The sequence below is a fragment of the Mesoplodon densirostris genome, chromosome 18, assembly GCF_025265405.1.
Source record: "Mesoplodon densirostris isolate mMesDen1 chromosome 18, mMesDen1 primary haplotype, whole genome shotgun sequence".
Classification (NCBI taxonomy): Eukaryota; Metazoa; Chordata; class Mammalia; order Artiodactyla; family Ziphiidae; genus Mesoplodon; species Mesoplodon densirostris.
Window position 1 is genome coordinate 26,991,881 of NC_082678.1, and position 68,333 is coordinate 27,060,213.

Here is a 68,333-nt window from a genome sequence, read left to right on the forward strand (position 1 = left end):
AGTGTGGGAGGATCTGATGACTTTCCTTGTTTCTAGAGCCGGCTGCTGGCCTGGGCCCTCACCCACCATGTCCCCCTCCTCCCACCCCAGGCTCTGAGGCCTCAGTTGATTATTACCCAGCCAAGAGCATAGCGCTCATTCCTGGGGCCTCTCAGGCTTGGGGTGGGGTGGGGGGTGGTGGAGGGTCTCTGCTTTCTCACCAAGGTTACAAATGGTACCTGCCCCAGGGTCAGGGCCCAAGCAAACGTGGAATAGGTGTGATCACAGGAACTCTGATCCTGTGACCTGTGCCACAGGGAAGGATCTGTGCATCCTCAGGGTCTCTGTCCCCAAGTAGCCCCTCATCCTGATGGTCGAAGAGGCTCAGGGCAGTGTGTGCCCAGCCTGAATCACCATCCTGCCTTGTTCACGCCTGGGTGCACAGTCCAAACCACGCTGGGGCACAGGGGTCTGGGGCCTGGTGGGTGGGGCCGGCAGGTGAGTAGTGCCCCCTGGCAAGACTGGGAGATTTACATGGTGGTCTGGGCCCCTTGGCTGCTCTGTGCCAGGTTCCGGAGACTTGGAACATGAAGCCAGTGTGGGAGGAAAGAGCCCCTGTGGAAAGCACGTGGCTGAGGTAATTGTCCCCCCAGGGAGGTTGATGAGAAGAGGGGGAGGAGTGTAGGCAGGAAACTAGGGAGGGCTTGGGGTGGGGGCTGGCACGGCAGCTTTCGGAAGGCCCCGGAGCCCTTCCACTGGGACACAGATGGCCTCCACACCCTGCAGCACGCCCCTCTCCCCTCCCAGAGCCCCTCCAGCCAACTGAAAGCAGGCGGGATGCAGAGCCTGGCAGGAACGATGCTCTGCCTCCAGTCAGGCCCTGACAAACTGACCTTGAGGAGGGTAGTGTCGAGGAATTCCAGGACTTGGGACAAAAATGTGTCCCTCAGTCCATCAACCTACCCTGGGGGGCTGTGTCCACGCATAGTTCAGCCCTGGTCTTTGGGCTGAGCCTGCCGGATGAGTGACAAGTTCTTTCCACTTGAACCTCTAGGTCGGCACCCCTACAGCCCTCTGAACATCCTCCCTCCTCCGTCTCTGAAGTCAAAGGGGCAGCAGTCCAAGCACTGGGCTCCCTTGAGGTCCTTCCTGGACGGCCTTCCTCTCTCGGGGCCCTGGCCGTACCGCGCCTACTTGGCCTGCGGATCTGGGATGTGAGTCCAGTCCGCGCGGGCATGGGGAGGGAGGGAGGGAGTGCCTCCCTACCTGCCAGGTGGGATCAGCGTGGCGGTAGTAACAGAAACTGTCCGTGATCCACTTGTAGATGGCCGACAGGGTGATCTTGGTGGCCTTGCTGGCCTGCATGGCCATGCAGATGAGCGTGGCATACGAGTAGGGCGGCTTCACGTGCGGGTTGGTGGCGTAGTCCACGTCGTCGGGAGGCGAGGCCTGCAGCCCCGAGGGGGCGCTCCGCGGCGTGCACAAGGACGTGGGCTTGCCGGGTGTGTGCGGCTGCCCCAGGCAGGCGGGGTCCGCCGCCAGGGGAGACCCCGGCTCGGCCGAGCCTGACAGCTCGTGGTAGCCGTGGGGGTCGGTGTCCGCCGAAGGCAGGGCGGGGACCTCGGCGTTGAGAAAGGAGAAGTCCTGCAGCCACTGCAGGCTGGTCAGGCTGTCATTCAGGGCGTTGGGCTCCTCCAGGCCGCCTTCCGGTCCGGCCTCCTCCGCTGCCCCTGCTCCCGAGACGCGTAGCCAGCTCTCCGCCATATCTGCGGGGACTCTCCGAGGGGGCTGTCAACATCCACGAGCCGAGCCGAGGGTGGCCGCCGAGCTCTCCGGCCCTCTGACTCCCGCCGCTTCAGTTACGCAGCCTCCCGGAAGCGGGCTTCCATCCCGCGATCCGGGGGTAGCCTCCTCCAAACGGAGTGTGGTGCCTGCGGGGACCAGAGCGGGAACTGAGCCCTCTTTCCCCACCCCCGAGGGGAGAGTGTGGGCGAGGGGGGAGGCTCTTACTAAAATCCTTCCTGCAGCTGGGGAGGATCTTTTACTGCCGAGGTCTGGGAAACAGAAGGTGTGCCCGGGGGTCCGACCCACAGGGGGTTCGCCTCGCTCTTTTCCTCTTGGATCTTTTAGAGGAGACTTAATTAGCCAAACGAGGGAAGAGTGTAGGGGCATGCGAGGCCACCCCTTTCTCCCTCAAAGCGGGGAATTAACCCCCCTCTCTCCGTCCACAACCAATGGAAATGGGGCGAGAGAGTCCAGGAGGGCAGTACGACGGGTCGGGGGGCGGGGGAGGTCGTCTGATCTTTGAAAAGGGATATTAGGATGGGGATCAAGGGGAAGGAAGGAAACAATACAGAGAGTTATAAGGGGGTGGGAAGTGAGTGTCCCCCAAACGCCTCTGATGTCAGTCCCCGGGCCCACCACTTCCGTCGGGGACGGATGGGAGAGCGGGCTGGTACTGACGCCCTCCCTTCCCACGGCCTGCAGCCCTCCCCGTCCCTTACCTGGCTCAGAGCGCAGCCCGGGCCAAAGGAAGGTTCTCAAAGAAATTCCTCCCACCGCCCACCCTCACCGCGGCTCTCTGCTCCCAGCTCGAGGGCCCAGCCAGCAATCCTCGTCGCCACTCACGCCCAACGGCGCCTCTCTGAAAGCCAGCGGCCGGGGACCGGCACTCAGTAGCCGCTCGCAAGGCGTCTCCTGCTGCCGTGGCGACGCCCCGCCCATATAAACAGCTTCCGCTTCTGCCATTGGCCAGGGCATCTCCAAAGAGACCGCGCGCTCTTAACCGCTCTCTCACGCGGTAACTCTCTTCCAGCTCCCTCCTGCTGCCCTCTCCCGCACGCGACCCAGCCCCCTACCCGCCACCGCGTCCCGGCTCCGCGCATTCCCGCCCGAGGGCCCCGCGCAGGGCTCGGAGAGGCGCGCGGCTTGGCGCTCCCGCAGAGGCCCCGGGGCCCTCGGCGAGCAGTTCGCCGCGGGAACCGTCCTCCGCCCCACCCCCTTCCCATCTGGGCTGCTCAGAGGTGGCGACGGCTCCTGGGACGCAGCCCGTGGCGTGGGGGCCAGGGCTGGGTGCATGCTTGGGGCTTTCCTTTCCTCTCCTCTGGGCTGCGAGTGGCACTTGCTCACGTTTCTGCGGCCTGTCCCGGTCTCCCGACCGAGTGTCGTCTTGGTGCCCGCAAGCAGGTCTGACTCTCTGATGCCACCTGCCGCTCAGGTCCGCAGAAACCGCAGCCCCGGTCGCAGGCACCCCAAGGCGGCTAGGGTATTCCAGTGTTTCCCGGTAAGCGCTCCCTCCCCGCCCCGTCCTCAGCAAGATTCCCAGAAGCTGACATTCCAGAGGCTTCTTCGCAAGTGCTCTCCCTCCTTTCCAGATAGCCGAGGAAACAGAGCCGCTGGGTGAAACCCAGGAAAGCCGTGGACTTGCCAAATTCTTTGACTGGGGTCATTTGCCCCATTAATTTCACCAGCCTTTAAGTGACGGACTAACGGTGGACTGTGGTCCTTCCTCCTCCCCTCCCCCAGCCTCTCTCCAGTCACCAGCTTTCCTGCTCTTCAATTACTGAGGAGCTGCAGTTGGAAGTTCTCTGGTTGAAGGGGGTGGGTGGAGGTGAGGGCTCCTTATCAGGCCTCTGCGCAGGAGCTGTGCCCGGGGGATGGTACACCAGCTCCCACCCAGAAACATGTCTTTCCCTCTACCCCTTGCCCTCTCTCACTCCTCCATGTCCAGCTTGTCTTGAGTCAAAGTTTTTTTTTTCTTCCCAAGTATTTATTGTTTTTATTTTTATTTTATTTTTATTTTTTTATTAGTTTCTGCTTTATAACAAAGTGAATCAGTCATACATATACATCTGTTCCCACATCCCTTCCCTCATGCATCTCCCTCCCTCCCACCCTCCCCATCCCACCCCTCCAGGCGGTCACAAAGCACCGAACTGATCTCCCTGTGCTCTGCGGCTGCTTCCCACTATCTATCTACCTTACGTTTGGTAGTGTATATATGTCCATGCCTCTCTTTCGCTTTGTCACAGCTTACCCTTCCCCCTCCCCATATCCTCAAGTCCATTCTCAAGTAGGTCTGTGACTTTATTCCTGTTTTAACCCTAGGTTCTTCATGACATTTTTTTAAAATTCCATATATATGTGTTAGCATACGGTATTTGTCTTTCTCCTTCTGACTTACTTCACTCCGTATGACAGACTCTAGGTCTATCCACCTCATTACAAAGAGCTCAGTTTCGTTTCTTTTTATGGCTGAGTAATATTCCATTGTATATATGTGCCACATCTTCTTTATCCATTCATCCGATGATGGACACTTAGGTTGTTTCCATCTCCGGGCTATTGTGAATAGAGCTGCAATGAACATTCTGGTACATGCCTCTTTTTGAATTATGGTTTTCTCAGGGTATATGCCTAGTGGTGGGATTGCTGGGTCATATGGTGGTTCGATTTTTAGTCTTTTAGGGAACCTCCATACTGTTCTCCGTAGTGGCTGTACCAATTCACATTCCCACCAGCAGTGCAAGAGTGTTCCCTTTTCTCCACACCCTCTCCAGCATTTATTGTTTCTAGATTTCTTGATGATGGCCATTCTGACTGGTGTGAGATGATATCTCATTGTAGTTTTGATTTGCATTTCTCTAATGATTAATGATGTTGAGCATTCTTTCATGTGTTTGTTGGCAGTCTGTATATCTTCTTTGGAGAAATGCCTATTTAAGTCTTCTGCCCAATTTTGGATTGGGTTGTTTGTTTTTTTGCTATTGAGCTGCATGAGCTGTTTTTAAATTTTGGAGATTAATCCTTTGTCAGTTGCTTCATTTGCAAATATTTTCTCCCATTCTGAGGGTTGTCTTTTGGTCTTGTTTATGGTTTCCTTTGCTGTGCAAAAGCTTTGAAGTTTCATTAGGTCCCATTTGTTTATCTTTGTTTTTATTTCCATTTCTCTAGGAGGTGGGTCCAAAAGGATCTTGCTGTGATTTATGTCATAGAGTGTTCTGCCTATGTTTTCCTCTAAGACTTTGATAGTTTCTGGCCTTACATTGAGGTCTTTAATCCATTTTGAGCTTATTTTTGTGTATGGTGTTAGGGAATGATCTAATCTCATACTTTTACATGTCCCTGTCCAGTTTTCCCAGCACCACTTATTGAAGAGGCTGTCCTTTCTCCACTGTACATTCCTGCCTCCTTGATCAAAGATCAGTTGACCATATGTGCGTGGGTTTATCTCCGGGCTTTCTATCCTGTTCCATTGATCTATCTTTCTGGTTTTGTGCCAGTAAAACACTGTCTTGATTACTGTAGCTTTGTAGTGTAGTCTGAAGTCAGGGAGCCTGATTCCTCCAGCTCCGTTTTTCGTTCTCAAGATTGCTTTGGCTATTCGGAGTCTTTTGTTTTTCCAAACAAAGTTTGAAATGTTTTGTTCCAGTTCTGTGAAAAATGCCAGTGGAAGTTTGATAGGGATTGCATTGAACCTGTAGATTGCTTTGGGTAGTAGAGTCATTTTCACGATATCGATTCTTCCAATCCAGGAGCATGGTATATCTCTCCATCTATTTGTATCATCTTTAATTTCTTTCATCAGTGTCTTATAATTTTCTGCATACAGGTCTTTTGTCTCCTTAGGTAGGTTTATTCTTAGGTATTTTATTCTTTTTGTTGCAATGGTAAACGGGAGTGTTTTCTTGATTTCACTTTCAGATTCTTCATCATTAGTGTACGGGAATGCCAGAGATTTCTGTGCATTAATTTTGTATCCTACTTTACCAAATACATTGATTAGCTCTAGTAGTTTTCTGGTAGCATCTTTAGGATTCTCTATGTCTAGTATCATGTCATCTGCAAACAGTGACAGCTTTACATCTTCTTTTCCAATTTGGATTCCTTTTATTTCCTTTTCTTCTCTGATTGCTGTGGGTGGGTGGAGGTGAGGGCTCCATATCAAGCCTCTGCGCAGGAGCTGTGCCCGGGGGATGGTACACCAGCCCCCACGCAGAAACATGTCTTTCCCTCTACCCCTTGCCCTCTCTCACTCCTCCATGTCCAGCTTGTCTTGAGTCAAAGTTTTTTTTTTCTTCCCAAGTATTTATTGTTTTTATTTTAATTTTTATTTTATTTTTATTTTTTTATTAGTTTCTGCTTTATAACAAAGTGAATCAGTCATACATATACATCTGTTCCCACATCCCTTCCCTCATGCACCTCCCTCCCTCCCACCCTCCCCATCCCACCCCTCCAGGCGGTCACAAAGCACCGAGCTGATCTCCCTGTGCTCTGCGGCTGCTTCCCACTATCTATCTACCTTACGTTTGGTAGTGTATATATGTCCATGCCTCTCTTTCGCCTTTTCACAGCTTACCCTTGGTTGAGAGTCCGCCTGCCGATGCAGGGGACATGGGTTCGTGCCCCGGTCCGGGAAGATCCCGCATGCCACGGAGCGGCTTGGCCCATGAGCCATGGCCGTTGAGCCGGTGCGTCCGGAGCCTGTGCTCTGCAACGGGAGAGGCCACAACAGTGAGAGGCCCACGTACCACAAAAAACAAAACAAAACAAAACAAAAACATTTGTATTTCCACTTAGAAACTCAAATTATCTTTGCTTTTTCCCATCACACGCCCCAGAGCCTTTTCACAGAATTGTCACTGGTCCCCTGGCCACTATCCTGCCGCCTGTGTGATACTCCATCAGATTCCTTGGAGGCCCGTCTACCTAGCACGGCCTCGTGATTCTAATCGGCTCACCACCTACAATGGTCAACTCAGATTTCCTCCCTTTGTGAACCTTGCAGAACAATCTCAGAACATACCATCGCCTCCCCCCCCCCCCCCCCCCGCCGCACCGCATTGGTCTTGGGGCCAAAGAAGACCCAGAGGCTTCTTAGGGGAAGAGGTGCTGGAATGACACGGGTCCTTTCTCAGCATCACTCCCACAAGGGTGATGAGAGCAGCGAGGATGGGGACCTGAGCCATACTTGCCACCAGCTGGGGCTCCTGGCAGAGCACCTTTGGGCCTGGGGAGGGTGGACCATGGGATGCTCCCCGGGCTCCCTCCTTGTGGGCGCTCCGTGAGGGGAGTGGCATCCGTGTGTGGAGGGAAACAGCGTGGAGAGGGAGACCGAGTGCCTGAGAAGCTGTCCTGACGGCCAAGCCAGCCTGAGGCACCTCAGTCATAGGATGGAACTTTGAACTTACAGCTGAGCGTGGTGAGGTCTGTTGATTCCACGGGAACTACCACAGTGGATGATCCTGTCATTAACCTGACATTAACCCGACAGATGCTTCCAGAGAGTTCCCCAGCTCTTTATTACCAGTGTGACGCTAACAGCAGAACCCGAGAAACCTTTTACCAAGAGAGCAGATGCACTTTCCTTCTCCCGTAAGAGCCCTTGAGACCTCGGGGTGAGGCTACGATGCGACCCTCAACTCCCTCTCCCGGCAGCCGCCACTGTCATTCGGTTTCATGTCTGGCCTGAACGGTGAAGCCAGTTTAATCTGAGAATGGCTGGCTCCCGAGATCACTGTAAAGAAGCCCAGGCATTGTTTTCCTTCCAGGTGTCGCTCCCCTGCCGCCATCCCAGAGTGGAATAAACATCCACCAGCAGGTTGGCCCGAAGGAGTTAGGGAGAGGAGGAAGCACAAGGCCTGGGGTCAGTTTCCAACAGCATGGGTGGCTGAAACAATTCCCAGGAGCTCTCTCTGCCAAACTCGGGGGTTGGTGGGCGGCCACTGCGGGGAGGCAGGAGCCTAGATTCCTCTCTTGAAGCCCAGTGAGCGGCTGGCCGGCACCGCTGCCCCAGACTCAGGGCGGAGTGAGGGCAGAGATGGCGTCTTCCCCAACTAGTGACCAAAACAAATCCTGCCTGTAACCTTTGCCACAGAAGCATCCCTGCTTTTGTGGAACAGGGATTAATCTAGTCTCACAAATATTTTTTTTCCTGGAAAATTTCAGCATATTAAATACAGGCTCTTGCCAGTTAGGAATGGAAGCCTCAGCGAGGACCCCTCGGATGTGCGCGTGCCCAGCAAGCTTGGGGTTGGGTGTGGGTGAACATGAACTTTCACACGAAGTCTGGATAACCTAAATGAGTTTCAAAATAAACAAACTGGACAGACAGACGTACATTTGGCAAAAAGACATGAGAAACCAATGGACAGACAGAAGCCAGGTAAAGAGTGGGAAGGCAGGAAGTGAAGTGTACCCTGGACCTCAGCCGCTCTGGCCCAGGCCTGGCTGGGTCAACGCTAAGTGGAAAGGCTGGCGAGCCCCTGGGAAGGCCGTGGGAGGTGTCTCTGGGGATTACGGCTTCCTCCCCCACAAGCCTGCATGGGGCCAGAGGGGTGAGGACCTGGGTCTTTTGCAAGCTGATGGAGAGTGGCAACCACAGGAGTTTGTGTCCCTCCAGCACCTGTAGCCACGTTGCCAAGGGAGTAAAGCACTGGACCCACGATGGGACGTGGCTGTCCTGAAGCTTAAACATGTCCAGGGCATGTTTAAGAGATTACAAACCATGCAACATGAAGGCAGTCTCTGCCGTGAACCCAGAAGGGGCAATTTCGACCTAGTCCACCGGGCAAGACGTGGCTTTAGAGCCATGGTTGGTGAAGCCCTTGGTGAGCATGGAGCAGGGGGACATCAGTGCCCAGAGTGTGACTGACAGGTGGGCTCCTCCTGAGAACTCATCCCGGATTCAGTTTAGTGTCATGAGAAGGAATAAGGGGCACGTTGATGGCCCTGATTGAATTTACAGAGTTAGGGCTCCAGGGAGAAGAGTCACCCTCGACCCCTGATCGTTCCTTTGGGATCCAAATCTAGGGAGCACAAGGCAACTGGTGGTGGCCCAGGGCTCACTGGGTCACAGAGCTAGTCTATAAAATGCAGCCTTTGAAATTCCTCTCTGATCCTAACTAACCACTCTCCTCTGAGGGGCTACAGGTTCCCTTTTCAAGGGCTCAGGCTCTCTTTCCAAGACCTTATCACAGACGCCGTGTCTGCCTTAAACTGCCTGTTGATGGAAACAAGACCAGGCCCCCTGCCATGAGATCTGCAAGATCATGATGGAGAGGACACGGCCAGGTCAAATTGGAAGGCTTTGGAGGTATTTTTGTGCCTTTCTCCATGCCCAAATAGTTTCGCTTAGAGCAGAGTCGCTCTTTGCCCAAGGACTCTCCCGAGGCCGCCTCACTTCCTTTCAGCAACTGGCTCCCAGCACCTTAGCAAAGCCCATGCCTTCTTGCAGGAACTGCAGGGCAGGAGATGGGTGTCCCAGGGTGAGAGCAGGGGTGCGAGCAGGGGAGCGTCTCCCACCAAGTTCATGTTCAGCAGACTGCCACTCACCGGGTAAGCAGACCGCAGAGCACAGCTTATTGTCCAGTGCTTTCATGCTGGCGATGTCAAAGTCATTGTTATTGTCACACTCCATACCTAGAAATGCGAATGTCCTCTGGCCTGTAACGGAGTTAAGGCAGTTAGAGAGGACCTGGCTGTGTTTTTCTCTGCTTTGCTGTCCTTAAAATAAAAATCTTAAGGATGGAGACAAAAAACATCAAATCATATGTTAAAAAAAATAAATAATTAAAATTAAAAACAAGAATTAAGTGGGTAGAGTGGACAATAAAGGAAACTGTGTGGGTACGTTTGTGTTCTCGCTCTGTTCTGCTCTGTTTCCTTAACTGGCCCCTTTCCAGCCTTCGTTCCTGGGAAATCGGACCCTGGGGAGGTCTGTGGGATTCGGACACGCAGACCCGGGCCCACAGTAGAGCTAAGCCAGGCTGGAAGAGCTAGGAGAGCCACGGGGGAAGTGACCCCGGACTCCGGCCTGTGTCTGTCGGTGCACGTGGGGTGTGTTTATGACCACAAGGCTCTGCGAAATGACTAATACATAAAATGGCAATTAAAGCTCTTTGGTCCCGTAATTTTGCACCTCAAATCAAAGAATCGCATTGTTCACAAAATTACGATTTATTTTCTTTGAGACTTAATTTGCTATTCTGAGGATGTTTTAAGGGGCTGACCAGAAACCTACAGTCGTGTAAGATGGGAAGGGGACAGTTTTAGATGTTATTTTTTCAAGCACCCCACTCGTTTTTTTTTCCTTGGTGAAAGGGAGAGGAAGAAACATACATCTACTGCGTACGGCATGTCAGGTGGAAACCACATATGGAATGTCAGGCGGAAACCACGTACTGCCCTGTGCCTTTTAGAAGCAAATATTCTACTGGGGACGGCAATCACAATGGAGATCTCGGAGCCTTGTGCCCTGAAGACATCAACCGAGGGGAGGTAGCGCCCAACCCCGGCTTGGTTGGCGTGTGCGTGTGGCAGAGGCACAGCCTGGGCGACCACCCCTCCTCCGGCACTACTTGGCCAGGAGAGAGTGGTCATGTGCGCATGCGCACCCCTGCACACCACACCGCCCCCCAAGCAACTGCCATGGCCAAAGCAGAGGTGACTAGTGTGACATCTGCATCCAGGCTGGGATCCAGGTTTGCTCTGGAGGTTGCCCTTCTGTGGAGGCACCTCAGAGGAGCAGAGGGAAGAGACACCGGTTCCTGGGACGCCTGGTCCTACACTCCCAGGTGGGATTCCCAGCTCGCCTACCCTCCCCCCCCCCGCCACTTCCTTGCTCTATATGTAGGTCGTTCCTTCGCTTCTTGGCTTACTAGAAACCAAATTCTTCCGACTGAAGATATGGTTGACCTTATTTACAAAACAGAAATAGAGTCACAGGTGTAGAAAACAAACTTATGATTATGGCGGGGGGCAAGGGAGGGGAGGGATAAATTGGGAGATTGGGATTGACATATACACACTACTATATATAAAATAGATAACTAATAAGGACCTGCTGTAGAGCACAGGGGACTCTACTCAGTACCCTGTAATGGCCTATATGGGCAAAGAATCTAAAAAAAGAGTGGATATATGTATATGTATAATTGATTCACGTTGCTGTACAGCAGAAACTAACAAAACATTGTAAACCAACTCTTCCAATTAAAAAAAAATATCTACTTGAGGCCTGAACGATGGTAAAGAGACTCGTGCCAATAGCCTACAAACACTAGTGTACGCTGAGCTGCTAACGTCTCTTCACCTCACCTTTGCTGTGCCGCCAGGGCTGTGATCCTTCTGCTACTGTAACATCAGCCGTTTTCTTCACTAAAGCAGGAAAACCTACTGCCTAACAGTCGGTTCCCCCAAGGGGAGGAAGCTGTTCTCCTGCTGCAGATGAACTTTGGGGCTGCTAGAGCAGTTCTGTGAGACTCAGCTGAGAAGCTGAAGCAGGAAGGAAGGTGATGGCAGTTGCCCAAGAAGCTTCAGGATCTACTCAACGTAGGTGGAGAACTCCATGTATCTACTGCAGCCTTGGCTCAGAGGCCCAGAAAGAGCCAGGAAGGCTGCTGAGGTCCTCAGATACCCTGCTTGCTTTGATATTCCATCAAGAAGACGACCTTTCCCCAAAGCCACACCCTTGAGCAGTGCCACCAAGTCACACCAGTGCCCCTTTCTGTACCCTTCAGAGAATACCCGGGAAAGAAATATAATAAAAGGGAGCAAAAGACCAGGTCTTTTACCATCTTCTTGTGTGGGTGATCCGTCCTCTTCTTCTAGAACATCATTCCCCTAGGACAGAAGGAAGGCACTGTGAGTCCATAAAGCAGTGAAATGAGTCTACTGATTGTCAGAAGACAGAACTAATCACCCTCATGGTATCCATACATTTCCTGTCCGTGTGAGATGGCTGGGAGGCCCAGCAGAGGCAGATTTTGCTTGGCGAGGCAGGATCGGCCCGTAGGGACCAGGTCTGAGACACATTACAGGGGGACCAGGTCTGAGGCACCTTACAGAGGGACCCTGGGACTGTCAGGAATAGCCTTGGTAATAGTTTAGCTCACACTGTTTCTCTCAGGTGGAAATCAAAGTTGCCAAATGAAAAAGCAAACCGTGAGATCATAAAACTTTCAGAAACCCTTTAGGATCCCCAATCCCATCCAGATACTCCTTTGAGAACATCTGGCTCAAGAGAAAGTTGTAGAGTCCCCACTGGGAGCTGGGCATTCCATATACCTCAGGCACACCTCCGTCAGAGCACTTCTCACGCTGAGTTATAACTCTGATTCCTCCATCAGATGGAGCTCCGGAATGGATGGGATGGGTGGATTGGGGGTGTGGGCAGGCAAAAGCCATGTCACTCGGTCTTTGTGTCCCCCAGTGCCAGGAAGATGTGAGATGCCTGTGCCAGGTAAATACTAAGTGAATTGGAGGACAAACGCCCTCTCAAGGGTCTGGCCTGGAAGACTTCCCTCTGGAACTCACCCCACGCCTATTACGCTGAGACCAGCGCCCTCTGCTAACCGGACAGTCCCTCTGCTCTGCACCCTGCCTCTAACAGATCCAAGTGCACCACCTTGGAAGGCTTCTTCCAGAAGAGCCCCCATCCTATTTGCATCCTGTGCCAGCGCCGGCAGTCCCTCTGACCGGGGAGGGGCACCAGCGTCCACCTTGCTCTTACCTCTGCATCCTGCTCTTCGGCGGTGGCGACGAGGCCCGCAAAGTTGCAGTCTGGAGACGCCGCTGGCGTCACCTGCAAAGGAGCAACAAAAGTCAAGGTGCAGATGCCACCGGCTCTCCTACCCAGCTCGCCTGGCAGCAAACCCAAACCAAGTCCTCAGGACAGAAGTGGTGCCACATGGAAGATCACATCTGAGGGAGTCTTTGATTCAACAACCCGGTACCGTGTTTTCCAGGGCTCCCCTCCCGAGCACTGGGGGGCTTTGCCGATCTCCCTGGCAGGCCCTGGACTGAGCTCCTTGGGACTCGAGTACAGAGCAGAGCAGAGCGGCGAGGGCGATCCCATGCTCCTCTCTTACGTCTCCTTCTTCTGAGGGCGTCCTGCTGGCGGCCCGGGGGCAGGGGAGAGCCTCCCCGTCCTCTTCCATGCCAGGGGCGATGTAGGAGCCGGACATGGAGGAGACGGTGTCGGTGCTGATCTGGGAGGACACCATGGACATGACCTTCCTTCTTCAAGTCTGGGTCCCCAGTATGTTGAGGGGGGCAGAGGCGGGGAGAAGAGTGTTTCCTGCCCTCAGCTCAGCTCTTCAGGAGGCCTGGCGCATTTGCTTCAGGCCAGCATGGAATCCCATCCCGGGGGCCTTGCCGTCACTGGAGCTGGGGGTGGCCTGTCCCGTGGGCAGACGGCGAGGGTCCCCAAACACTGAGTTCCTGAACATTGCCCCTCATCCCTTTCCTGGCTGGCGATACATGGGGGAGGGAGGATAGGGAAGAGGTGGAAAGTGAGGAGACAGAAAGCTGGCTTCTTGCTTCGGGAAGGGACTGTACCACACCTGAGGCTGAAGTGGCTGAAGGGCTTCTCACCTCAAAAGTGGAGATCAAAGGAAATGCGAAACCTGCCCAGAGAGCTTGAGTCATGGGCTCAAAGCCACACAGGGCAAAAGAGAAAGGACAACTCAGTGCAACATGGGGTCCTGGATTGGGATGCTGGAATGGAGAGGAGCATTACTGGGGTGATCTGCAAGATGTGAAGGGGGTCTGCGGTTACATGGGATTACCAGGTCAGTGTTCATTTCCTGATTGTGATGGTGGTACTGGGATTATGGAGGCGTGTCCTTGTTCTAAGGAAACACACACTAAAGTATCTAGTGCTAATGGGGCAGCCTGTCTGCAACTTACTGTTAAGGGCGCCAAATATATATTGACTGGGATTACATTGAATCTCTAAATAAATACGGAGTCACTGAACGTTTTTTGAAAAAGCCACCCAGCCAAGGGCCGGGGCAGGGATGAATAGGAGGGACAGGATCCACTCACGCTTCCCGCCCCCTCCACCGCCAACCCCCAAACGCTGCCTGCTGAAAGGGTGTGTGAAGCCCTGTGTTCTGGCCGCTTCGGAGCCCCCTCTTAGCTTTGGCTGCTCGTTGGCAGCATCCATGGACCCTTAAAAGTGCCAGTGTTTGGGTCCCAGCCCCAGAGACGCTAGTGCCAAGCATAGGGATTTCCAGGAGCTCCTGGGGATTCTTCCTGGCAGCCAGAAGCTTCTTCAGCCTTTCCTTACCTGGCAGGCAGTTCTGCCAGCCCCTGACCTTGCCCCTCTTCCCCCAGCATGGGCCCAGGCAGAGGGTGAGGAGGGGGGACAGTGACCGGCCCCACCTGTCAATCCAGGGTGTACCCCTTTTGGCGGGGGCTGGAGGCTGAGCCTGGGGACCAGTGGAGAGGCTGGAGCCCCCATGTTCCCCCAGTGCTGGGGAGCGTGGGGAGGAAGGCCGGAGGGTGGTGGGGAGAGGGAGGGAGTCGTTGCTTAGGGGGTGAAGGGAGTCTCAGAGGGAGGTTGGGGCAGCCTCCTCAGCAAGCGGTGGGAAGGGGATGGGCTGCCTCCTGAGCTCTGTAAGGCCCCAACCCGGCTGGCCCTGCAGTGGGCGCACCCTTCTGAAATATTTGGAATAATTAGCAAGGGAAAGCAGCAAGTTGGCGGGGGAATGCCAGGGTGCTCTGGAGCCAGCCTCCAGTGCAAGGAAAGAAAGGGGCTTCAGGAGAAAGGGGCCCGTGGAGGATGGGCAGGATTGTGTAGGACAGTGCCCGTTTGTGTGTGTGTGTGTGTGTGTGTGTGTGTGTCTGTGCGCACGTGCACGTGAGTGCTGGGGGAAGGGGCTGTGCACCACAAGGACGTGCTGGCGGGGCCAGGTGCGGGCTCGGGGGAGAGATGGGTTCCCGGCAAAGCTGGGGTGAGGGGGTTGAAAGGTGCCTGCTGAGTGTCACATATTTGCTGTGCCTCAGTTTCCCCATCAGAACTCTGGTACGTTGATTCCGCACAGGCTGGAGCTGTAGGGTCTAGGCACCCTGTCTTCCGTCTGCCCTGATGGCCTCCCTCAGCCCCAACCTGCATTGGAGGGAAGGCCCTGGGCGGGGTGAATGAACCCCAGGGTGGCAAGTGGGGCCCCAGGGGCTGGGGCCCTCTGACCTCACACCCTGTCCCTTCAGGAAGGGACCAAGGGAGGGAGGAGCTGGAGACAGGCCCAGGCGAGGACCGCAGGTGAGTCTGGGCAGGCCCTCAACTTGGGCGAGGTGGGGAACGTGAGCCGAGCCCTGGGCAAGAACGGCCTTTGTGAGTGAGTCCCCAGGGCCAGGGAGGGGGCTGGGCCTCCTTTGCCGCCTGCTCCTCGGGGCTGTGGGTACAGTCTCCCCATTGCACATATAGAGGTGCCGAGGCCCTGGCTGCAGGGGACCCCCGAGGGCCGCCTCTCACCCCCTTTCTCTCTGGGCACCCAGAGATCATGAGGAGTGCATCAGGGGACACTCTGCAGGCCTTTGGTGCCCCCCATCTTCCTCCCAGCCATTCCCCCTTGGGCCGTGGCCTCCCCAAAACTGGCCCATGCTTTTCCCCAGAGAAAGTTGCAAGCAGGTCCATTTTGAGACTTTTTAAAACTTTATTTTTAAAAATGTTTTTATTGTAAATAACTTTCTATGAAAAAGGTTAAAATGCCCGACGGGTTAGGAGAGTGGATGTGGGATGCAGGCCAGGGCGTTTATGGTGGAGCAAGACACTCCCCTGCAGGAGTGCAAGCAAGGGCACGGGGCCATCCCCCCATTCCTGGTCCCAGTGGTTCTAGCAAGCACTGCGTCCCTCCCAGTTAAGCCTCAGCTATAGCTACACTCACTACATTAGTCTGTCTGTGCCCTTTCCCTCTGCAGCTTGGCTGCCCCAGCCCCTAACCCCCAGATCCCCATCTCCCCGCTGCTCTCAGCCTCAAGTTGGGCTCAAAGATTAGGGACACATACCCTCTGCCCCACCTCTAGGGATGAAGCCAGAAGATCCCAGAGGCCTTAGAAAATCTCCTGGTTCCACCCGGCACCCCGGCCTCCTTTCTGTCTCCTCTCTCTTCCCCCCTCCGCCTAGCTCCTCCTCACAGACTGCCGGGAGAGGCCTCTTGGGTGTTAATTTGCAGTCACCTAATCAGCATGTGTTGTACCTGGGAACTTGCTCTGGATAGAGACCTGGGGAGGAGAGCAGGAGAGAGAGAAGCTTCAGAAGCTAAGGTGTTCGGGGCGGGCCCCGTACTGATGTTTCCAGCTTGGCCAGGGCCCCTCCAAGCCGCAGCTCTCATAGTGCAGGGCCCTTAGCGTGTCTCTGGGGCAGGGAAGAAGTGGATCCATGAAACACTGTGTGTATGGGGGGCTGGGGAGCGGAGGCAGCAATTTTGGTCCTGGGCCCCAATTCTCAGCCTGCTGGACTAGAATCTGAGGATGGCCTGGGCTGGGGGCCGTGTGGCCTGGTGGGGTGACCTGGCCCAGCCCCTGCCTGGGCGGTAGGGTGTCCATGGGCCTGCACTGGCGGGGAGGGGGGCAGTCTGGGCCCAGACTTCGGTGCTGTCTGGAGGTGGGGCAGGGCCTGGCTTCTTACAAGAAGGCGCCCAGGCTGGCCCAGTCATGCAGGTCAGAGGCCAGTGTGGCATCCCCGGCCTCAAAGAGGGGCTCGGGGGGCAGGGAGCTACGGGTGCTCTCGTCCCAGGGGTGCTCCAGGAAGGATGTGGCCAGGAAGGTCTCATCGAAGTCCAGGCTGTCGGTAGCCTGCTCCACTGGAGGCCCCCAGGTAACAGGGCAGTCGATGTGGTGGCCATGGATGGTGAGGTCCACGTCCCCGTGGGAGGCAGGGCTCAGCGGCGGGATCAGCTCCGAGGTCTCCAGCGTGCCCAGCTCCCCGTCCAGCGTGCCAGCGTCCAAGATGGCCTCCCAGTCAAAGTTGCCCTTGAGGGGTTCCAGCTCACCCTGCTCCTCCGGGGTCAGCAGCAGGGGGCTGGAGGGCCGCGGGACCTTGGCCTCCTGCTTGGGCAGCGGCTGTTGACGCTTACGCCCCAGCCTGCCCTCGCCTGCACCCCAGCCCGCCTCCCCAGTGGCCTCCTCGAACTCCCGCAGCAGCTGCTGGGCCTCGGTGCTCACGGTCAGTGACCCGGCCCATGGGGCGGCGCTGGGCTCTGGCGCGGCCTGGCGGGCAAAGGCCGGGTGGATGTGGACTGGGGGCAGCCGCCGCTTCTTCAAGGCCCCACTCAGCAGCCGCTCGGCGTACTGGGGGTCGATGCGCCAGAAGCCCCCCTTGCCTGGCTCGTCTTTCTCCCGGGGCATCTTGATGAAGCCCTTCTTCAGGGACAGGTTGTGGCGGATGGAGTTCTGGACACAGGGAGATAGGAGAGAAGGAAGACAGCTGGGAGAGTGGGTGGGGTCAGTGATGGGGGGCTCCTAGCGCCACTGCCAGTCCCACCGCCACCTTCTCTCCGATGGGGGCAGGGGAGACAGAGGCACTGCTCCGAGCGGGAGGCTCTGGGACACCAGCCACGGGGCACCAGGAGCTGGGAGTGCTGTCGGGGGCTTTTGTTCCCTTTTGCCAGGATATCTGCCTGCTCAGTCATCCGAGCCCTGAGCCGCAGGGTGGCTCTCAGTGCCAGCCTGTCCTGCCCTCCCTCCCTTACCCCGCTGCTTGCGGCCTCTGCTCAAAGGCCTTGGCTCCCCCAGGTCCTGGACGGCCATCTCCCTCTGCCTGGGCCTGGCTGGCCTTCTCTGTTTGTGAAATGAGTGAGTGGGTGTGAGGGGGTGTGTGTGGCGGGGGGGATGAAGTGTGGGAGGATCTGATGACTTTCCTTGTTTCTAGAGCCGGCTGCTGGCCTGGGCCCTCACCCACCATGTCCCCCTCCTCCCACCCCAGGCTCTGAGGCCTCAGTTGATTATTACCCAGCCAAGAGCATAGCGCTCATTCCTGGGGCCTCTCAGGCTTGGGGTGGGGTGGGGGGGGGTGGAGGGTCTCTGCTTTCTCACCAAGGTTACAAATGGTACCTGCCCCAGGGTCAGGGCCCAAGCAAACGTGGAATAGGTGTGATCACAGGAACTCTGATCCTGTGACCTGTGCCACAGGGAAGGATCTGTGCATCCTCAGGGTCTCTGTCCCCAAGTAGCCCCTCATCCTGATGGTCGAAGAGGCTCAGGGCAGTGTGTGCCCAGCCTGAATCACCACCCTGCCTTGTTCACGCCTGGGTGCACAGTCCAAACCACGCTGGGGCACAGGGGTCTGGGGCCTGGTGGGTGGGGCCGGCAGGTGAGTAGTGCCCCCTGGCAAGACTGGGAGATTTACATGGTGGTCTGGGCCCCTTGGCTGCTCTGTGCCAGGTTCCGGAGACTTGGAACATGAAGCCAGTGTGGGAGGAAAGAGCCCCTGTGGAAAGCACGTGGCTGAGGTAATTGTCCCCCCAGGGAGGTTGATGAGAAGAGGGGGAGGAGTGTAGGCAGGAAACTAGGGAGGGCTTGGGGTGGGGGCTGGCACGGCAGCTTTCGGAAGGCCCCGGAGCCCTTCCACAGGGACACAGATGGCCTTCACACCCTGCAGCACGCCCCTCTCCCCTCCCAGAGCCCCTCCAGCCAACTGAAAGCAGGCGGGATGCAGAGCCTGGCAGGAACGATGCTCTGCCTCCAGTCAGGCCCTGACAAACTGACCTTGAGGAGGGTAGTGTCGAGGAATTCCAGGACTTGGGACAAAAATGTGTCCCTCAGTCCATCAACCTACCCTGGGGGGCTGTGTCCACGCATAGTTCAGCCCTGGTCTTTGGGCTGAGCCTGCCGGATGAGTGACAAGTTCTTTCCACTTGAACCTCTAGGTCGGCACCCCTACAGCCCTCTGAACATCCTCCCTCCTCCGTCTCTGAAGTCAAAGGGGCAGCAGTCCAAGCACTGGGCTCCCTTGAGGTCCTTCCTGGACGGCCTTCCTCTCTCGGGGCCCTGGCCGTACCGCGCCTACTTGGCCTGCGGATCTGGGATGTGAGTCCAGTCCGCGCGGGCATGGGGAGGGAGGGAGGGAGTGCCTCCCTACCTGCCAGGTGGGATCAGCGTGGCGGAAGTAACAGAAACTGTCCGTGATCCACTTGTAGATGGCCGACAGGGTGATCTTGGTGGCCTTGCTGGCCTGCATGGCCATGCAGATGAGCGTGGCATACGAGTAGGGCGGCTTCACGTGCGGGTTGGTGGCGTAGTCCACGTCGTTGGGAGGCGAGGCCTGCAGCCCCGAGGGGGCGCTCCGCGGCGTGCACAAGGACGTGGGCTTGCCGGGTGTGTGCGGCTGCCCCAGGCAGGCGGGGTCCGCCGCCAGGGGAGACCCCGGCTCGGCCGAGCCTGACAGCTCGTGGTAGCCGTGGGGGTCGGTGTCCGCCGAAGGCAGGGCGGGGACCTCGGCGTTGAGAAAGGAGAAGTCCTGCAGCCACTGCAGGCTGGTCAGGCTGTCATTCAGGGCGTTGGACTCCTCCAGGCCGCCTTCCGGTCCGGCCTCCTCCGCTGCCCCTGCTCCCGAGACGCGTAGCCAGCTCTCCGCCATATCTGCGGGGACTCTCCGAGGGGGCTGTCAACATCCACGAGCCGAGCCGAGGGTGGCCGCCGAGCTCTCCGGCCCGCTGACTCCCGCCGCTTCAGTTACGCAGCCTCCCGGAAGCGGGCTTCCATCCCGCGATCCGGGGGTAGCCTCCTCCAAACGGAGTGTGGTGCCTGCGGGGACCAGAGCGGGAACTGAGCCCTCTTTCCCCACCCCCGAGGGGAGAGTGTGGGCGAGGGGGGAGGCTCTTACTAAAATCCTTCCTGCAGCTGGGGAGGATCTTTTACTGCCGAGGTCTGGGAAACAGAAGGTGTGCCCGGGGGTCCGACCCACAGGGGGTTCGCCTCGCTCTTTTCCTCTTGGATCTTTTAGAGGAGACTTAATTAGCCAAACGAGGGAAGAGTGTAGGGGCATGCGAGGCCACCCCTTTCTCCCTCAAAGCGGGGAATTAACCCCCCTCTCTCCGTCCACAACCAATGGAAATGGGGCGAGAGAGTCCAGGAGGGCAGTACGACGGGTCGGGGGGCGGGGGAGGTCGTCTGATCTTTGAAAAGGGATATTAGGATGGGGATCAAGGGGAAGGAAGGAAACAATACAGAGAGTTATAAGGGGGTGGGAAGTGAGTGTCCCCCAAACGCCTCTGATGTCAGTCCCCGGGCCCACCACTTCCGTCGGGGACGGATGGGAGAGCGGGCTGGTACTGACGCCCTCCCTTCCCACGGCCTGCAGCCCTCCCCGTCCCTTACCTGGCTCAGAGCGCAGCCCGGGCCAAAGGAAGGTTCTCAAAGAAAGTCCTCCCACCGCCCACCCTCACCGCGGCTCTCTGCTCCCAGCTCGAGGGCCCAGCCAGCAATCCTCGTCGCCACTCACGCCCAACGGCGCCTCTCTGAAAGCCAGCGGCCGGGGACCGGCACTCAGTAGCCGCTCGCAAGGCGTCTCCTGCTGCCGTGGCGACGCCCCGCCCATATAAACAGCTTCCGCTTCTGCCATTGGCCAGGGCATCTCCAAAGAGACCGCGCGCTCTTAACCGCTCTCTCACGCGGTAACTCTCTTCCAGCTCCCTCCTGCTGCCCTCTCCCGCGCGCGACCCAGCCCCCTACCCGCCACCGCGTCCCGGCTCCGCGCATTCCCGCCCGAGGGCCCCGCGCAGGGCTCGGAGAGGCGCGCGGCTTGGCGCTCCCGCAGAGGCCCCGGGGCCCTCGGCGAGCAGTTCGCCGCGGGAACCGTCCTCCGCCCCACCCCCTTCCCATCTGGGCTGCTCAGAGGTGGCGACGGCTCCTGGGACGCAGCCCGTGGCGTGGGGGCCAGGGCTGGGTGCATGCTTGGGGCTTTCCTTTCCTCTCCTCTGGGCTGCGAGTGGCACTTGCTCACGTTTCTGCGGCCTGTCCCGGTCTCCCGACCGAGTGTCGTCTTGGTGCCCGCAAGCAGGTCTGACTCTCTGATGCCACCTGCCGCTCAGGTCCGCAGAAACCGCAGCCCCGGTCGCAGGCACCCCAAGGCGGCTAGGGTATTCCAGTGTTTCCCGGTAAGCGCTCCCTCCCCGCCCCGTCCTCAGCAAGATTCCCAGAAGCTGACATTCCAGAGGCTTCTTCGCAAGTGCTCTCCCTCCTTTCCAGATAGCCGAGGAAACAGAGCCGCTGGGTGAAACCCAGGAAAGCCGTGGACTTGCCAAATTCTTTGACTGGGGTCATTTGCCCCATTAATTTCACCAGCCTTTAAGTGACGGACTAACGGTGGACTGTGGTCCTTCCTCCTCCCCTCCCCCAGCCTCTCTCCAGTCACCAGCTTTCCTGCTCTTCAATTACTGAGGAGCTGCAGTTGGAAGTTCTCTGGTTGAAGGGGGTGGGTGGAGGTGAGGGCTCCTTATCAGGCCTCTGCGCAGGAGCTGTGCCCGGGGGATGGTACACCAGCTCCCACCCAGAAACATGTCTTTCCCTCTACCCCTTGCCCTCTCTCACTCCTCCATGTCCAGCTTGTCTTGAGTCAAAGTTTTTTTTTTCTTCCCAAGTATTTATTGTTTTTATTTTTATTTTTTTATTAGTTTCTGCTTTATAACAAAGTGAATCAGTCATACATATACATCTGTTCCCACATCCCTTCCCTCATGCATCTCCCTCCCTCCCACCCTCCCCATCCCACCCCTCCAGGCGGTCACAAAGCACCGAACTGATCTCCCTGTGCTCTGCGGCTGCTTCCCACTATCTATCTACCTTACGTTTGGTAGTGTATATATGCCCATGCCTCTCTTTCGCTTTGTCACAGCTTACCCTTCCCCCTCCCCATATCCTCAAGTCCATTCTCAAGTAGGTCTGTGACTTTATTCCTGTTTTAACCCTAGGTTCTTCATGACATTTTTTTTAAATTCCATATATATGTGTTAGCATACGGTATTTGTCTTTCTCCTTCTGACTTACTTCACTCCGTATGACAGACTCTAGGTCTATCCACCTCATTACAAAGAGCTCAGTTTCGTTTCTTTTTATGGCTGAGTAATATTCCATTGTATATATGTGCCACATCTTCTTTATCCATTCATCCGATGATGGACACTTAGGTTGTTTCCATCTCCGGGCTATTGTGAATAGAGCTGCAATGAACATTCTGGTACATGCCTCTTTTTGAATTATGGTTTTCTCAGGGTATATGCCTAGTGGTGGGATTGCTGGGTCATATGGTGGTTCGATTTTTAGTCTTTTAGGGAACCTCCATACTGTTCTCCGTAGTGGCTGTACCAATTCACATTCCCACCAGCAGTGCAAGAGTGTTCCCTTTTCTCCACACCCTCTCCAGCATTTATTGTTTCTAGATTTCTTGATGATGGCCATTCTGACTGGTGTGAGATGATATCTCATTGTAGTTTTGATTTGCATTTCTCTAATGATTAATGATGTTGAGCATTCTTTCATGTGTTTGTTGGCAGTCTGTATATCTTCTTTGGAGAAATGCCTATTTAAGTCTTCTGCCCAATTTTGGATTGGGTTGTTTGTTTTTTTGCTATTGAGCTGCATGAGCTGTTTTTAAATTTTGGAGATTAATCCTTTGTCAGTTGCTTCATTTGCAAATATTTTCTCCCATTCTGAGGGTTGTCTTTTGGTCTTGTTTATGGTTTCCTTTGCTGTGCAAAAGCTTTGAAGTTTCATTAGGTCCCATTTGTTTATCTTTGTTTTTATTTCCATTTCTCTAGGAGGTGGGTCCAAAAGGATCTTGCTGTGATTTATGTCATAGAGTGTTCTGCCTCTGTTTTCCTCTAAGACTTTGATAGTTTCTGGCCTTACATTGAGGTCTTTAATCCATTTTGAGCTTATTTTTGTGTATGGTGTTAGGGAATGATCTAATCTCATACTTTTACATGTCCCTGTCCAGTTTTCCCAGCACCACTTATTGAAGAGGCTGTCCTTTCTCCACTGTACATTCCTGCCTCCTTGATCAAAGATCAGTTGACCATATGTGCGTGGGTTTATCTCTGGGCTTTCTATCCTGTTCCATTGATCTATCTTTCTGGTTTTGTGCCAGTAAAACACTGTCTTGATTACTGTAGCTTTGTAGTGTAGTCTGAAGTCAGGGAGCCTGATTCCTCCAGCTCCGTTTTTCGTTCTCAAGATTGCTTTGGCTATTCGGAGTCTTTTGTTTTTCCAAACAAAGTTTGAAATGTTTTGTTCCAGTTCTGTGAAAAATGCCAGTGGAAGTTTGATAGGGATTGCATTGAACCTGTAGATTGCTTTGGGTAGTAGAGTCATTTTCACGATATCGATTCTTCCAATCCAGGAGCATGGTATATCTCTCCATCTATTTGTATCATCTTTAATTTCTTTCATCAGTGTCTTATAATTTTCTGCATACAGGTCTTTTGTCTCCTTAGGTAGGTTTATTCTTAGGTATTTTATTCTTTTTGTTGCAATGGTAAACGGGAGTGTTTTCTTGATTTCACTTTCAGATTCTTCATCATTAGTGGACGGGAATGCCAGAGATTTCTGTGCATTAATTTTGTATCCTACTTTACCAAATACATTGATTAGCTCTAGTAGTTTTCTGGTAGCATCTTTAGGATTCTCTATGTCTAGTATCATGTCATCTGCAAACAGTGACAGCTTTACATCTTCTTTTCCAATTTGGATTCCTTTTATTTCCTTTTCTTCTCTGATTGCTGTGGGTGGGTGGAGGTGAGGGCTCCATATCAAGCCTCTGCGCAGGAGCTGTGCCCGGGGGATGGTACACCAGCCCCCACGCAGAAACATGTCTTTCCCTCTACCCCTTGCCCTCTCTCACTCCTCCATGTCCAGCTTGTCTTGAGTCAAAGTTTTTTTTTTCTTCCCAAGTATTTATTGTTTTTATTTTAATTTTTATTTTATTTTTATTTTTTTATTAGTTTCTGCTTTATAACAAAGTGAATCAGTCATACATATACATCTGTTCCCACATCCCTTCCCTCATGCACCTCCCTCCCTCCCACCCTCCCCATCCCACCCCTCCAGGCGGTCACAAAGCACCGAGCTGATCTCCCTGTGCTCTGCGGCTGCTTCCCACTATCTATCTACCTTACGTTTGGTAGTGTATATATGTCCATGCCTCTCTTTCGCCTTTTCACAGCTTACCCTTGGTTGAGAGTCCGCCTGCCGATGCAGGGGACATGGGTTCGTGCCCCGGTCCGGGAAGATCCCGCATGCCACGGAGCGGCTTGGCCCATGAGCCGTGGCCGTTGAGCCGGTGCGTCCGGAGCCTGTGCTCTGCAACGGGAGAGTCCACAACAGTGAGAGGCCCACGTACCACAAAAAACAAAACAAAACAAAACAAAAACATTTGTATTTCCACTAATAAACTCAAATTATCTTTGCTTTTTCCCATCACACGCCCCAGAGCCTTTTCACAGAATTGTCACTGGTCCCCTGGCCACTATCCTGCCGCCTGTGTGATACTCCATCAGATTCCTTGGAGGCCCGTCTACCTAGCACGGCCTCGTGATTCTAATCGGCTCACCACCTACAATGGTCAACTCAGATTTCCTCCCTTTGTGAACCTTGCAGAACAATCTCAGAACATACCATCGCCTCCCCCCCCCCCCCCTGCCGCACCGCATTGGTCTTGGGGCCAAAGAAGACCCAGAGGCTTCTTAGGGGAAGAGGTGCTGGAATGACACGGGTCCTTTCTCAGCATCACTCCCACAAGGGTGATGAGAGCAGCGAGGATGGGGACCTGAGCCATACTTGCCACCAGCTGGGGCTCCTGGCAGAGCACCTTTGGGCCTGGGGAGGGTGGACCATGGGATGCTCCCCGGGCTCCCTCCTTGTGGGCGCTCCGTGAGGGGAGTGGCATCCGTGTGGGGAGGGAAACAGCGTGGAGAGGGAGACCGAGTGCCTGAGAAGCTGTCCTGACGGCCAAGCCAGCCTGAGGCACCTCAGTCATAGGATGGAACTTTGAACTTACAGCTGAGCGTGGTGAGGTCTGTTGATTCCACGGGAACTACCACAGTGGATGATCCTGTCATTAACCTGACATTAACCCGACAGATGCTTCCAGAGAGTTCCCCAGCTCTTTATTACCAGTGTGACGCTAACAGCAGAACCCGAGAAACCTTTTACCAAGAGAGCAGATGCACTTTCCTTCTCCCGTAAGAGCCCTTGAGACCTCGGGGTGAGGCTACGATGCGACCCTCAACTCCCTCTCCCGGCAGCCGCCACTGTCATTCGGTTTCATGTCTGGCCTGAACGGTGAAGCCAGTTTAATCTGAGAATGGCTGGCTCCCGAGATCACTGTAAAGAAGCCCAGGCATTGTTTTCCTTCCAGGTGTCGCTCCCCTGCCGCCATCCCAGAGTGGAATAAACATCCACCAGCAGGTTGGCCCGAAGGAGTTAGGGAGAGGAGGAAGCACAAGGCCTGGGGTCAGTTTCCAACAGCATGGGTGGCTGAAACAATTCCCAGGAGCTCTCTCTGCCAAACTCGGGGGTTGGTGGGCGGCCACTGCGGGGAGGCAGGAGCCTAGATTCCTCTCTTGAAGCCCAGTGAGCGGCTGGCCGGCACCGCTACCCCAGACTCAGGGCGGAGTGAGGGCAGAGATGGCGTCTTCCCCAACTAGTGACCAAAACAAATCCTGCCTGTAACCTTTGCCACAGAAGCATCCCTGCTTTTGTGGAACAGGGATTAATCTAGTCTCACAAATATTTTTTTTCCTGGAAAATTTCAGCATATTAAATACAGGCTCTTGCCAGTTAGGAATGGAAGCCTCAGCGAGGACCCCTCGGATGTGCGCGTGCCCAGCAAGCTTGGGGTTGGGTGTGGGTGAACATGAACTTTCACACGAAGTCTGGATAACCTAAATGAGTTTCAAAATAAACAAACTGGACAGACAGACGTACATTTGGCAAAAAGACATGAGAAACCAATGGACAGACAGAAGCCAGGTAAAGAGTGGGAAGGCAGGAAGTGAAGTGTACCCTGGACCTCAGCCGCTCTGGCCCAGGCCTGGCTGGGTCAACGCTAAGTGGAAAGGCTGGCGAGCCCCTGGGAAGGCCGTGGGAGGTGTCTCTGGGGATTACGGCTTCCTCCCCCACAAGCCTGCATGGGGCCAGAGGGGTGAGGACCTGGGTCTTTTGCAAGCTGATGGAGAGTGGCAACCACAGGAGTTTGTGTCCCTCCAGCACCTGTAGCCACGTTGCCAAGGGAGTAAAGCACTGGACCCACGATGGGACGTGGCTGTCCTGAAGCTTAAACATGTCCAGGGCATGTTTAAGAGATTACAAACCATGCAACATGAAGGCAGTCTCTGCCGTGAACCCAGAAGGGGCAATTTCGACCTAGTCCACCGGGCAAGACGTGGCTTTAGAGCCATGGTTGCTGAAGCCCTTGGTGAGCATGGAGCAGGGGGACATCAGTGCCCAGAGTGTGACTGACAGGTGGGCTCCTCCTGAGAACTCATCCCGGATTCAGTTTAGTGTCATGAGAAGGAATAAGGGGCACGTTGATGGCCCTGATTGAATTTACAGAGTTAGGGCTCCAGGGAGAAGAGTCACCCTCGACCCCTGATCGTTCCTTTGGGATCCAAATCTAGGGAGCACAAGGCAACTGGTGGTGGCCCAGGGCTCACCGGGTCACAGAGCTAGTCTATAAAATGCAGCCTTTGAAATTCCTCTCTGATCCTAACTAACCACTCTCCTCTGAGGGGCTACAGGTTCCCTTTTCAAGGGCTCAGGCTCTCTTTCCAAGACCTTATCACAGACGCCGTGTCTGCCTTAAACTGCCTGTTGATGGAAACAAGACCAGGCCCCCTGCCATGAGATCTGCAAGATCATGATGGAGAGGACACGGCCAGGTCAAATTGGAAGGCTTTGGAGGTATTTTTGTGCCTTTCTCCATGCCCAAATAGTTTCGCTTAGAGCAGAGTCGCTCTTTGCCCAAGGACTCTCCCGAGGCCGCCTCACTTCCTTTCAGCAACTGGCTCCCAGCACCTTAGCAAAGCCCATGCCTTCTTGCAGGAACTGCAGGGCAGGAGATGGGTGTCCCAGGGTGAGAGCAGGGGTGCGAGCAGGGGAGCGTCTCCCACCAAGTTCATGTTCAGCAGACTGCCACTCACCGGGTAAGCAGACCGCAGAGCACAGCTTATTGTCCAGTGCTTTCATGCTGGCGATGTCAAAGTCATTGTTATTGTCACACTCCATACCTAGAAATGCGAATGTCCTCTGGCCTGTAACGGAGTTAAGGCAGTTAGAGAGGACCTGGCTGTGTTTTTCTCTGCTTTGCTGTCCTTAAAATAAAAATCTTAAGGATGGAGACAAAAAACATCAAATCATATGTTAAAAAAATAAATAATTAAAATTAAAAACAAGAATTAAGTGGGTAGAGTGGACAATAAAGGAAACTGTGTGGGTACGTTTGTGTTCTCGCTCTGTTCTGCTCTGTTTCCTTAACTGGCCCCTTTCCAGCCTTCGTTCCTGGGAAATCAGACCCTGGGGAGGTCTGTGGGATTCGGACACGCAGACCCGGGCCCACAGTAGAGCTAAGCCAGGCTGGAAGAGCTAGGAGAGCCACGGGGGAAGTGACCCCGGACTCCGGCCTGTGTCTGTCGGTGCACGTGGGGTGTGTTTATGACCACAAGGCTCTGCGAAATGACTAATACATAAAATGGCAATTAAAGCTCTTTGGTCCCGTAATTTTGCACCTCAAATCAAAGAATCGCATTGTTCACAAAATTACGATTTATTTTCTTTGAGACTTAATTTGCTATTCTGAGGATGTTTTAAGGGGCTGACCAGAAACCTACAGTCGTGTAAGATGGGAAGGGGACAGTTTTAGATGTTATTTTTTCAAGCACCCCACTCGGTTTTTTTTCCTTGGTGAAAGGGAGAGGAAGAAACATACATCTACTGCGTACGGCATGTCAGGTGGAAACCACATATGGAATGTCAGGCGGAAACCACGTACTGCCCTGTGCCTTTTAGAAGCAAATATTCTACTGGGGACGGCAATCACAATGGAGATCTCAGAGCCTTGTGCCCTGAAGACATCAACCGAGGGGAGGTAGCGCCCAACCCCGGCTTGGTTGGCGTGTGCGTGTGGCAGAGGCACAGCCTGGGCGACCACCCCTCCTCCGGCACTACTTGGCCAGGAGAGAGTGGTCATGTGCGCATGCGCACCCCTGCACACCACACCGCCCCCCAAGCAACTGCCATGGCCAAAGCAGAGGTGACTAGTGTGACATCTGCATCCAGGCTGGGATCCAGGTTTGCTCTGGAGGTTGCCCTTCTGTGGAGGCACCTCAGAGGAGCAGAGGGAAGAGACACCGGTTCCTGGGACGCCTGGTCCTACACTCCCAGGTGGGATTCCCAGCTCGCCTACCCTCCCCCCCCGCCACTTCCTTGCTCTATATGTAGGTCGTTCCTTCGCTTCTTGGCTTACTAGAAACCAAATTCTTCCGACTGAAGATATGGTTGACCTTATTTACAAAACAGAAATAGAGTCACAGGTGTAGAAAACAAACTTATGATTATGGCGGGGGGCAAGGGAGGGGAGGGATAAATTGGGAGATTGGGATTGACATATACACACTACTATATATAAAATAGATAACTAATAAGGACCTGCTGTAGAGCACAGGGGACTCTACTCAGTACCCTGTAATGGCCTATATGGGCAAAGAATCTAAAAAAAGAGTGGATATATGTATATGTATAATTGATTCACGTTGCTGTACAGCAGAAACTAACAAAACATTGTAAACCAACTCTTCCAATTAAAAAAAAATATCTACTTGAGGCCTGAACGATGGTAAAGAGACTCGTGCCAATAGCCTACAAACACTAGTGTACGCTGAGCTGCTAACGTCTCTTCACCTCACCTTTGCTGTGCCGCCAGGGCTGTGATCCTTCTGCTACTGTAACATCAGCCGTTTTCTTCACTAAAGCAGGAAAACCTACTGCCTAACAGTCGGTTCCCCCAAGGGGAGGAAGCTGTTCTCCTGCTGCAGATGAACTTTGGGGCTGCTAGAGCAGTTCTGTGAGACTCAGCTGAGAAGCTGAAGCAGGAAGGAAGGTGATGGCAGTTGCCCAAGAAGCTTCAGGATCTACTCAACGTAGGTGGAGAACTCCATGTATCTACTGCAGCCTTGGCTCAGAGGCCCAGAAAGAGCCAGGAAGGCTGCTGAGGTCCTCAGATACCCTGCTTGCTTTGATATTCCATCAAGAAGACGACCTTTCCCCAAAGCCACACCCTTGAGCAGTGCCACCAAGTCACACCAGTGCCCCTTTCTGTACCCTTCAGAGAATACCCGGGAAAGAAATATAATAAAAGGGAGCAAAAGACCAGGTCTTTTACCATCTTCTTGTGTGGGTGATCCGTCCTCTTCTTCTAGAACATCATTCCCCTAGGACAGAAGGAAGGCACTGTGAGTCCATAAAGCAGTGAAATGAGTCTACTGATTGTCAGAAGACAGAACTAATCACCCTCATGGTATCCATACATTTCCTGTCCGTGTGAGATGGCTGGGAGGCCCAGCAGAGGCAGATTTTGCTTGGCGAGGCAGGATCGGCCCGTAGGGACCAGGTCTGAGACACATTACAGGGGGACCAGGTCTGAGGCACCTTACAGAGGGACCCTGGGACTGTCAGGAATAGCCTTGGTAATAGTTTAGCTCACACTGTTTCTCTCAGGTGGAAATCAAAGTTGCCAAATGAAAAAGCAAACCGTGAGATCATAAAACTTTCAGAAACCCTTTAGGATCCCCAATCCCATCCAGATACTCCTTTGAGAACATCTGGCTCAAGAGAAAGTTGTAGAGTCCCCACTGGGAGCTGGGCATTCCATATACCTCAGGCACACCTCCGTCAGAGCACTTCTCACGCTGAGTTATAACTCTGATTCCTCCATCAGATGGAGCTCCGGAATGGATGGGATGGGTGGATTGGGGGTGTGGGCAGGCAAAAGCCATGTCACTCGGTCTTTGTGTCCCCCAGTGCCAGGAAGATGTGAGATGCCTGTGCCAGGTAAATACTAAGTGAATTGGAGGACAAACGCCCTCTCAAGGGTCTGGCCTGGAAGACTTCCCTCTGGAACTCACCCCACGCCTATTACGCTGAGACCAGCGCCCTCTGCTAACCGGACAGTCCCTCTGCTCTGCACCCTGCCTCTAACAGATCCAAGTGCACCACCTTGGAAGGCTTCTTCCAGAAGAGCCCCCATCCTATTTGCATCCTGTGCCAGCGCCGGCAGTCCCTCTGACCGGGGAGGGGCACCAGCGTCCACCTTGCTCTTACCTCTGCATCCTGCTCTTCGGCGGTGGCGACGAGGCCCGCAAAGTTGCAGTCTGGAGACGCCGCTGGCGTCACCTGCAAAGGAGCAACAAAAGTCAAGGTGCAGATGCCACCGGCTCTCCTACCCAGCTCGCCTGGCAGCAAACCCAAACCAAGTCCTCAGGACAGAAGTGGTGCCACATGGAAGATCACATCTGAGGGAGTCTTTGATTCAACAACCCGGTACCGTGTTTTCCAGGGCTCCCCTCCCGAGCACTGGGGGGCTTTGCCGATCTCCCTGGCAGGCCCTGGACTGAGCTCCTTGGGACTCGAGTACAGAGCAGAGCAGAGCGGCGAGGGCGATCCCATGCTCCTCTCTTACGTCTCCTTCTTCTGAGGGCGTCCTGCTGGCGGCCCGGGGGCAGGGGAGAGCCTCCCCGTCCTCTTCCATGCCAGGGGCGATGTAGGAGCCGGACATGGAGGAGACGGTGTCGGTGCTGATCTGGGAGGACACCATGGACATGACCTTCCTTCTTCAAGTCTGGGTCCCCAGTATGTTGAGGGGGGCAGAGGCGGGGAGAAGAGTGTTTCCTGCCCTCAGCTCAGCTCTTCAGGAGGCCTGGCGCATTTGCTTCAGGCCAGCATGGAATCCCATCCCGGGGGCCTTGCCGTCACTGGAGCTGGGGGTGGCCTGTCCCGTGGGCAGACGGCGAGGGTCCCCAAACACTGAGTTCCTGAACATTGCCCCTCATCCCTTTCCTGGCTGGCGATACATGGGGGAGGGAGGATAGGGAAGAGGTGGAAAGTGAGGAGACAGAAAGCTGGCTTCTTGCTTCGGGAAGGGACTGTACCACACCTGAGGCTGAAGTGGCTGAAGGGCTTCTCACCTCAAAAGTGGAGATCAAAGGAAATGCGAAACCTGCCCAGAGAGCTTGAGTCATGGGCTCAAAGCCACACAGGGCAAAAGAGAAAGGACAACTCAGTGCAACATGGGGTCCTGGATTGGGATGCTGGAATGGAGAGGAGCATTACTGGGGTGATCTGCAAGATGTGAAGGGGGTCTGCGGTTACATGGGATTACCAGGTCAGTGTTCATTTCCTGATTGTGATGGTGGTACTGGGATTATGGAGGCGTGTCCTTGTTCTAAGGAAACACACACTAAAGTATCTAGTGCTAATGGGGCAGCCTGTCTGCAACTTACTGTTAAGGGCGCCAAATATATATTGACTGGGATTACATTGAATCTCTAAATAAATACGGAGTCACTGAACGTTTTTTGAAAAAGCCACCCAGCCAAGGGCCGGGGCAGGGATGAATAGGAGGGACAGGATCCACTCACGCTTCCCGCCCCCTCCACCGCCAACCCCCAAACGCTGCCTGCTGAAAGGGTGTGTGAAGCCCTGTGTTCTGGCCGCTTCGGAGCCCCCTCTTAGCTTTGGCTGCTCGTTGGCAGCATCCATGGACCCTTAAAAGTGCCAGTGTTTGGGTCCCAGCCCCAGAGACGCTAGTGCCAAGCATAGGGATTTCCAGGAGCTCCTGGGGATTCTTCCTGGCAGCCAGAAGCTTCTTCAGCCTTTCCTTACCTGGCAGGCAGTTCTGCCAGCCCCTGACCTTGCCCCTCTTCCCCCAGCATGGGCCCAGGCAGAGGGTGAGGAGGGGGGACAGTGACCGGCCCCACCTGTCAATCCAGGGTGTACCCCTTTTGGCGGGGGCTGGAGGCTGAGCCTGGGGACCAGTGGAGAGGCTGGAGCCCCCATGTTCCCCCAGTGCTGGGGAGCGTGGGGAGGAAGGCCGGAGGGTGGTGGGGAGAGGGAGGGAGTCGTTGCTTAGGGGGTGAAGGGAGTCTCAGAGGGAGGTTGGGGCAGCCTCCTCAGCAAGCGGTGGGAAGGGGATGGGCTGCCTCCTGAGCTCTGTAAGGCCCCAACCTGGCTGGCCCTGCAGTGGGCGCACCCTTCTGAAATATTTGGAATAATTAGCAAGGGAAAGCAGCAAGTTGGCGGGGGAATGCCAGGGTGCTCTGGAGCCAGCCTCCAGTGCAAGGAAAGAAAGGGGCTTCAGGAGAAAGGGGCCCGTGGAGGATGGGCAGGATTGTGTAGGACAGTGCCCGTTTGTGTGTGTGTGTGTGTGTGTGTGTGTGTGTGTGTGTCTGTGCGCACGTGCACGTGAGTGCTGGGGGAAGGGGCTGTGCACCACAAGGACGTGCTGGCGGGGCCAGGTGCGGGCTCGGGGGAGAGATGGGTTCCCGGCAAAGCTGGGGTGAGGGGGTTGAAAGGTGCCTGCTGAGTGTCACATATTTGCTGTGCCTCAGTTTCCCCATCAGAACTCTGGTACGTTGATTCCGCACAGGCTGGAGCTGTAGGGTCTAGGCACCCTGTCTTCCGTCTGCCCTGATGGCCTCCCTCAGCCCCAACCTGCATTGGAGGGAAGGCCCTGGGCGGGGTGAATGAACCCCAGGGTGGCAAGTGGGGCCCCAGGGGCTGGGGCCCTCTGACCTCACACCCTGTCCCTTCAGGAAGGGACCAAGGGAGGGAGGAGCTGGAGACAGGCCCAGGCGAGGACCGCAGGTGAGTCTGGGCAGGCCCTCAACTTGGGCGAGGTGGGGAACGTGAGCCGAGCCCTGGGCAAGAACGGCCTTTGTGAGTGAGTCCCCAGGGCCAGGGAGGGGGCTGGGCCTCCTTTGCCGCCTGCTCCTCGGGGCTGTGGGTACAGTCTCCCCATTGCACATATAGAGGTGCCGAGGCCCTGGCTGCAGGGGACCCCCGAGGGCCGCCTCTCACCCCCTTTCTCTCTGGGCACCCAGAGATCATGAGGAGTGCATCAGGGGACACTCTGCAGGCCTTTGGTGCCCCCCATCTTCCTCCCAGCCATTCCCCCTTGGGCCGTGGCCTCCCCAAAACTGGCCCATGCTTTTCCCCAGAGAAAGTTGCAAGCAGGTCCATTTTGAGACTTTTTAAAACTTTATTTTTAAAAATGTTTTTATTGTAAATAACTTTCTATGAAAAAGGTTAAAATGCCCGACGGGTTAGGAGAGTGGATGTGGGATGCAGGCCAGGGCGTTTATGGTGGAGCAAGACACTCCCCTGCAGGAGTGCAAGCAAGGGCACGGGGCCATCCCCCCATTCCTGGTCCCAGTGGTTCTAGCAAGCACTGCGTCCCTCCCAGTTAAGCCTCAGCTATAGCTACACTCACTACATTAGTCTGTCTGTGCCCTTTCCCTCTGCAGCTTGGCTGCCCCAGCCCCTAACCCCCAGATCCCCATCTCCCCGCTGCTCTCAGCCTCAAGTTGGGCTCAAAGATTAGGGACACATACCCTCTGCCCCACCTCTAGGGATGAAGCCAGAAGATCCCAGAGGCCTTAGAAAATCTCCTGGTTCCACCCGGCACCCCGGCCTCCTTTCTGTCTCCTCTCTCTTCCCCCCTCCGCCTAGCTCCTCCTCACAGACTGCCGGGAGAGGCCTCTTGGGTGTTAATTTGCAGTCACCTAATCAGCATGTGTTGTACCTGGGAACTTGCTCTGGATAGAGACCTGGGGAGGAGAGCAGGAGAGAGAGAAGCTTCAGAAGCTAAGGTGTTCGGGGCGGGCCCCGTACTGATGTTTCCAGCTTGGCCAGGGCCCCTCCAAGCCGCAGCTCTCATAGTGCAGGGCCCTTAGCGTGTCTCTGGGGCAGGGAAGAAGTGGATCCATGAAACACTGTGTGTATGGGGGGCTGGGGAGCGGAGGCAGCAATTTTGGTCCTGGGCCCCAATTCTCAGCCTGCTGGACTAGAATCTGAGGATGGCCTGGGCTGGGGGCCGTGTGGCCTGGTGGGGTGACCTGGCCCAGCCCCTGCCTGGGCGGTAGGGTGTCCATGGGCCTGCACTGGCGGGGAGGGGGGCAGTCTGGGCCCAGACTTCGGTGCTGTCTGGAGGTGGGGCAGGGCCTGGCTTCTTACAAGAAGGCGCCCAGGCTGGCCCAGTCATGCAGGTCAGAGGCCAGTGTGGCATCCCCGGCCTCAAAGAGGGGCTCGGGGGGCAGGGAGCTACGGGTGCTCTCGTCCCAGGGGTGCTCCAGGAAGGATGTGGCCAGGAAGGTCTCATCGAAGTCCAGGCTGTCGGTAGCCTGCTCCACTGGAGGCCCCCAGGTAACAGGGCAGTCGATGTGGTGGCCATGGATGGTGAGGTCCACGTCCCCGTGGGAGGCAGGGCTCAGCGGCGGGATCAGCTCCGAGGTCTCCAGCGTGCCCAGCTCCCCGTCCAGCGTGCCAGCGTCCAAGATGGCCTCCCAGTCAAAGTTGCCCTTGAGGGGTTCCAGCTCACCCTGCTCCTCCGGGGTCAGCAGCAGGGGGCTGGAGGGCCGCGGGACCTTGGCCTCCTGCTTGGGCAGCGGCTGTTGACGCTTACGCCCCAGCCTGCCCTCGCCTGCACCCCAGCCCGCCTCCCCAGTGGCCTCCTCGAACTCCCGCAGCAGCTGCTGGGCCTCGGTGCTCACGGTCAGTGACCCGGCCCATGGGGCGGCGCTGGGCTCTGGCGCGGCCTGGCGGGCAAAGGCCGGGTGGATGTGGACTGGGGGCAGCCGCCGCTTCTTCAAGGCCCCACTCAGCAGCCGCTCGGCGTACTGGGGGTCGATGCGCCAGAAGCCCCCCTTGCCTGGCTCGTCTTTCTCCCGGGGCATCTTGATGAAGCCCTTCTTCAGGGACAGGTTGTGGCGGATGGAGTTCTGGACACAGGGAGATAGGAGAGAAGGAAGACAGCTGGGAGAGTGGGTGGGGTCAGTGATGGGGGGCTCCTAGCGCCACTGCCAGTCCCACCGCCACCTTCTCTCCGATGGGGGCAGGGGAGACAGAGGCGCTGCTCCGAGCGGGAGGCTCTGGGACACCAGCCACGGGGCACCAGGAGCTGGGAGTGCTGTCGGGGGCTTTTGTTCCCTTTTGCCAGGATATCTGCCTGCTCAGTCATCCGAGCCCTGAGCCGCAGGGTGGCTCTCAGTGCCAGCCTGTCCTGCCCTCCCTCCCTTACCCCGCTGCTTGCGGCCTCTGCTCAAAGGCCTTGGCTCCCCCAGGTCCTGGACGGCCATCTCCCTCTGCCTGGGCCTGGCTGGCCTTCTCTGTTTGTGAAATGAGTGAGTGGGTGTGAGGGGGTGTGTGTGGCGGGGGGGATGAAGTGTGGGAGGATCTGATGACTTTCCTTGTTTCTAGAGCCGGCTGCTGGCCTGGGCCCTCACCCACCATGTCCCCCTCCTCCCACCCCAGGCTCTGAGGCCTCAGTTGATTATTACCCAGCCAAGAGCATAGCGCTCATTCCTGGGGCCTCTCAGGCTTGGGGTGGGGTGGGGGGTGGTGGAGGGTCTCTGCTTTCTCTCCAAGGTTACAAATGGTACCTGCCCCAGGGTCAGGGCCCAAGCAAACGTGGAATAGGTGTGATCACAGGAACTCTGATCCTGTGACCTGTGCCACAGGGAAGGATCTGTGCATCCTCAGGGTCTCTGTCCCCAAGTAGCCCCTCATCCTGATGGTCGAAGAGGCTCAGGGCAGTGTGTGCCCAGCCTGAATCACCATCCTGCCTTGTTCACGCCTGGGTGCACAGTCCAAACCACGCTGGGGCACAGGGGTCTGGGGCCTGGTGGGTGGGGCCGGCAGGTGAGTAGTGCCCCCTGGCAAGACTGGGAGATTTACATGGTGGTCTGGGCCCCTTGGCTGCTCTGTGCCAGGTTCCGGAGACTTGGAACATGAAGCCAGTGTGGGAGGAAAGAGCCCCTGTGGAAAGCACGTGGCTGAGGTAATTGTCCCCCCAGGGAGGTTGATGAGAAGAGGGGGAGGAGTGTAGGCAGGAAACTAGGGAGGGCTTGGGGTGGGGGCTGGCACGGCAGCTTTCGGAAGGCCCCGGAGCCCTTCCACTGGGACACAGATGGCCTTCACACCCTGCAGCACGCCCCTCTCCCCTCCCAGAGCCCCTCCAGCCAACTGAAAGCAGGCGGGATGCAGAGCCTGGCAGGAACGATGCTCTGCCTCCAGTCAGGCCCTGACAAACTGACCTTGAGGAGGGTAGTGTCGAGGAATTCCAGGACTTGGGACAAAAATGTGTCCCTCAGTCCATCAACCTACCCTGGGGGGCTGTGTCCACGCATAGTTCAGCCCTGGTCTTTGGGCTGAGCCTGCCGGATGAGTGACAAGTTCTTTCCACTTGAACCTCTAGGTCGGCACCCCTACAGCCCTCTGAACATCCTCCCTCCTCCGTCTCTGAAGTCAAAGGGGCAGCAGTCCAAGCACTGGGCTCCCTTGAGGTCCTTCCTGGACGGCCTTCCTCTCTCGGGGCCCTGGCCGTACCGCGCCTACTTGGCCTGCGGATCTGGGATGTGAGTCCAGTCCGCGCGGGCATGGGGAGGGAGGGAGGGAGTGCCTCCCTACCTGCCAGGTGGGATCAGCGTGGCGGAAGTAACAGAAACTGTCCGTGATCCACTTGTAGATGGCCGACAGGGTGATCTTGGTGGCCTTGCTGGCCTGCATGGCCATGCAGATGAGCGTGGCATACGAGTAGGGCGGCTTCACATGCGGGTTGGTGGCGTAGTCCACGTCGTTGGGAGGCGAGGCCTGCAGCCCCGAGGGGGCGCTCCGTGGCGTGCACAAGGACGTGGGCTTGCCGGGTGTGTGCGGCTGCCCCAGGCAGGCGGGGTCCGCCGCCAGGGGAGACCCCGGCTCGGCCGAGCCTGACAGCTCGTGGTAGCCGTGGGGGTCGGTGTCCGCCGAAGGCAGGGCGGGGACCTCGGCGTTGAGAAAGGAGAAGTCCTGCAGCCACTGCAGGCTGGTCAGGCTGTCATTCAGGGCGTTGGACTCCTCCAGGCCGCCTTCCGGTCCGGCCTCCTCCGCTGCCCCTGCTCCCGAGACGCGTAGCCAGCTCTCCGCCATATCTGCGGGGACTCTCCGAGGGGGCTGTCAACATCCACGAGCCGAGCCGAGGGTGGCCGCCGAGCTCTCCGGCCCGCTGACTCCCGCCGCTTCAGTTACGCAGCCTCCCGGAAGCGGGCTTCCATCCCGCGATCCGGGGGTAGCCTCCTCCAAACGGAGTGTGGTGCCTGCGGGGACCAGAGCGGGAACTGAGCCCTCTTTCCCCACCCCCGAGGGGAGAGTGTGGGCGAGGGGGGAGGCTCTTACTAAAATCCTTCCTGCAGCTGGGGAGGATCTTTTACTGCCGAGGTCTGGGAAACAGAAGGTGTGCCCGGGGGTCCGACCCACAGGGGGTTCGCCTCGCTCTTTTCCTCTTGGATCTTTTAGAGGAGACTTAATTAGCCAAACGAGGGAAGAGTGTAGGGGCATGCGAGGCCACCCCTTTCTCCCTCAAAGCGGGGAATTAACCCCCCTCTCTCCGTCCACAACCAATGGAAATGGGGCGAGAGAGTCCAGGAGGGCAGTACGACGGGTCGGGGGGCGGGGGAGGTCGTCTGATCTTTGAAAAGGGATATTAGGATGGGGATCAAGGGGAAGGAAGGAAACAATACAGAGAGTTATAAGGGGGTGGGAAGTGAGTGTCCCCCAAACGCCTCTGATGTCAGTCCCCGGGCCCACCACTTCCGTCGGGGACGGATGGGAGAGCGGGCTGGTACTGACGCCCTCCCTTCCCACGGCCTGCAGCCCTCCCCGTCCCTTACCTGGCTCAGAGCGCAGCCCGGGCCAAAGGAAGGTTCTCAAAGAAATTCCTCCCACCGCCCACCCTCACCGCGGCTCTCTGCTCCCAGCTCGAGGGCCCAGCCAGCAATCCTCGTCGCCACTCACGCCCAACGGCGCCTCTCTGAAAGCCAGCGGCCGGGGACCGGCACTCAGTAGCCGCTCGCAAGGCGTCTCCTGCTGCCGTGGCGACGCCCCGCCCATATAAACAGCTTCCGCTTCTGCCATTGGCCAGGGCATCTCCAAAGAGACCGCGCGCTCTTAACCGCTCTCTCACGCGGTAACTCTCTTCCAGCTCCCTCCTGCTGCCCTCTCCCGCGCGCGACCCAGCCCCCTACCCGCCACCGCGTCCCGGCTCCGCGCATTCCTGCCCGAGGGCCCCGCGCAGGGCTCGGAGAGGCGCGCGGCTTGGCGCTCCCGCAGAGGCCCCGGGGCCCTCGGCGAGCAGTTCGCCGCGGGAACCGTCCTCCGCCCCACCCCCTTCCCATCTGGGCTGCTCAGAGGTGGCGACGGCTCCTGGGACGCAGCCCGTGGCGTGGGGGCCAGGGCTGGGTGCATGCTTGGGGCTTTCCTTTCCTCTCCTCTGGGCTGCGAGTGGCACTTGCTCACGTTTCTGCGGCCTGTCCCGGTCTCCCGACCGAGTGTCGTCTTGGTGCCCGCAAGCAGGTCTGACTCTCTGATGCCACCTGCCGCTCAGGTCCGCAGAAACCGCAGCCCCGGTCGCAGGCACCCCAAGGCGGCTAGGGTATTCCAGTGTTTCCCGGTAAGCGCTCCCTCCCCGCCCCGTCCTCAGCAAGATTCCCAGAAGCTGACATTCCAGAGGCTTCTTCGCAAGTGCTCTCCCTCCTTTCCAGATAGCCGAGGAAACAGAGCCGCTGGGTGAAACCCAGGAAAGCCGTGGACTTGCCAAATTCTTTGACTGGGGTCATTTGCCCCATTAATTTCACCAGCCTTTAAGTGACGGACTAACGGTGGACTGTGGTCCTTCCTCCTCCCCTCCCCCAGCCTCTCTCCAGTCACCAGCTTTCCTGCTCTTCAATTACTGAGGAGCTGCAGTTGGAAGTTCTCTGGTTGAAGGGGGTGGGTGGAGGTGAGGGCTCCTTATCAGGCCTCTGCGCAGGAGCTGTGCCCGGGGGATGGTACACCAGCTCCCACCCAGAAACATGTCTTTCCCTCTACCCCTTGCCCTCTCTCACTCCTCCATGTCCAGCTTGTCTTGAGTCAAAGTTTTTTTTTTTCTTCCCAAGTATTTATTGTTTTTATTTTTATTTTTTTATTAGTTTCTGCTTTATAACAAAGTGAATCAGTCATACATATACATCTGTTCCCACATCCCTTCCCTCATGCATCTCCCTCCCTCCCACCCTCCCCATCCCACCCCTCCAGGCGGTCACAAAGCACCGAACTGATCTCCCTGTGCTCTGCGGCTGCTTCCCACTATCTATCTACCTTACGTTTGGTAGTGTATATATGCCCATGCCTCTCTTTCGCTTTGTCACAGCTTACCCTTCCCCCTCCCCATATCCTCAAGTCCATTCTCAAGTAGGTCTGTGACTTTATTCCTGTTTTAACCCTAGGTTCTTCATGACATTTTTTTAAAATTCCATGTATATGTGTTAGCATACGGTATTTGTCTTTCTCCTTCTGACTTACTTCACTCCGTATGACAGACTCTAGGTCTATCCACCTCATTACAAAGAGCTCAGTTTCGTTTCTTTTTATGGCTGAGTAATATTCCATTGTATATATGTGCCACATCTTCTTTATTCATTCATCCGATGATGGACACTTAGGTTGTTTCCATCTCCGGGCTATTGTGAATAGAGCTGCAATGAACATTCTGGTACATGCCTCTTTTTGAATTATGGTTTTCTCAGGGTATATGCCTAGTGGTGGGATTGCTGGGTCATATGGTGGTTCGATTTTTAGTCTTTTAGGGAACCTCCATACTGTTCTCCGTAGTGGCTGTACCAATTCACATTCCCACCAGCAGTGCAAGAGTGTTCCCTTTTCTCCACACCCTCTCCAGCATTTATTGTTTCTAGATTTCTTGATGATGGCCATTCTGACTGGTGTGAGATGATATCTCATTGTAGTTTTGATTTGCATTTCTCTAATGATTAATGATGTTGAGCATTCTTTCATGTGTTTGTTGGCAGTCTGTATATCTTCTTTGGAGAAATGCCTATTTAAGTCTTCTGCCCAATTTTGGATTGGGTTGTTTGTTGTTTTGCTATTGAGCTGCATGAGCTGTTTTTAAATTTTGGAGATTAATCCTTTGTCAGTTGCTTCATTTGCAAATATTTTCTCCCATTCTGAGGGTTGTCTTTTGGTCTTGTTTATGGTTTCCTTTGCTGTGCAAAAGCTTTGAAGTTTCATTAGGTCCCATTTGTTTATCTTTGTTTTTATTTCCATTTCTCTAGGAGGTGGGTCCAAAAGGATCTTGCTGTGATTTATGTCATAGAGTGTTCTGCCTATGTTTTCCTCTAAGACTTTGATAGTTTCTGGCCTTACATTGAGGTCTTTAATCCATTTTGAGCTTATTTTTGTGTATGGTGTTAGGGAATGATCTAATCTCATACTTTTACATGTCCCTGTCCAGTTTTCCCAGCACCACTTATTGAAGAGGCTGTCCTTTCTCCACTGTACATTCCTGCCTCCTTGATCAAAGATCAGTTGACCATATGTGCGTGGGTTTATCTCTGGGCTTTCTATCCTGTTCCATTGATCTATCTTTCTGGTTTTGTGCCAGTAAAACACTGTCTTGATTACTGTAGCTTTGTAGTGTAGTCTGAAGTCAGGGAGCCTGATTCCTCCAGCTCCGTTTTTCGTTCTCAAGATTGCTTTGGCTATTCGGAGTCTTTTGTTTTTCCAAACAAAGTTTGAAATGTTTTGTTCCAGTTCTGTGAAAAATGCCAGTGGAAGTTTGATAGGGATTGCATTGAACCTGTAGATTGCTTTGGGTAGTAGAGTCATTTTCACGATATCGATTCTTCCAATCCAGGAGCATGGTATATCTCTCCATCTATTTGTATCATCTTTAATTTCTTTCATCAGTGTCTTATAATTTTCTGCATACAGGTCTTTTGTCTCCTTAGGTAGGTTTATTCTTAGGTATTTTATTCTTTTTGTTGCAATGGTAAACGGGAGTGTTTTCTTGATTTCACTTTCAGATTCTTCATCATTAGTGGACGGGAATGCCAGAGATTTCTGTGCATTAATTTTGTATCCTACTTTACCAAATACATTGATTAGCTCTAGTAGTTTTCTGGTAGCATCTTTAGGATTCTCTATGTCTAGTATCATGTCATCTGCAAACAGTGACAGCTTTACATCTTCTTTTCCAATTTGGATTCCTTTTATTTCCTTTTCTTCTCTGATTGCTGTGGGTGGGTGGAGGTGAGGGCTCCATATCAAGCCTCTGCGCAGGAGCTGTGCCCGGGGGATGGTACACCAGCCCCCACGCAGAAACATGTCTTTCCCTCTACCCCTTGCCCTCTCTCACTCCTCCATGTCCAGCTTGTCTTGAGTCAAAGTTTTTTTTTTCTTCCCAAGTATTTATTGTTTTTATTTTAATTTTTATTTTATTTTTATTTTTTTATTAGTTTCTGCTTTATAACAAAGTGAATCAGTCATACATATACATCTGTTCCCACATCCCTTCCCTCATGCACCTCCCTCCCTCCCACCCTCCCCATCCCACCCCTCCAGGCGGTCACAAAGCACCGAGCTGATCTCCCTGTGCTCTGCGGCTGCTTCCCACTATCTATCTACCTTACGTTTCGTAGTGTATATATGTCCATGCCTCTCTTTCGCCTTTTCACAGCTTACCCTTGGTTGAGAGTCCGCCTGCCGATGCAGGGGACATGGGTTCGTGCCCCGGTCCGGGAAGATCCCGCATGCCACGGAGCGGCTTGGCCCATGAGCCATGGCCGTTGAGCCGGTGCGTCCGGAGCCTGTGCTCTGCAACGGGAGAGTCCACAACAGTGAGAGGCCCACGTACCACAAAAAACAAAACAAAACAAAACAAAAACATTTGTATTTCCACTAATAAACTCAAATTATCTTTGCTTTTTCCCATCACACGCCCCAGAGCCTTTTCACAGAATTGTCACTGGTCCCCTGGCCACTATCCTGCCGCCTGTGTGATACTCCATCAGATTCCTTGGAGGCCCGTCTACCTAGCACGGCCTCGTGATTCTAATCGGCTCACCACCTACAATGGTCAACTCAGATTTCCTCCCTTTGTGAACCTTGCAGAACAATCTCAGAACATACCATCGCCTCCCCCCCCCCCCCCGCCGCACCGCATTGGTCTTGGGGCCAAAGAAGACCCAGAGGCTTCTTAGGGGAAGAGGTGCTGGAATGACACGGGTCCTTTCTCAGCATCACTCCCACAAGGGTGATGAGAGCAGCGAGGATGGGGACCTGAGCCATACTTGCCACCAGCTGGGGCTCCTGGCAGAGCACCTTTGGGCCTGGGGAGGGTGGACCATGGGATGCTCCCCGGGCTCCCTCCTTGTGGGCGCTCCGTGAGGGGAGTGGCATCCGTGTGGGGAGGGAAACAGCGTGGAGAGGGAGACCGAGTGCCTGAGAAGCTGTCCTGACGGCCAAGCCAGCCTGAGGCACCTCAGTCATAGGATGGAACTTTGAACTTACAGCTGAGCGTGGTGAGGTCTGTTGATTCCACGGGAACTACCACAGTGGATGATCCTGTCATTAACCTGACATTAACCCGACAGATGCTTCCAGAGAGTTCCCCAGCTCTTTATTACCAGTGTGACACTAACAGCAGAACCCGAGAAACCTTTTACCAAGAGAGCAGATGCACTTTCCTTCTCCCGTAAGAGCCCTTGAGACCTCGGGGTGAGGCTACGATGCGACCCTCAACTCCCTCTCCCGGCAGCCGCCACTGTCATTCGGTTTCATGTCTGGCCTGAACGGTGAAGCCAGTTTAATCTGAGAATGGCTGGCTCCCGAGATCACTGTAAAGAAGCCCAGGCATTGTTTTCCTTCCAGGTGTCGCTCCCCTGCCGCCATCCCAGAGTGGAATAAACATCCACCAGCAGGTTGGCCCGAAGGAGTTAGGGAGAGGAGGAAGCACAAGGCCTGGGGTCAGTTTCCAACAGCATGGGTGGCTGAAACAATTCCCAGGAGCTCTCTCTGCCAAACTCGGGGGTTGGTGGGCGGCCACTGCGGGGAGGCAGGAGCCTAGATTCCTCTCTTGAAGCCCAGTGAGCGGCTGGCCGGCACCGCTGCCCCAGACTCAGGGCGGAGTGAGGGCAGAGATGGCGTCTTCCCCAACTAGTGACCAAAACAAATCCTGCCTGTAACCTTTGCCACAGAAGCATCCCTGCTTTTGTGGAACAGGGATTAATCTAGTCTCACAAATATTTTTTTTCCTGGAAAATTTCAGCATATTAAATACAGGCTCTTGCCAGTTAGGAATGGAAGCCTCAGCGAGGACCCCTCGGATGTGCGCGTGCCCAGCAAGCTTGGGGTTGGGTGTGGGTGAACATGAACTTTCACACGAAGTCTGGATAACCTAAATGAGTTTCAAAATAAACAAACTGGACAGACAGACGTACATTTGGCAAAAAGACATGAGAAACCAATGGACAGACAGAAGCCAGGTAAAGAGTGGGAAGGCAGGAAGTGAAGTGTACCCTGGACCTCAGCCGCTCTGGCCCAGGCCTGGCTGGGTCAACGCTAAGTGGAAAGGCTGGCGAGCCCCTGGGAAGGCCGTGGGAGGTGTCTCTGGGGATTACGGCTTCCTCCCCCACAAGCCTGCATGGGGCCAGAGGGGTGAGGACCTGGGTCTTTTGCAAGCTGATGGAGAGTGGCAACCACAGGAGTTTGTGTCCCTCCAGCACCTGTAGCCACGTTGCCAAGGGAGTAAAGCACTGGACCCACGATGGGACGTGGCTGTCCTGAAGCTTAAACATGTCCAGGGCATGTTTAAGAGATTACAAACCATGCAACATGAAGGCAGTCTCTGCCGTGAACCCAGAAGGGGCAATTTCGACCTAGTCCACCGGGCAAGACGTGGCTTTAGAGCCATGGTTGGTGAAGCCCTTGGTGAGCATGGAGCAGGGGGACATCAGTGCCCAGAGTGTGACTGACAGGTGGGCTCCTCCTGAGAACTCATCCCGGATTCAGTTTAGTGTCATGAGAAGGAATAAGGGGCACGTTGATGGCCCTGATTGAATTTACAGAGTTAGGGCTCCAGGGAGAAGAGTCACCCTCGACCCCTGATCGTTCCTTTGGGATCCAAATCTAGGGAGCACAAGGCAACTGGTGGTGGCCCAGGGCTCACTGGGTCACAGAGCTAGTCTATAAAATGCAGCCTTTGAAATTCCTCTCTGATCCTAACTAACCACTCTCCTCTGAGGGGCTACAGGTTCCCTTTTCAAGGGCTCAGGCTCTCTTTCCAAGACCTTATCACAGACGCCGTGTCTGCCTTAAACTGCCTGTTGATGGAAACAAGACCAGGCCCCCTGCCATGAGATCTGCAAGATCATGATGGAGAGGACACGGCCAGGTCAAATTGGAAGGCTTTGGAGGTATTTTTGTGCCTTTCTCCATGCCCAAATAGTTTCGCTTAGAGCAGAGTCGCTCTTTGCCCAAGGACTCTCCCGAGGCCGCCTCACTTCCTTTCAGCAACTGGCTCCCAGCACCTTAGCAAAGCCCATGCCTTCTTGCAGGAACTGCAGGGCAGGAGATGGGTGTCCCAGGGTGAGAGCAGGGGTGCGAGCAGGGGAGCGTCTCCCACCAAGTTCATGTTCAGCAGACTGCCACTCACCGGGTAAGCAGACCGCAGAGCACAGCTTATTGTCCAGTGCTTTCATGCTGGCGATGTCAAAGTCATTGTTATTGTCACACTCCATACCTAGAAATGCGAATGTCCTCTGGCCTGTAACGGAGTTAAGGCAGTTAGAGAGGACCTGGCTGTGTTTTTCTCTGCTTTGCTGTCCTTAAAATAAAAATCTTAAGGATGGAGACAAAAAACATCAAATCATATGTTAAAAAAATAAATAATTAAAATTAAAAACAAGAATTAAGTGGGTAGAGTGGACAATAAAGGAAACTGTGTGGGTACGTTTGTGTTCTCGCTCTGTTCTGCTCTGTTTCCTTAACTGGCCCCTTTCCAGCCTTCGTTCCTGGGAAATCAGACCCTGGGGAGGTCTGTGGGATTCGGACACGCAGACCCGGGCCCACAGTAGAGCTAAGCCAGGCTGGAAGAGCTAGGAGAGCCACGGGGGAAGTGACCCCGGACTCCGGCCTGTGTCTGTCGGTGCACGTGGGGTGTGTTTATGACCACAAGGCTCTGCGAAATGACTAATACATAAAATGGCAATTAAAGCTCTTTGGTCCCGTAATTTTGCACCTCAAATCAAAGAATCGCATTGTTCACAAAATTACGATTTATTTTCTTTGAGACTTAATTTGCTATTCTGAGGATGTTTTAAGGGGCTGACCAGAAACCTACAGTCGTGTAAGATGGGAAGGGGACAGTTTTAGATGTTATTTTTTCAAGCACCCCACTCGGTTTTTTTTCCTTGGTGAAAGGGAGAGGAAGAAACATACATCTACTGCGTACGGCATGTCAGGTGGAAACCACATATGGAATGTCAGGCGGAAACCACGTACTGCCCTGTGCCTTTTAGAAGCAAATATTCTACTGGGGACGGCAATCACAATGGAGATCTCGGAGCCTTGTGCCCTGAAGACATCAACCGAGGGGAGGTAGCGCCCAACCCCGGCTTGGTTGGCGTGTGCGTGTGGCAGAGGCACAGCCTGGGCGACCACCCCTCCTCCGGCACTACTTGGCCAGGAGAGAGTGGTCATGTGCGCATGCGCACCCCTGCACACCACACCGCCCCCCAAGCAACTGCCATGGCCAAAGCAGAGGTGACTAGTGTGACATCTGCATCCAGGCTGGGATCCAGGTTTGCTCTGGAGGTTGCCCTTCTGTGGAGGCACCTCAGAGGAGCAGAGGGAAGAGACACCGGTTCCTGGGACGCCTGGTCCTACACTCCCAGGTGGGATTCCCAGCTCGCCTACCCTCCCCCCCCCCGCCACTTCCTTGCTCTATATGTAGGTCGTTCCTTCGCTTCTTGGCTTACTAGAAACCAAATTCTTCCGACTGAAGATATGGTTGACCTTATTTACAAAACAGAAATAGAGTCACAGGTGTAGAAAACAAACTTATGATTATGGCGGGGGGCAAGGGAGGGGAGGGATAAATTGGGAGATTGGGATTGACATATACACACTACTATATATAAAATAGATAACTAATAAGGACCTGCTGTAGAGCACAGGGGACTCTACTCAGTACCCTGTAATGGCCTATATGGGCAAAGAATCTAAAAAAAGAGTGGATATATGTATATGTATAATTGATTCACGTTGCTGTACAGCAGAAACTAACAAAACATTGTAAACCAACTCTTCCAATTAAAAAAAAATATCTACTTGAGGCCTGAACGATGGTAAAGAGACTCGTGCCAATAGCCTACAAACACTAGTGTACGCTGAGCTGCTAACGTCTCTTCACCTCACCTTTGCTGTGCCGCCAGGGCTGTGATCCTTCTGCTACTGTAACATCAGCCGTTTTCTTCACTAAAGCAGGAAAACCTACTGCCTAACAGTCGGTTCCCCCAAGGGGAGGAAGCTGTTCTCCTGCTGCAGATGAACTTTGGGGCTGCTAGAGCAGTTCTGTGAGACTCAGCTGAGAAGCTGAAGCAGGAAGGAAGGTGATGGCAGTTGCCCAAGAAGCTTCAGGATCTACTCAACGTAGGTGGAGAACTCCATGTATCTACTGCAGCCTTGGCTCAGAGGCCCAGAAAGAGCCAGGAAGGCTGCTGAGGTCCTCAGATACCCTGCTTGCTTTGATATTCCATCAAGAAGACGACCTTTCCCCAAAGCCACACCCTTGAGCAGTGCCACCAAGTCACACCAGTGCCCCTTTCTGTACCCTTCAGAGAATACCCGGGAAAGAAATATAATAAAAGGGAGCAAAAGACCAGGTCTTTTACCATCTTCTTGTGTGGGTGATCCGTCCTCTTCTTCTAGAACATCATTCCCCTAGGACAGAAGGAAGGCACTGTGAGTCCATAAAGCAGTGAAATGAGTCTACTGATTGTCAGAAGACAGAACTAATCACCCTCATGGTATCCATACATTTCCTGTCCGTGTGAGATGGCTGGGAGGCCCAGCAGAGGCAGATTTTGCTTGGCGAGGCAGGATCGGCCCGTAGGGACCAGGTCTGAGACACATTACAGGGGGACCAGGTCTGAGGCACCTTACAGAGGGACCCTGGGACTGTCAGGAATAGCCTTGGTAATAGTTTAGCTCACACTGTTTCTCTCAGGTGGAAATCAAAGTTGCCAAATGAAAAAGCAAACCGTGAGATCATAAAACTTTCAGAAACCCTTTAGGATCCCCAATCCCATCCAGATACTCCTTTGAGAACATCTGGCTCAAGAGAAAGTTGTAGAGTCCCCACTGGGAGCTGGGCATTCCATATACCTCAGGCACACCTCCGTCAGAGCACTTCTCACGCTGAGTTATAACTCTGATTCCTCCATCAGATGGAGCTCCGGAATGGATGGGATGGGTGGATTGGGGGTGTGGGCAGGCAAAAGCCATGTCACTCGGTCTTTGTGTCCCCCAGTGCCAGGAAGATGTGAGATGCCTGTGCCAGGTAAATACTAAGTGAATTGGAGGACAAACGCCCTCTCAAGGGTCTGGCCTGGAAGACTTCCCTCTGGAACTCACCCCACGCCTATTACGCTGAGACCAGCGCCCTCTGCTAACCGGACAGTCCCTCTGCTCTGCACCCTGCCTCTAACAGATCCAAGTGCACCACCTTGGAAGGCTTCTTCCAGAAGAGCCCCCATCCTATTTGCATCCTGTGCCAGCGCCGGCAGTCCCTCTGACCGGGGAGGGGCACCAGCGTCCACCTTGCTCTTACCTCTGCATCCTGCTCTTCGGCGGTGGCGACGAGGCCCGCAAAGTTGCAGTCTGGAGACGCCGCTGGCGTCACCTGCAAAGGAGCAACAAAAGTCAAGGTGCAGATGCCACCGGCTCTCCTACCCAGCTCGCCTGGCAGCAAACCCAAACCAAGTCCTCAGGACAGAAGTGGTGCCACATGGAAGATCACATCTGAGGGAGTCTTTGATTCAACAACCCGGTACCGTGTTTTCCAGGGCTCCCCTCCCGAGCACTGGGGGGCTTTGCCGATCTCCCTGGCAGGCCCTGGACTGAGCTCCTTGGGACTCGAGTACAGAGCAGAGCAGAGCGGCGAGGGCGATCCCATGCTCCTCTCTTACGTCTCCTTCTTCTGAGGGCGTCCTGCTGGCGGCCCGGGGGCAGGGGAGAGCCTCCCCGTCCTCTTCCATGCCAGGGGCGATGTAGGAGCCGGACATGGAGGAGACGGTGTCGGTGCTGATCTGGGAGGACACCATGGACATGACCTTCCTTCTTCAAGTCTGGGTCCCCAGTATGTTGAGGGGGGCAGAGGCGGGGAGAAGAGTGTTTCCTGCCCTCAGCTCAGCTCTTCAGGAGGCCTGGCGCATTTGCTTCAGGCCAGCATGGAATCCCATCCCGGGGGCCTTGCCGTCACTGGAGCTGGGGGTGGCCTGTCCCGTGGGCAGACGGCGAGGGTCCCCAAACACTGAGTTCCTGAACATTGCCCCTCATCCCTTTCCTGGCTGGCGATACATGGGGGAGGGAGGATAGGGAAGAGGTGGAAAGTGAGGAGACAGAAAGCTGGCTTCTTGCTTCGGGAAGGGACTGTACCACACCTGAGGCTGAAGTGGCTGAAGGGCTTCTCACCTCAAAAGTGGAGATCAAAGGAAATGCGAAACCTGCCCAGAGAGCTTGAGTCATGGGCTCAAAGCCACACAGGGCAAAAGAGAAAGGACAACTCAGTGCAACATGGGGTCCTGGATTGGGATGCTGGAATGGAGAGGAGCATTACTGGGGTGATCTGCAAGATGTGAAGGGGGTCTGCGGTTACATGGGATTACCAGGTCAGTGTTCATTTCCTGATTGTGATGGTGGTACTGGGATTATGGAGGCGTGTCCTTGTTCTAAGGAAACACACACTAAAGTATCTAGTGCTAATGGGGCAGCCTGTCTGCAACTTACTGTTAAGGGCGCCAAATATATATTGACTGGGATTACATTGAATCTCTAAATAAATACGGAGTCACTGAACGTTTTTTGAAAAAGCCACCCAGCCAAGGGCCGGGGCAGGGATGAATAGGAGGGACAGGATCCACTCACGCTTCCCGCCCCCTCCACCGCCAACCCCCAAACGCTGCCTGCTGAAAGGGTGTGTGAAGCCCTGTGTTCTGGCCGCTTCGGAGCCCCCTCTTAGCTTTGGCTGCTCGTTGGCAGCATCCATGGACCCTTAAAAGTGCCAGTGTTTGGGTCCCAGCCCCAGAGACGCTAGTGCCAAGCATAGGGATTTCCAGGAGCTCCTGGGGATTCTTCCTGGCAGCCAGAAGCTTCTTCAGCCTTTCCTTACCTGGCAGGCAGTTCTGCCAGCCCCTGACCTTGCCCCTCTTCCCCCAGCATGGGCCCAGGCAGAGGGTGAGGAGGGGGGACAGTGACCGGCCCCACCTGTCAATCCAGGGTGTACCCCTTTTGGCGGGGGCTGGAGGCTGAGCCTGGGGACCAGTGGAGAGGCTGGAGCCCCCATGTTCCCCCAGTGCTGGGGAGCGTGGGGAGGAAGGCCGGAGGGTGGTGGGGAGAGGGAGGGAGTCGTTGCTTAGGGGGTGAAGGGAGTCTCAGAGGGAGGTTGGGGCAGCCTCCTCAGCAAGCGGTGGGAAGGGGATGGGCTGCCTCCTGAGCTCTGTAAGGCCCCAACCCGGCTGGCCCTGCAGTGGGCGCACCCTTCTGAAATATTTGGAATAATTAGCAAGGGAAAGCAGCAAGTTGGCGGGGGAATGCCAGGGTGCTCTGGAGCCAGCCTCCAGTGCAAGGAAAGAAAGGGGCTTCAGGAGAAAGGGGCCCGTGGAGGATGGGCAGGATTGTGTAGGACAGTGCCCGTTTGTGTGTGTGTGTGTGTGTGTGTGTGTGTGTGTGTCTGTGCGCACGTGCACGTGAGTGCTGGGGGAAGGGGCTGTGCACCACAAGGACGTGCTGGCGGGGCCAGGTGCGGGCTCGGGGGAGAGATGGGTTCCCGGCAAAGCTGGGGTGAGGGGGTTGAAAGGTGCCTGCTGAGTGTCACATATTTGCTGTGCCTCAGTTTCCCCATCAGAACTCTGGTACGTTGATTCCGCACAGGCTGGAGCTGTAGGGTCTAGGCACCCTGTCTTCCGTCTGCCCTGATGGCCTCCCTCAGCCCCAACCTGCATTGGAGGGAAGGCCCTGGGCGGGGTGAATGAACCCCAGGGTGGCAAGTGGGGCCCCAGGGGCTGGGGCCCTCTGACCTCACACCCTGTCCCTTCAGGAAGGGACCAAGGGAGGGAGGAGCTGGAGACAGGCCCAGGCGAGGACCGCAGGTGAGTCTGGGCAGGCCCTCAACTTGGGCGAGGTGGGGAACGTGAGCCGAGCCCTGGGCAAGAACGGCCTTTGTGAGTGAGTCCCCAGGGCCAGGGAGGGGGCTGGGCCTCCTTTGCCGCCTGCTCCTCGGGGCTGTGGGTACAGTCTCCCCATTGCACATATAGAGGTGCCGAGGCCCTGGCTGCAGGGGACCCCCGAGGGCCGCCTCTCACCCCCTTTCTCTCTGGGCACCCAGAGATCATGAGGAGTGCATCAGGGGACACTCTGCAGGCCTTTGGTGCCCCCCATCTTCCTCCCAGCCATTCCCCCTTGGGCCGTGGCCTCCCCAAAACTGGCCCATGCTTTTCCCCAGAGAAAGTTGCAAGCAGGTCCATTTTGAGACTTTTTAAAACTTTATTTTTAAAAATGTTTTTATTGTAAATAACTTTCTATGAAAAAGGTTAAAATGCCCGACGGGTTAGGAGAGTGGATGTGGGATGCAGGCCAGGGCGTTTATGGTGGAGCAAGACACTCCCCTGCAGGAGTGCAAGCAAGGGCACGGGGCCATCCCCCCATTCCTGGTCCCAGTGGTTCTAGCAAGCACTGCGTCCCTCCCAGTTAAGCCTCAGCTATAGCTACACTCACTACATTAGTCTGTCTGTGCCCTTTCCCTCTGCAGCTTGGCTGCCCCAGCCCCTAACCCCCAGATCCCCATCTCCCCGCTGCTCTCAGCCTCAAGTTGGGCTCAAAGATTAGGGACACATACCCTCTGCCCCACCTCTAGGGATGAAGCCAGAAGATCCCAGAGGCCTTAGAAAATCTCCTGGTTCCACCCGGCACCCCGGCCTCCTTTCTGTCTCCTCTCTCTTCCCCCCTCCGCCTAGCTCCTCCTCACAGACTGCCGGGAGAGGCCTCTTGGGTGTTAATTTGCAGTCACCTAATCAGCATGTGTTGTACCTGGGAACTTGCTCTGGATAGAGACCTGGGGAGGAGAGCAGGAGAGAGAGAAGCTTCAGAAGCTAAGGTGTTCGGGGCGGGCCCCGTACTGATGTTTCCAGCTTGGCCAGGGCCCCTCCAAGCCGCAGCTCTCATAGTGCAGGGCCCTTAGCGTGTCTCTGGGGCAGGGAAGAAGTGGATCCATGAAACACTGTGTGTATGGGGGGCTGGGGAGCGGAGGCAGCAATTTTGGTCCTGGGCCCCAATTCTCAGCCTGCTGGACTAGAATCTGAGGATGGCCTGGGCTGGGGGCCGTGTGGCCTGGTGGGGTGACCTGGCCCAGCCCCTGCCTGGGCGGTAGGGTGTCCATGGGCCTGCACTGGCGGGGAGGGGGGCAGTCTGGGCCCAGACTTCGGTGCTGTCTGGAGGTGGGGCAGGGCCTGGCTTCTTACAAGAAGGCGCCCAGGCTGGCCCAGTCATGCAGGTCAGAGGCCAGTGTGGCATCCCCGGCCTCAAAGAGGGGCTCGGGGGGCAGGGAGCTACGGGTGCTCTCGTCCCAGGGGTGCTCCAGGAAGGATGTGGCCAGGAAGGTCTCATCGAAGTCCAGGCTGTCGGTAGCCTGCTCCACTGGAGGCCCCCAGGTAACAGGGCAGTCGATGTGGTGGCCATGGATGGTGAGGTCCACGTCCCCGTGGGAGGCAGGGCTCAGCGGCGGGATCAGCTCCGAGGTCTCCAGCGTGCCCAGCTCCCCGTCCAGCGTGCCAGCGTCCAAGATGGCCTCCCAGTCAAAGTTGCCCTTGAGGGGTTCCAGCTCACCCTGCTCCTCCGGGGTCAGCAGCAGGGGGCTGGAGGGCCGCGGGACCTTGGCCTCCTGCTTGGGCAGCGGCTGTTGACGCTTACGCCCCAGCCTGCCCTCGCCTGCACCCCAGCCCGCCTCCCCAGTGGCCTCCTCGAACTCCCGCAGCAGCTGCTGGGCCTCGTTGCTCACGGTCAGTGACCCGGCCCATGGGGCGGCGCTGGGCTCTGGCGCGGCCTGGCGGGCAAAGGCCGGGTGGATGTGGACTGGGGGCAGCCGCCGCTTCTTCAAGGCCCCACTCAGCAGCCGCTCGGCGTACTGGGGGTCGATGCGCCAGAAGCCCCCCTTGCCTGGCTCGTCTTTCTCCCGGGGCATCTTGATGAAGCCCTTCTTCAGGGACAGGTTGTGGCGGATGGAGTTCTGGACACAGGGAGATAGGAGAGAAGGAAGACAGCTGGGAGAGTGGGTGGGGTCAGTGATGGGGGGCTCCTAGCGCCACTGCCAGTCCCACCGCCACCTTCTCTCCGATGGGGGCAGGGGAGACAGAGGCGCTGCTCCGAGCGGGAGGCTCTGGGACACCAGCCACGGGGCACCAGGAGCTGGGAGTGCTGTCGGGGGCTTTTGTTCCCTTTTGCCAGGATATCTGCCTGCTCAGTCATCCGAGCCCTGAGCCGCAGGGTGGCTCTCAGTGCCAGCCTGTCCTGCCCTCCCTCCCTTACCCCGCTGCTTGCGGCCTCTGCTCAAAGGCCTTGGCTCCCCCAGGTCCTGGACGGCCATCTCCCTCTGCCTGGGCCTGGCTGGCCTTCTCTGTTTGTGAAATGAGTGAGTGGGTGTGAGGGGGTGTGTGTGGCGGGGGGGATGAAGTGTGGGAGGATCTGATGACTTTCCTTGTTTCTAGAGCCGGCTGCTGGCCTGGGCCCTCACCCACCATGTCCCCCTCCTCCCACCCCAGGCTCTGAGGCCTCAGTTGATTATTACCCAGCCAAGAGCATAGCGCTCATTCCTGGGGCCTCTCAGGCTTGGGGTGGGGTGGGGGGTGGTGGAGGGTCTCTGCTTTCTCACCAAGGTTACAAATGGTACCTGCCCCAGGGTCAGGGCCCAAGCAAACGTGGAATAGGTGTGATCACAGGAACTCTGATCCTGTGACCTGTGCCACAGGGAAGGATCTGTGCATCCTCAGGGTCTCTGTCCCCAAGTAGCCCCTCATCCTGATGGTCGAAGAGGCTCAGGGCAGTGTGTGCCCAGCCTGAATCACCATCCTGCCTTGTTCACGCCTGGGTGCACAGTCCAAACCACGCTGGGGCACAGGGGTCTGGGGCCTGGTGGGTGGGGCCGGCAGGTGAGTAGTGCCCCCTGGCAAGACTGGGAGATTTACATGGTGGTCTGGGCCCCTTGGCTGCTCTGTGCCAGGTTCCGGAGGCTTGGAACATGAAGCCAGTGTGGGAGGAAAGAGCCCCTGTGGAAAGCACGTGGCTGAGGTAATTGTCCCCCCAGGGAGGTTGATGAGAAGAGGGGGAGGAGTGTAGGCAGGAAACTAGGGAGGGCTTGGGGTGGGGGCTGGCACGGCAGCTTTCGGAAGGCCCCGGAGCCCTTCCACTGGGACACAGATGGCCTTCACACCCTGCAGCACGCCCCTCTCCCCTCCCAGAGCCCCTCCAGCCAACTGAAAGCAGGCGGGATGCAGAGCCTGGCAGGAACGATGCTCTGCCTCCAGTCAGGCCCTGACAAACTGACCTTGAGGAGGGTAGTGTCGAGGAATTCCAGGACTTGGGACAAAAATGTGTCCCTCAGTCCATCAACCTACCCTGGGGGGCTGTGTCCACGCATAGTTCAGCCCTGGTCTTTGGGCTGAGCCTGCCGGATGAGTGACAAGTTCTTTCCACTTGAACCTCTAGGTCGGCACCCCTACAGCCCTCTGAACATCCTCCCTCCTCCGTCTCTGAAGTCAAAGGGGCAGCAGTCCAAGCACTGGGCTCCCTTGAGGTCCTTCCTGGACGGCCTTCCTCTCTCGGGGCCCTGGCCGTACCGCGCCTACTTGGCCTGCGGATCTGGGATGTGAGTCCAGTCCGCGCGGGCATGGGGAGGGAGGGAGGGAGTGCCTCCCTACCTGCCAGGTGGGATCAGCGTGGCGGAAGTAACAGAAACTGTCCGTGATCCACTTGTAGATGGCCGACAGGGTGATCTTGGTGGCCTTGCTGGCCTGCATGGCCATGCAGATGAGCGTGGCATACGAGTAGGGCGGCTTCACGTGCGGGTTGGTGGCGTAGTCCACGTCGTTGGGAGGCGAGGCCTGCAGCCCCGAGGGGGCGCTCCGCGGCGTGCACAAGGACGTGGGCTTGCCGGGTGTGTGCGGCTGCCCCAGGCAGGCGGGGTCCGCCGCCAGGGGAGACCCCGGCTCGGCCGAGCCTGACAGCTCGTGGTAGCCGTGGGGGTCGGTGTCCGCCGAAGGCAGGGCGGGGACCTCGGCGTTGAGAAAGGAGAAGTCCTGCAGCCACTGCAGGCTGGTCAGGCTGTCATTCAGGGCGTTGGACTCCTCCAGGCCGCCTTCCGGTCCGGCCTCCTCCGCTGCCCCTGCTCCCGAGACGCGTAGCCAGCTCTCCGCCATATCTGCGGGGACTCTCCGAGGGGGCTGTCAACATCCACGAGCCGAGCCGAGGGTGGCCGCCGAGCTCTCCGGCCCGCTGACTCCCGCCGCTTCAGTTACGCAGCCTCCCGGAAGCGGGCTTCCATCCCGCGATCCGGGGGTAGCCTCCTCCAAACGGAGTGTGGTGCCTGCGGGGACCAGAGCGGGAACTGAGCCCTCTTTCCCCACCCCCGAGGGGAGAGTGTGGGCGAGGGGGGAGGCTCTTACTAAAATCCTTCCTGCAGCTGGGGAGGATCTTTTACTGCCGAGGTCTGGGAAACAGAAGGTGTGCCCGGGGGTCCGACCCACAGGGGGTTCGCCTCGCTCTTTTCCTCTTGGATCTTTTAGAGGAGACTTAATTAGCCAAACGAGGGAAGAGTGTAGGGGCATGCGAGGCCACCCCTTTCTCCCTCAAAGCGGGGAATTAACCCCCCTCTCTCCGTCCACAACCAATGGAAATGGGGCGAGAGAGTCCAGGAGGGCAGTACGACGGGTCGGGGGGCGGGGGAGGTCGTCTGATCTTTGAAAAGGGATATTAGGATGGGGATCAAGGGGAAGGAAGGAAACAATACAGAGAGTTATAAGGGGGTGGGAAGTGAGTGTCCCCCAAACGCCTCTGATGTCAGTCCCCGGGCCCACCACTTCCGTCGGGGACGGATGGGAGAGCGGGCTGGTACTGACGCCCTCCCTTCCCACGGCCTGCAGCCCTCCCCGTCCCTTACCTGGCTCAGAGCGCAGCCCGGGCCAAAGGAAGGTTCTCAAAGAAAGTCCTCCCACCGCCCACCCTCACCGCGGCTCTCTGCTCCCAGCTCGAGGGCCCAGCCAGCAATCCTCGTCGCCACTCACGCCCAACGGCGCCTCTCTGAAAGCCAGCGGCCGGGGACCGGCACTCAGTAGCCGCTCGCAAGGCGTCTCCTGCTGCCGTGGCGACGCCCCGCCCATATAAACAGCTTCCGCTTCTGCCATTGGCCAGGGCATCTCCAAAGAGACCGCGCGCTCTTAACCGCTCTCTCACGCGGTAACTCTCTTCCAGCTCCCTCCTGCTGCCCTCTCCCGCGCGCGACCCAGCCCCCTACCCGCCACCGCGTCCCGGCTCCGCGCATTCCTGCCCGAGGGCCCCGCGCAGGGCTCGGAGAGGCGCGCGGCTTGGCGCTCCCGCAGAGGCCCCGGGGCCCTCGGCGAGCAGTTCGCCGCGGGAACCGTCCTCCGCCCCACCCCCTTCCCATCTGGGCTGCTCAGAGGTGGCGACGGCTCCTGGGACGCAGCCCGTGGCGTGGGGGCCAGGGCTGGGTGCATGCTTGGGGCTTTCCTTTCCTCTCCTCTGGGCTGCGAGTGGCACTTGCTCACGTTTCTGCGGCCTGTCCCGGTCTCCCGACCGAGTGTCGTCTTGGTGCCCGCAAGCAGGTCTGACTCTCTGATGCCACCTGCCGCTCAGGTCCGCAGAAACCGCAGCCCCGGTCGCAGGCACCCCAAGGCGGCTAGGGTATTCCAGTGTTTCCCGGTAAGCGCTCCCTCCCCGCCCCGTCCTCAGCAAGATTCCCAGAAGCTGACATTCCAGAGGCTTCTTCGCAAGTGCTCTCCCTCCTTTCCAGATAGCCGAGGAAACAGAGCCGCTGGGTGAAACCCAGGAAAGCCGTGGACTTGCCAAATTCTTTGACTGGGGTCATTTGCCCCATTAATTTCACCAGCCTTTAAGTGACGGACTAACGGTGGACTGTGGTCCTTCCTCCTCCCCTCCCCCAGCCTCTCTCCAGTCACCAGCTTTCCTGCTCTTCAATTACTGAGGAGCTGCAGTTGGAAGTTCTCTGGTTGAAGGGGGTGGGTGGAGGTGAGGGCTCCTTATCAGGCCTCTGCGCAGGAGCTGTGCCCGGGGGATGGTACACCAGCTCCCACCCAGAAACATGTCTTTCCCTCTACCCCTTGCCCTCTCTCACTCCTCCATGTCCAGCTTGTCTTGAGTCAAAGTTTTTTTTTTCTTCCCAAGTATTTATTGTTTTTATTTTTATTTTTTTATTAGTTTCTGCTTTATAACAAAGTGAATCAGTCATACATATACATCTGTTCCCACATCCCTTCCCTCATGCATCTCCCTCCCTCCCACCCTCCCCATCCCACCCCTCCAGGCGGTCACAAAGCACCGAACTGATCTCCCTGTGCTCTGCGGCTGCTTCCCACTATCTATCTACCTTACGTTTGGTAGTGTATATATGCCCATGCCTCTCTTTCGCTTTGTCACAGCTTACCCTTCCCCCTCCCCATATCCTCAAGTCCATTCTCAAGTAGGTCTGTGACTTTATTCCTGTTTTAACCCTAGGTTCTTCATGACATTTTTTTAAAATTCCATATATATGTGTTAGCATACGGTATTTGTCTTTCTCCTTCTGACTTACTTCACTCCGTATGACAGACTCTAGGTCTATCCACCTCATTACAAATAGCTCAGTTTCGTTTCTTTTTATGGCTGAGTAACATTCCATTGTATATATGTGCCACATCTTCTTTATCCATTCATCCGATGATGGACACTTAGGTTGTTTCCATCTCCGGGCTATTGTGAATAGAGCTGCAATGAACATTCTGGTACATGCCTCTTTTTGAATTATGGTTTTCTCAGGGTATATGCCTAGTGGTGGGATTGCTGGGTCATATGGTGGTTCGATTTTTAGTCTTTTAGGGAACCTCCATACTGTTCTCCGTAGTGGCTGTACCAATTCACATTCCCACCAGCAGTGCAAGAGTGTTCCCTTTTCTCCACACCCTCTCCAGCATTTATTGTTTCTAGATTTCTTGATGATGGCCATTCTGACTGGTGTGAGATGATATCTCATTGTAGTTTTGATTTGCATTTCTCTAATGATTAATGATGTTGAGCATTCTTTCATGTGTTTGTTGGCAGTCTGTATATCTTCTTTGGAGAAATGCCTATTTAAGTCTTCTGCCCAATTTTGGATTGGGTTGTTTGTTTTTTTGCTATTGAGCTGCATGAGCTGTTTTTAAATTTTGGAGATTAATCCTTTGTCAGTTGCTTCATTTGCAAATATTTTCTCCCATTCTGAGGGTTGTCTTTTGGTCTTGTTTATGGTTTCCTTTGCTGTGCAAAAGCTTTGAAGTTTCATTAGGTCCCATTTGTTTATCTTTGTTTTTATTTCCATTTCTCTAGGAGGTGGGTCCAAAAGGATCTTGCTGTGATTTATGTCATAGAGTGTTCTGCCTCTGTTTTCCTCTAAGACTTTGATAGTTTCTGGCCTTACATTGAGGTCTTTAATCCATTTTGAGCTTATTTTTGTGTATGGTGTTAGGGAATGATCTAATCTCATACTTTTACATGTCCCTGTCCAGTTTTCCCAGCACCACTTATTGAAGAGGCTGTCCTTTCTCCACTGTACATTCCTGCCTCCTTGATCAAAGATCAGTTGACCATATGTGCGTGGGTTTATCTCTGGGCTTTCTATCCTGTTCCATTGATCTATCTTTCTGGTTTTGTGCCAGTAAAACACTGTCTTGATTACTGTAGCTTTGTAGTGTAGTCTGAAGTCAGGGAGCCTGATTCCTCCAGCTCCGTTTTTCGTTCTCAAGATTGCTTTGGCTATTCGGAGTCTTTTGTTTTTCCAAACAAAGTTTGAAATGTTTTGTTCCAGTTCTGTGAAAAATGCCAGTGGAAGTTTGATAGGGATTGCATTGAACCTGTAGATTGCTTTGGGTAGTAGAGTCATTTTCACGATATCGATTCTTCCAATCCAGGAGCATGGTATATCTCTCCATCTATTTGTATCATCTTTAATTTCTTTCATCAGTGTCTTATAATTTTCTGCATACAGGTCTTTTGTCTCCTTAGGTAGGTTTATTCTTAGGTATTTTATTCTTTTTGTTGCAATGGTAAACGGGAGTGTTTTCTTGATTTCACTTTCAGATTCTTCATCATTAGTGTACGGGAATGCCAGAGATTTCTGTGCATTAATTTTGTATCCTACTTTACCAAATACATTGATTAGCTCTAGTAGTTTTCTGGTAGCATCTTTAGGATTCTCTATGTCTAGTATCATGTCATCTGCAAACAGTGACAGCTTTACATCTTCTTTTCCAATTTGGATTCCTTTTATTTCCTTTTCTTCTCTGATTGCTGTGGGTGGGTGGAGGTGAGGGCTCCATATCAAGCCTCTGCGCAGGAGCTGTGCCCGGGGGATGGTACACCAGCCCCCACGCAGAAACATGTCTTTCCCTCTACCCCTTGCCCTCTCTCACTCCTCCATGTCCAGCTTGTCTTGAGTCAAAGTTTTTTTTTTCTTCCCAAGTATTTATTGTTTTTATTTTAATTTTTATTTTATTTTTATTTTTTTATTAGTTTCTGCTTTATAACAAAGTGAATCAGTCATACATATACATCTGTTCCCACATCCCTTCCCTCATGCACCTCCCTCCCTCCCACCCTCCCCATCCCACCCCTCCAGGCGGTCACAAAGCACCGAGCTGATCTCCCTGTGCTCTGCGGCTGCTTCCCACTATCTATCTACCTTACGTTTCGTAGTGTATATATGTCCATGCCTCTCTTTCGCCTTTTCACAGCTTACCCTTGGTTGAGAGTCCGCCTGCCGATGCAGGGGACATGGGTTCGTGCCCCGGTCTGGGAAGATCCCGCATGCCACGGAGCGGCTTGGCCCATGAGCCATGGCCGTTGAGCCGGTGCGTCCGGAGCCTGTGCTCTGCAACGGGAGAGTCCACAACAGTGAGAGGCCCACGTACCACAAAAAACAAAACAAAACAAAACAAAAACATTTGTATTTCCACTAATAAACTCAAATTATCTTTGCTTTTTCCCATCACACGCCCCAGAGCCTTTTCACAGAATTGTCACTGGTCCCCTGGCCACTATCCTGCCGCCTGTGTGATACTCCATCAGATTCCTTGGAGGCCCGTCTACCTAGCACGGCCTCGTGATTCTAATCGGCTCACCACCTACAATGGTCAACTCAGATTTCCTCCCTTTGTGAACCTTGCAGAACAATCTCAGAACATACCATCGCCTCCCCCCCCCCCCCCCCCCGCCGCACCGCATTGGTCTTGGGGCCAAAGAAGACCCAGAGGCTTCTTAGGGGAAGAGGTGCTGGAATGACACGGGTCCTTTCTCAGCATCACTCCCACAAGGGTGATGAGAGCAGCGAGGATGGGGACCTGAGCCATACTTGCCACCAGCTGGGGCTCCTGGCAGAGCACCTTTGGGCCTGGGGAGGGTGGACCATGGGATGCTCCCCGGGCTCCCTCCTTGTGGGCGCTCCGTGAGGGGAGTGGCATCCGTGTGGGGAGGGAAACAGCGTGGAGAGGGAGACCGAGTGCCTGAGAAGCTGTCCTGACGGCCAAGCCAGCCTGAGGCACCTCAGTCATAGGATGGAACTTTGAACTTACAGCTGAGCGTGGTGAGGTCTGTTGATTCCACGGGAACTACCACAGTGGATGATCCTGTCATTAACCTGACATTAACCCGACAGATGCTTCCAGAGAGTTCCCCAGCTCTTTATTACCAGTGTGACGCTAACAGCAGAACCCGAGAAACCTTTTACCAAGAGAGCAGATGCACTTTCCTTCTCCCGTAAGAGCCCTTGAGACCTCGGGGTGAGGCTACGATGCGACCCTCAACTCCCTCTCCCGGCAGCCGCCACTGTCATTCGGTTTCATGTCTGGCCTGAACGGTGAAGCCAGTTTAATCTGAGAATGGCTGGCTCCCGAGATCACTGTAAAGAAGCCCAGGCATTGTTTTCCTTCCAGGTGTCGCTCCCCTGCCGCCATCCCAGAGTGGAATAAACATCCACCAGCAGGTTGGCCCGAAGGAGTTAGGGAGAGGAGGAAGCACAAGGCCTGGGGTCAGTTTCCAACAGCATGGGTGGCTGAAACAATTCCCAGGAGCTCTCTCTGCCAAACTCGGGGGTTGGTGGGCGGCCACTGCGGGGAGGCAGGAGCCTAGATTCCTCTCTTGAAGCCCAGTGAGCGGCTGGCCGGCACCGCTGCCCCAGACTCAGGGCGGAGTGAGGGCAGAGATGGCGTCTTCCCCAACTAGTGACCAAAACAAATCCTGCCTGTAACCTTTGCCACAGAAGCATCCCTGCTTTTGTGGAACAGGGATTAATCTAGTCTCACAAATATTTGTTTTCCTGGAAAATTTCAGCATATTAAATACAGGCTCTTGCCAGTTAGGAATGGAAGCCTCAGCGAGGACCCCTCGGATGTGCGCGTGCCCAGCAAGCTTGGGGTTGGGTGTGGGTGAACATGAACTTTCACACGAAGTCTGGATAACCTAAATGAGTTTCAAAATAAACAAACTGGACAGACAGACGTACATTTGGCAAAAAGACATGAGAAACCAATGGACAGACAGAAGCCAGGTAAAGAGTGGGAAGGCAGGAAGTGAAGTGTACCCTGGACCTCAGCCGCTCTGGCCCAGGCCTGGCTGGGTCAACGCTAAGTGGAAAGGCTGGCGAGCCCCTGGGAAGGCCGTGGGAGGTGTCTCTGGGGATTACGGCTTCCTCCCCCACAAGCCTGCATGGGGCCAGAGGGGTGAGGACCTGGGTCTTTTGCAAGCTGATGGAGAGTGGCAACCACAGGAGTTTGTGTCCCTCCAGCACCTGTAGCCACGTTGCCAAGGGAGTAAAGCACTGGACCCACGATGGGACGTGGCTGTCCTGAAGCTTAAACATGTCCAGGGCATGTTTAAGAGATTACAAACCATGCAACATGAAGGCAGTCTCTGCCGTGAACCCAGAAGGGGCAATTTCGACCTAGTCCACCGGGCAAGACGTGGCTTTAGAGCCATGGTTGCTGAAGCCCTTGGTGAGCATGGAGCAGGGGGACATCAGTGCCCAGAGTGTGACTGACAGGTGGGCTCCTCCTGAGAACTCATCCCGGATTCAGTTTAGTGTCATGAGAAGGAATAAGGGGCACGTTGATGGCCCTGATTGAATTTACAGTTAGGGCTCCAGGGAGAAGAGTCACCCTCGACCCCTGATCGTTCCTTTGGGATCCAAATCTAGGGAGCACAAGGCAACTGGTGGTGGCCCAGGGCTCACTGGGTCACAGAGCTAGTCTATAAAATGCAGCCTTTGAAATTCCTCTCTGATCCTAACTAACCACTCTCCTCTGAGGGGCTACAGGTTCCCTTTTCAAGGGCTCAGGCTCTCTTTCCAAGACCTTATCACAGACGCCGTGTCTGCCTTAAACTGCCTGTTGATGGAAACAAGACCAGGCCCCCTGCCATGAGATCTGCAAGATCATGATGGAGAGGACACGGCCAGGTCAAATTGGAAGGCTTTGGAGGTATTTTTGTGCCTTTCTCCATGCCCAAATAGTTTCGCTTAGAGCAGAGTCGCTCTTTGCCCAAGGACTCTCCCGAGGCCGCCTCACTTCCTTTCAGCAACTGGCTCCCAGCACCTTAGCAAAGCCCATGCCTTCTTGCAGGAACTGCAGGGCAGGAGATGGGTGTCCCAGGGTGAGAGCAGGGGTGCGAGCAGGGGAGCGTCTCCCACCAAGTTCATGTTCAGCAGACTGCCACTCACCGGGTAAGCAGACCGCAGAGCACAGCTTATTGTCCAGTGCTTTCATGCTGGCGATGTCAAAGTCATTGTTATTGTCACACTCCATACCTAGAAATGCGAATGTCCTCTGGCCTGTAACGGAGTTAAGGCAGTTAGAGAGGACCTGGCTGTGTTTTTCTCTGCTTTGCTGTCCTTAAAATAAAAATCTTAAGGATGGAGACAAAAAACATCAAATCATATGTTAAAAAAATAAATAATTAAAATTAAAAACAAGAATTAAGTGGGTAGAGTGGACAATAAAGGAAACTGTGTGGGTACGTTTGTGTTCTCGCTCTGTTCTGCTCTGTTTCCTTAACTGGCCCCTTTCCAGCCTTCGTTCCTGGGAAATCGGACCCTGGGGAGGTCTGTGGGATTCGGACACGCAGACCCGGGCCCACAGTAGAGCTAAGCCAGGCTGGAAGAGCTAGGAGAGCCACGGGGGAAGTGACCCCGGACTCCGGCCTGTGTCTGTCGGTGCACGTGGGGTGTGTTTATGACCACAAGGCACTGTGAAATGACTAATACATAAAATGGCAATTAAAGCTCTTTGGTCCCGTAATTTTGCACCTCAAATCAAAGAATCGCATTGTTCACAAAATTACGATTTATTTTCTTTGAGACTTAATTTGCTATTCTGAGGATGTTTTAAGGGGCTGACCAGAAACCTACAGTCGTGTAAGATGGGAAGGGGACAGTTTTAGATGTTATTTTTTCAAGCACCCCACTCGGTTTTTTTTCCTTGGTGAAAGGGAGAGGAAGAAACATACATCTACTGCGTACGGCATGTCAGGTGGAAACCACATATGGAATGTCAGGTGGAAACCACGTACTGCCCTGTGCCTTTTAGAAGCAAATATTCTACTGGGGACGGCAATCACAATGGAGATCTCGGAGCCTTGTGCCCTGAAGACATCAACCGAGGGGAGGTAGCGCCCAACCCCGGCTTGGTTGGCGTGTGCGTGTGGCAGAGGCACAGCCTGGGCGACCACCCCTCCTCCGGCACTACTTGGCCAGGAGAGAGTGGTCATGTGCGCATGCGCACCCCTGCACACCACACCGCCCCCCAAGCAACTGCCATGGCCAAAGCAGAGGTGACTAGTGTGACATCTGCATCCAGGCTGGGATCCAGGTTTGCTCTGGAGGTTGCCCTTCTGTGGAGGCACCTCAGAGGAGCAGAGGGAAGAGACACCGGTTCCTGGGACGCCTGGTCCTACACTCCCAGGTGGGATTCCCAGCTCGCCTACCCTCCCCCCCCCCCGCCACTTCCTTGCTCTATATGTAGGTCGTTCCTTCGCTTCTTGGCTTACTAGAAACCAAATTCTTCCGACTGAAGATATGGTTGACCTTATTTACAAAACAGAAATAGAGTCACAGGTGTAGAAAACAAACTTATGATTATGGCGGGGGGCAAGGGAGGGGAGGGATAAATTGGGAGATTGGGATTGACATATACACACTACTATATATAAAATAGATAACTAATAAGGACCTGCTGTAGAGCACAGGGGACTCTACTCAGTACCCTGTAATGGCCTATATGGGCAAAGAATCTAAAAAAAGAGTGGATATATGTATATGTATAATTGATTCACGTTGCTGTACAGCAGAAACTAACAAAACATTGTAAACCAACTCTTCCAATTAAAAAAAAATATCTACTTGAGGCCTGAACGATGGTAAAGAGACTCGTGCCAATAGCCTACAAACACTAGTGTACGCTGAGCTGCTAACGTCTCTTCACCTCACCTTTGCTGTGCCGCCAGGGCTGTGATCCTTCTGCTACTGTAACATCAGCCGTTTTCTTCACTAAAGCAGGAAAACCTACTGCCTAACAGTCGGTTCCCCCAAGGGGAGGAAGCTGTTCTCCTGCTGCAGATGAACTTTGGGGCTGCTAGAGCAGTTCTGTGAGACTCAGCTGAGAAGCTGAAGCAGGAAGGAAGGTGATGGCAGTTGCCCAAGAAGCTTCAGGATCTACTCAACGTAGGTGGAGAACTCCATGTATCTACTGCAGCCTTGGCTCAGAGGCCCAGAAAGAGCCAGGAAGGCTGCTGAGGTCCTCAGATACCCTGCTTGCTTTGATATTCCATCAAGAAGACGACCTTTCCCCAAAGCCACACCCTTGAGCAGTGCCACCAAGTCACACCAGTGCCCCTTTCTGTACCCTTCAGAGAATACCCGGGAAAGAAATATAATAAAAGGGAGCAAAAGACCAGGTCTTTTACCATCTTCTTGTGTGGGTGATCCGTCCTCTTCTTCTAGAACATCATTCCCCTAGGACAGAAGGAAGGCACTGTGAGTCCATAAAGCAGTGAAATGAGTCTACTGATTGTCAGAAGACAGAACTAATCACCCTCATGGTATCCATACATTTCCTGTCCGTGTGAGATGGCTGGGAGGCCCAGCAGAGGCAGATTTTGCTTGGCGAGGCAGGATCGGCCCGTAGGGACCAGGTCTGAGACACATTACAGGGGGACCAGGTCTGAGGCACCTTACAGAGGGACCCTGGGACTGTCAGGAATAGCCTTGGTAATAGTTTAGCTCACACTGTTTCTCTCAGGTGGAAATCAAAGTTGCCAAATGAAAAAGCAAACCGTGAGATCATAAAACTTTCAGAAACCCTTTAGGATCCCCAATCCCATCCAGATACTCCTTTGAGAACATCTGGCTCAAGAGAAAGTTGTAGAGTCCCCACTGGGAGCTGGGCATTCCATATACCTCAGGCACACCTCCGTCAGAGCACTTCTCACGCTGAGTTATAACTCTGATTCCTCCATCAGATGGAGCTCCGGAATGGATGGGATGGGTGGATTGGGGGTGTGGGCAGGCAAAAGCCATGTCACTCGGTCTTTGTGTCCCCCAGTGCCAGGAAGATGTGAGATGCCTGTGCCAGGTAAATACTAAGTGAATTGGAGGACAAACGCCCTCTCAAGGGTCTGGCCTGGAAGACTTCCCTCTGGAACTCACCCCACGCCTATTACGCTGAGACCAGCGCCCTCTGCTAACCGGACAGTCCCTCTGCTCTGCACCCTGCCTCTAACAGATCCAAGTGCACCACCTTGGAAGGCTTCTTCCAGAAGAGCCCCCATCCTATTTGCATCCTGTGCCAGCGCCGGCAGTCCCTCTGACCGGGGAGGGGCACCAGCGTCCACCTTGCTCTTACCTCTGCATCCTGCTCTTCGGCGGTGGCGACGAGGCCCGCAAAGTTGCAGTCTGGAGACGCCGCTGGCGTCACCTGCAAAGGAGCAACAAAAGTCAAGGTGCAGATGCCACCGGCTCTCCTACCCAGCTCGCCTGGCAGCAAACCCAAACCAAGTCCTCAGGACAGAAGTGGTGCCACATGGAAGATCACATCTGAGGGAGTCTTTGATTCAACAACCCGGTACCGTGTTTTCCAGGGCTCCCCTCCCGAGCACTGGGGGGCTTTGCCGATCTCCCTGGCAGGCCCTGGACTGAGCTCCTTGGGACTCGAGTACAGAGCAGAGCAGAGCGGCGAGGGCGATCCCATGCTCCTCTCTTACGTCTCCTTCTTCTGAGGGCGTCCTGCTGGCGGCCCGGGGGCAGGGGAGAGCCTCCCCGTCCTCTTCCATGCCAGGGGCGATGTAGGAGCCGGACATGGAGGAGACGGTGTCGGTGCTGATCTGGGAGGACACCATGGACATGACCTTCCTTCTTCAAGTCTGGGTCCCCAGTATGTTGAGGGGGGCAGAGGCGGGGAGAAGAGTGTTTCCTGCCCTCAGCTCAGCTCTTCAGGAGGCCTGGCGCATTTGCTTCAGGCCAGCATGGAATCCCATCCCGGGGGCCTTGCCGTCACTGGAGCTGGGGGTGGCCTGTCCCGTGGGCAGACGGCGAGGGTCCCCAAACACTGAGTTCCTGAACATTGCCCCTCATCCCTTTCCTGGCTGGCGATACATGGGGGAGGGAGGATAGGGAAGAGGTGGAAAGTGAGGAGACAGAAAGCTGGCTTCTTGCTTTGGGAAGGGACTGTACCACACCTGAGGCTGAAGTGGCTGAAGGGCTTCTCACCTCAAAAGTGGAGATCAAAGGAAATGCGAAACCTGCCCAGAGAGCTTGAGTCATGGGCTCAAAGCCACACAGGGCAAAAGAGAAAGGACAACTCAGTGCAACATGGGGTCCTGGATTGGGATGCTGGAATGGAGAGGAGCATTACTGGGGTGATCTGCAAGATGTGAAGGGGGTCTGCGGTTACATGGGATTACCAGGTCAGTGTTCATTTCCTGATTGTGATGGTGGTACTGGGATTATGGAGGCGTGTCCTTGTTCTAAGGAAACACACACTAAAGTATCTAGTGCTAATGGGGCAGCCTGTCTGCAACTTACTGTTAAGGGCGCCAAATATATATTGACTGGGATTACATTGAATCTCTAAATAAATACGGAGTCACTGAACGTTTTTTGAAAAAGCCACCCAGCCAAGGGCCGGGGCAGGGATGAATAGGAGGGACAGGATCCACTCACGCTTCCCGCCCCCTCCACCGCCAACCCCCAAACGCTGCCTGCTGAAAGGGTGTGTGAAGCCCTGTGTTCTGGCCGCTTCGGAGCCCCCTCTTAGCTTTGGCTGCTCGTTGGCAGCATCCATGGACCCTTAAAAGTGCCAGTGTTTGGGTCCCAGCCCCAGAGACGCTAGTGCCAAGCATAGGGATTTCCAGGAGCTCCTGGGGATTCTTCCTGGCAGCCAGAAGCTTCTTCAGCCTTTCCTTACCTGGCAGGCAGTTCTGCCAGCCCCTGACCTTGCCCCTCTTCCCCCAGCATGGGCCCAGGCAGAGGGTGAGGAGGGGGGACAGTGACCGGCCCCACCTGTCAATCCAGGGTGTACCCCTTTTGGCGGGGGCTGGAGGCTGAGCCTGGGGACCAGTGGAGAGGCTGGAGCCCCCATGTTCCCCCAGTGCTGGGGAGCGTGGGGAGGAAGGCCGGAGGGTGGTGGGGAGAGGGAGGGAGTCGTTGCTTAGGGGGTGAAGGGAGTCTCAGAGGGAGGTTGGGGCAGCCTCCTCAGCAAGCGGTGGGAAGGGGATGGGCTGCCTCCTGAGCTCTGTAAGGCCCCAACCCGGCTGGCCCTGCAGTGGGCGCACCCTTCTGAAATATTTGGAATAATTAGCAAGGGAAAGCAGCAAGTTGGCGGGGGAATGCCAGGGTGCTCTGGAGCCAGCCTCCAGTGCAAGGAAAGAAAGGGGCTTCAGGAGAAAGGGGCCCGTGGAGGATGGGCAGGATTGTGTAGGACAGTGCCCGTTTGTGTGTGTGTGTGTGTGTGTGTGTGTGTGTGTGTCTGTGCGCACGTGCACGTGAGTGCTGGGGGAAGGGGCTGTGCACCACAAGGACGTGCTGGCGGGGCCAGGTGCGGGCTCGGGGGAGAGATGGGTTCCCGGCAAAGCTGGGGTGAGGGGGTTGAAAGGTGCCTGCTGAGTGTCACATATTTGCTGTGCCTCAGTTTCCCCATCAGAACTCTGGTACGTTGATTCCGCACAGGCTGGAGCTGTAGGGTCTAGGCACCCTGTCTTCCGTCTGCCCTGATGGCCTCCCTCAGCCCCAACCTGCATTGGAGGGAAGGCCCTGGGCGGGGTGAATGAACCCCAGGGTGGCAAGTGGGGCCCCAGGGGCTGGGGCCCTCTGACCTCACACCCTGTCCCTTCAGGAAGGGACCAAGGGAGGGAGGAGCTGGAGACAGGCCCAGGCGAGGACCGCAGGTGAGTCTGGGCAGGCCCTCAACTTGGGCGAGGTGGGGAACGTGAGCCGAGCCCTGGGCAAGAACGGCCTTTGTGAGTGAGTCCCCAGGGCCAGGGAGGGGGCTGGGCCTCCTTTGCCGCCTGCTCCTCGGGGCTGTGGGTACAGTCTCCCCATTGCACATATAGAGGTGCCGAGGCCCTGGCTGCAGGGGACCCCCGAGGGCCGCCTCTCACCCCCTTTCTCTCTGGGCACCCAGAGATCATGAGGAGTGCATCAGGGGACACTCTGCAGGCCTTTGGTGCCCCCCATCTTCCTCCCAGCCATTCCCCCTTGGGCCGTGGCCTCCCCAAAACTGGCCCATGCTTTTCCCCAGAGAAAGTTGCAAGCAGGTCCATTTTGAGACTTTTTAAAACTTTATTTTTAAAAATGTTTTTATTGTAAATAACTTTCTATGAAAAAGGTTAAAATGCCCGACGGGTTAGGAGAGTGGATGTGGGATGCAGCCCAGGGCGTTTATGGTGGAGCAAGACACTCCCCTGCAGGAGTGCAA

At 55.2% G+C, this 68,333-nt stretch overlaps 4 protein-coding genes across 4 annotated transcripts in view; all 4 read right to left on the minus strand.

The window, feature by feature from the left end:
- The window catches only part of LOC132478873 (forkhead box protein J1-like), a 2,953-nt gene extending 1,210 nt beyond the window's left edge, over positions 1-1,743 (minus strand). Inside the window, exon 1 of the mRNA XM_060082323.1 lies at positions 1,246-1,743. Within this exon, the coding sequence (XP_059938306.1) occupies positions 1,246-1,743 (498 nt within the window). The remainder of the gene's footprint in view (positions 1-1,245) is intronic.
- Positions 1,744-16,392: 14,649 nt separating this feature from the next.
- Positions 16,393-19,345, minus strand: LOC132478844 (forkhead box protein J1-like). The gene is made up of 2 exons (XM_060082291.1): positions 18,848-19,345; positions 16,393-17,160 (listed from the first exon to the last, which is right to left on the minus strand). The coding sequence occupies exons 1-2, from the start codon at positions 19,343-19,345 to the stop codon at positions 16,393-16,395; spliced, it is 1,266 nt and encodes a 421-aa protein (XP_059938274.1).
- Positions 19,346-33,983: 14,638 nt separating this feature from the next.
- Positions 33,984-36,936, minus strand: LOC132478845 (forkhead box protein J1-like). The gene is made up of 2 exons (XM_060082292.1): positions 36,439-36,936; positions 33,984-34,751 (listed from the first exon to the last, which is right to left on the minus strand). Exons 1-2 carry the CDS (start codon positions 36,934-36,936, stop codon positions 33,984-33,986), a joined length of 1,266 nt encoding a protein of 421 aa, XP_059938275.1.
- A 14,638-nt stretch (positions 36,937-51,574) lies between these two features.
- On the minus strand, positions 51,575-54,527 carry LOC132478959 (forkhead box protein J1-like). Its single transcript, XM_060082441.1, has 2 exons — positions 54,030-54,527; positions 51,575-52,342 (listed from the first exon to the last, which is right to left on the minus strand). Exons 1-2 carry the CDS (start codon positions 54,525-54,527, stop codon positions 51,575-51,577), a joined length of 1,266 nt encoding a protein of 421 aa, XP_059938424.1.
- Between the last annotated feature and the right edge of the window lie 13,806 nt (positions 54,528-68,333).

What these genes read in the sequence shown, in the direction of transcription:
- LOC132478844 (XM_060082291.1), bottom strand. Translation starts at nt 19,345, where the DNA reads ATGGCGGAGAGCTGGCTACGCGTCTCGGGAGCAGGGGCAGCGGAGGAG. An exon ending in ACGCTGATCCCACCTGGCAG is followed by an intron (nt 17,161 to 18,847) that starts GTAGGGAGGCAC and finishes CCCTGTGTCCAG; the next exon opens with AACTCCATCCGCCACAACCT.
- LOC132478845 (XM_060082292.1), bottom strand. Translation starts at nt 36,936, where the DNA reads ATGGCGGAGAGCTGGCTACGCGTCTCGGGAGCAGGGGCAGCGGAGGAG. An exon ending in ACGCTGATCCCACCTGGCAG is followed by an intron (nt 34,752 to 36,438) that starts GTAGGGAGGCAC and finishes CCCTGTGTCCAG; the next exon opens with AACTCCATCCGCCACAACCT.
- LOC132478959 (XM_060082441.1), bottom strand. Translation starts at nt 54,527, where the DNA reads ATGGCGGAGAGCTGGCTACGCGTCTCGGGAGCAGGGGCAGCGGAGGAG. An exon ending in ACGCTGATCCCACCTGGCAG is followed by an intron (nt 52,343 to 54,029) that starts GTAGGGAGGCAC and finishes CCCTGTGTCCAG; the next exon opens with AACTCCATCCGCCACAACCT.